Here is a 72,089-nt window from a genome sequence, read left to right on the forward strand (position 1 = left end):
TATCACTTAGTCCAAGTATGTCAAAGAGGTGTTGAAGACCTTTGGCATGGAAGATAGCAAACCGGTTGGTACACCGATGGTGATCGGTTGTAAACTATCGAAAGAGGATGACTCAGCATTGGTTAATGAGAAGGAATACCGATCAATGATTGGTAAGTCGCATTATGTAGTGCATAGTAGACCAGATATTTCACATGCAGTTGGCATTACTGCAAGGTTCCAGAAAAGCCCAAGAGAATCCCACTTGGTTGCAGTCAAGCGGATTCTTAGGTATCTGAAGGGAACTATTGATTATGGACTGTGGTATCCATATATCAAGGATTTCAACTTGAAAGTATTCACAGATGTTGATTGGGCAGGTAATGTAGATGACCGGAAGAGCACAACTGGTGGTGCATTCTTTCTCGGTGGTAGACTGGTCTCATGGATGAGTAAGAAGCAGAGTTGTATCTCTCAGTCTACAGCGGAAGCAAAGTATGTTGCAGCTTTCATGAACTGCACTCAGACAATTTGGATGAAGCATGTATTAAATCACTTCAAAGTTCCTGTATCTGAACTGGTAAGTATATTTTGTGACAATACTAGTGCAATTAACATCTCCAAGAATCCGGTTTTACATTCTAGAACCAAGCACTTTGAGCTTAAGTGTCATTTCTTGAGGGAAAAAGTTTAGAACAAAGAGATTACACTGGAACATGTTTCCAGTAAGGAGTAGTTAGCTCACATATTCACCAAGCCTCTCCCAAAGGCTACATTTATGTACTTAAGAGGTGAATTAGGGGTGTTGCCGCTTCAGGAGGTAAACTAAAGGTATATGCTCCACATCAATCAAGTATTGCATAGTCAAATTTTTTTTCAGGATTGATGTGTTGAAGGATGCTACTCCTCAGGGGGAGCAACATAATGGAACAGGGAAGCTTGTGCCTCCACTTTGGCATTATTGTCAAAGGGGGAGAAGAAGAGAAGCGGAGAAGATATCTGCAGAAATTGGGGGAGAAGATGTGAAGCGGAGAGATATCTTTGTATATTGTCATCAATGCTAAAGGGGGAGATTGTTGGCATTATGTGAACTGGTATGAGGACATGATGACATTGTATGTTGTCATTGATGTCAATATATTGAAGAGGAGAGAACCGGTATATGTGAGAACCGATATGTTATCAAGAATCGGTATATGTGAGAACCGGTATAACACTATGAACCGGTATTTGTGCCAAAGTGAAGTGGTGTGTTTGTTTAAGGTGAACCGGCATGTGGTTATGGGAACCGGCACATGGAAGCTTTGTATGACTACCGGTTGGTAGTCTCAACTTCAGAGTTTTTTGTTGAAGTGCCTCAAGCCTGTGTGACTCAATTGTTGACTTTGTGTGATGAGTTAGCATTGTAACGAAGAACAGATCGTGTTGCCATGTCAACCTTGTGTGCGTGAAGGATCTTGCATGAAGGAGATTGTCCCTATCTACCTCGGGAATGTGCAAAGTCTGTAAACGGTGATAACATGTGATGGGTTATCAGCCGCCATGAAATCGGTGGAAAATGAACGATGGAGAACGTCTTGAGATTGGTTCAAGACTGTTGCATTTAATGCAATGTGCTCAACGGTCAGGATTGAACCGTTTGAATTTCTTAACCTAACAAGTTTAGGGTTTAGGGTTTAAGCTATTGACCTATCTATTTCCTATAAGGTCGATGTTGTGTTTCTTTCTAATGTTGTTGGCAAAAGTTGTGTGTGTGTATCCAAGAGAAGAGAGACGTGATTCTTGCCAGACCAGAAGAGAGAAGTGATACCTGCAGAATGTAAGTGCAGAAGGTGAAGAGGAGCTAAAGCGGATCTGCATTGGTATTGAGTGTTGTTACCAGATCATTGCAATACCTGTTGATCTCTAACCACTTCAACAGTTGAGAAATCCCTTAACAGGGTAACTTTAACTGGCTTACTGTAAATCCTTTAACAGTGTGACTCAAAACCATTGAGTTCTTGAAATCCTCTAACAAGGTAACCTTTAATAGGGTTTAACCCTTAACCGGGTATTCTAGCCATCCCTTAACCGGGTATTCTAGCCATCCCTTAACCGGGTGATCCCTAACAGGATCGGTTCCTAACAGAACCTAATGTATCAGTCTCTAACCGGACAAGGCTCCTAACAGAGCGGACTTCTAAAGAGTTCAAAAACAGCTTGTGGGTATTCATCCCCACTGTGGTTTTTCCCAGTTGGGTTTCTACGTGAAAAATATGTGTGTCATATGTGATGTCTTTTTCATGTGATGCTATGTTGTTTTTTGTCAAGTGGTGAATCATGTTGATCTAGCTGTTTATATATATATATATATATATATATATATATCTTTGATGGTAGATTATCTGTTCATGCACTAGGGTGAAATGGAAATGAAGTATTAGATTGTATGAGAAGATAAGTTTCAACCGGTTTATGCTTGTCTCAGTTATTCTAGGTTTTTCCAATTGTACTCTGTTTAAGACCGGAGTTATTGTCTGTCTACCTATGCATAGTGTCTGTTGACAAACTGGTTTTAGGATTGTGTTTTTGCCTGTATTGATTCACCCCCCACCCCCCTTCACTACCAGTTTGGTACTATCCGTTCATCATTGAGTTATCAAATGTGATGTTCAATTTTAACTTTGTGCAAAAAAATTGGAAAGTTGTATTTGTTCTTTTTAAAGCCCAAAGAAAATGTTATCCTAACTTGCATAAAAAGGATCTGAGTTTGTTGTTCTTTTTATTCATGCAAGAAAGAAAAGATTGAGTCTTATTTTAAGCATGAAGTTTATTTTAAAACTCCAAAAGAAAATGTGAGATCCATTTTAAACTTTTGCAAGAAAAGGAAAAATGAGTTATTTTTACTAACTTTGAAAGAAAACAAAGAAAACTAAATTAATTCCTTCTATTCCTGCACAAAAATGTTAGAACCTGCACACAATCAGCAAAAAATCAAATCATGATGGTGGGCTTCAGAAGCCTAAATTCTAATCTTGGTTACAAATTATCTTTTCTCTCTATCAGAATTACGCACTAGACTTCTGCATAGATGCGCTACAAAAAGGTACAAAAGTGCTAAAGGATGACTCATACGCGCTACTTTGATTTCCGAATGCACTACACTGATATCTCAATGCGCAAGAAAGAAACAGAAAGTGTTAGGTGTTAAAAATAAGCTCCAAAGAGCTACAATAAGGCTCCTATGCACTAAACAATGCGATGAATACGTTGTTGTTTGCCACAAATGTGCTAAAGTATGCTCCAGATGCGCTAAAGAGGTATTACAGTGTGCTTGTAATCTTTCTCCTGCACAAAAAATGATGTTATTTATGGGGATGTGCCCCACGGTGGGCACCAGAAATGTATACAGGAAAATGAGGTGACGAAAACGAACAAGTCAAATTCAAAAGACCCACACACCAATGAGACTCTTGGTGCAAGTATATGAGTTGATTCAATCAGTTCAACTTCTCAAGGGGTGTCCCATTTTTCTCTATCTCATAGGATCCCTAAAGTCAATGTTTTGCTCTCAGATCATTGAGCAAAGTGGCTTAGGAATGACAACTCCAAGAACGAGTGATGTTTAATTTATATGCATGAATGCATTCTAAGATGTATGATATTGAAACTATGATGATTAAGCTAGCACAAAGATGATGATATGATAAAAGATTAGCAAATTTATCCTAACATGATATATTAGTCTAGCATGAATATTCTATGATATAAAAATGCTTCTAAATGCTATTATGATGATTTAACAAAGAGAGGCTAAAATGCTTAGTAATTAGACTATAACGTAGATGCATAAAAGATTGTTGATATGAAAAATGAGGAAAGAAAGCTCTATTTATAGGGAAAATAAGGCAATGGATAGTCAAGATTAAATAATCTTAACAAAGGCCAAGATTGAAAGTTAATCAATATATGTTTACAATTCTCACCAATGAAATGGTAATAATTGTCAACAAAGAGTTGCTTGAGAGGAGATGTAAGAAGCATTAAATGCTTGAGAAGATGTGAAGGTTACCCTGGGAGGTAAGGGTTAAGTTTAGGTTAGGGTCATCCATTTGATAAAGCTTTTACCCAAAGGGTAAACTCTTGTGAAATGGTTAATAGGATAACCAAGGTTAAAGTCATGAATGCTTGATGAGACCCTTGGGTTAGATGAGGGTTAAGTTAGAGAGAAAGTCTCTAACCATGCAAGAAGGTTGAGTTAACCATTAATGGTTAGGAAGACTCTGAGGGTTAACTTGTTGAAGACATAAAGCCTTTAATGCATTTCACAGACTTTGGAGGCTTTGAGAAGTGACTTCTCTTTCCTTAGGAATGTGACAATAATTAGGAGATGAATTAGGCTAAATTGGAAGTGATTAGAAGAATCTAGAAGGGGTTTAGGAGGCAAGTGGGAGATGTAGGAAAATGCAAGTGGATGGAGGAGGATTTTAGTTAAAATAAAATTACTTTATTTCAACAAAATAGATGCAACTTTGCATAAATACAAGTGGGGGGTTTAAATAAATAAATTAGATTTATTTATTTGCAAGGATCAATTTAATTAAATGTAAATTTAATTAAAAAGGGAGAAAGGGGAATTAATTAAATAAAGTGATTTATTTAATTAAAGGCTAGAAAATTTACAAAATTTTATTAAAAAAAAATGCGAATGAATGCAAACAGCAAAAGCTTTTCTGCAAACCCTTCAAAACACCCCCGTGGGCAGGGGAGGTTTCACGGGATATGGAAGACTGGTTTTTCTCCTCAGGGGGTCCATAAAAATGTCATAAGCACCTCAAACAGATTCGGTGCCTTGAATATGTCCTGTTCTTGTGCTACAGGGGCAAATTCAACGATTTTAAAGCTCAATGAGATTAGCAAATTGGTTGTGGGGGCTCCAAAGGGCCTACTTCTTGACCTAGGGCAAACAAAAGGTCCCTCCTCTTCTACAACAAAACCGGTCTGGAAACAGACTCAGCGGTCCGCGAGGATACCCTGTAAAAATCAAGCAAAATTCTTCTTCTCAAAAGAAGGGGGTTTTCCATAATAATTCACAGGTTTTACCGAAAAATTGGCTCCCTAACAGAGGATGGTCTTCTAGGTTTCCCCTCTCCCAAGCAGAGACTTTTTCTCGAGAAAATGGTGTTGTGGCCTCTGGGGTAAACAAAATAAAACTTGGGTTTAGAAAACCCTTCTCAATTAGTTCAAATTCTCCCACCCGAAGAAGAGAGGGTTTCTTCCCTAAGAAATGTCCTACAAACATCCAAAAGTCGTCATGCTTCAACACAGATAACATTATGATAATAAGCGATAAACATACAGATGAATTGTGGGAATGTTACAATGATCGAGGGCTCTTTGGCAAATGGTTTGGTTTTGGAGCATCTACCTCTGAGGTTCTTCGGTGGTTGAAGTCCACCACGGGAAATCAGATAAGTATAACTCGCTTAGATAATGATTTTTTGTTTATCAAATGCAATTCTGGTGATCTCAAAAATAATTTACTTAGAAACAATCATAGATTCTTTAAAGGTTATTGTTTCAAATTTTTTAACTGGAAACCCAATTTCTCCCCCACAGACTTTGAGAAACTTAGGGTATCAAAATGGTTTCGATTTCCCCATCTGCCGGTTGAATTAATCCATAGCCAAGTCCTTAAAAAATTAGGGGATTTTTTAGGAGGGTTTGAGGGTTTGGAGGATAATTACATGGAATCCTCTGATATCATAATTCTAGCCAATGTTGAGATAGGAAAATTAACATTCGAACCCATCAAAATTATCACAAACTAATCAATATATGAAATTCAATCGGAGATCCTCACGGATGGCTTCACATCCAGGACTGTAATCCCCCCTTTTCAGAATACAAAGAAAGAATGCTCTAAGGCTAAGACTGATGTGGATTTAAACATAAAATTCAACCCTATGGGTGGTTTTGTGTTTAACAAACAAAATCCCTGGGCTAAGAAGTCAGAAAACATTCATAAAAAGGCAGTAGGCGAAAAAGAAAAAATTAAAAGTGAAAACACACTTAAGGAACCAGTGAGGGAACAACGAAGGATAGATATAATGAATAAAGTAAGTTATTTGCAAAACGCTACACCATTAGCAGACATGGTATCCATGGAAATGAGCGATGAAGGTCTAGTTAATAGCCTCCTAAGGTCAGAGGCCAACCCTGTTAACCAGGAGGCTTCATTAGATTACAACGAAAATTCGGAGGAGAAGGTTGAAGCACTAAACAACCTCGTTCCGAATGAAGAAGATATGGTTAAAGGCTTAAAAAAGAAAAAGAACAAGAACAAAAAAGGAAAAGGAAAAAAAAAATCATAACATAAATAACAGCAATAAGGATATGAATGAGGATGCAAGGAGGGAAATAGAAGATAAATGCATACTTGAGTATGTTGGCAACTCAATTACAAATGATCTCATTGAACTATTTATTGATGAAGTAGCTAATGAGGACAAACTAGCATTACAAAAAACACTGCTAGCTCGAGAGTTATGCAAACTTGACATAACCGAGGATATGGCACAAAACCCCATTGATGAGGTCACATTAGAGAAATTGGACAACCTAGGGATAGCTAAAACCATTGAGAACTGCTCACCCCCGGATTATGCCTCTGACCTAAAAAAGCATGGGAGAAAATCAATTTTTGAATTACTTACCAGTGCTAGAAGCGCTGTGGGTCAGACTAAAATCACAAACCTTTTTGAGGCAGGGAAGGGGAAGAACCTTCCCACAGGGTTATGAAACTCCTTACTTGGAATGTTAGGGGTATGAATGCCCCTAACAAGCAATGTATCTTTAAGCGGTGCATTGCTAAATATAATCCATAATTATTCTTAATACAGGAAAGCAAACTAAATAACAGCGAACTAACAAACCTAAACAAAAAATTAGGTATTAGAGAACTTGAAGGACAAATTGCCTGTGGAGCATCGGGTGGATTGACCATCATATGGGACCCTAGGCAAATATCCTTCAAACTTATATGCAAAAACCCAAATTGGATGTGTGGCAACGTTATAAGCATCAAAAGTAACTTAATTTTTATTATAATTAATGTCTATGGCCCTATCCAAACACAAGCAAAAAGACAAGTCTGGGATGAAATTGAGAATTTCCTTCTAAGTGACATTGAACAAACATACTTAATTGGTGGGGATTTCAATGCAATTTTGGACCCCAAGGAAAAATGGGGCGGTAATAATAAAATGACTCAATCATGTCTGGATTTCAAGGACTGGACTCATAAATTTAACTTGTTGGAATTAAAAACCAGAAATGAAGCTTTCACTTGAATAATAGAAGACAAGGTTTTTGCAACATTGCAGAAAAACTTGATAGATTCTTCCTTTGTGGAAATCTGACACAGTCTTTTGAATCCTCTATCCTCCCATTCTCAGGATCAGACCATTTCCTGGTCCAATTAATTATATCAGAAGAACTAAAGCCAACCAAAACCCTCTTTCGCTTTGAAAAAATGTGGCTCAGGGATGAAAATCTATTACAACTAATTGAAAAGTGGTGGAATGAAATTGAAGTCATAGGCTCTAAGACTTTCAAAGTAGTAACCAAACTTAAAAAGATAAAGCAGCAATGAACAATCTGGAATAAAGTACACTTTGGTAATATCTTCACACAAAAAATAGAGATTGAGAAAGAAATGGAGAAAACTAATGAGGAAGTAATCAGGTATGGGATGAATAACACTATATATCAAAAGGAAAAAATCAATCTGGCCCAGTATGAAGAAATCTTAGCCTGAGAAGAAATATATTGGAAACAAAAATCTAGGGATCATTGGCTAGAGGCTGGGGATAGAAACACAAGCTTCTTTCATAATAGCGCAAAACAGCACAGAGCTATCAACAGAATCAACAAGATTAAATTGGTATCAGGTGACTTCAGTGATAATCCTGAATTGATAGCCAAGGCAGCAGTTGAGTATTTTGAGACTATCCTTAACAACAGCGAAGGCTCCAAATGGACTAAAGAGAGCGAATTCTTAAAACACATCCTGAAATTAATATCTAAAGAACACAACTTGATGCTTAATAAAAAACTAACTTTGGAAGAAGTAGAATTAGCTTTATTTCAAATGGGTCCAGATAAGGCCCCTGGTCCTGACGGGTTCCCAACACACTTTTTCCAAAAATGTTGGAGCTTCATGGGTAAGGAAATCACATAGGCCTTAGAAGGGATGAGAAACTCAGGGAAAATTCTTAGAGAACTAAACAACACATTCATAGCTTTAATCCCAAAAAAGGAGATAGTGGATAGTTTTGAGGATTTTCGTCCAATAGCATTATGCAATACCCTTTATAAATTACTCACAAAAACAATGGCAAATAGACTACACAACCTTCTCCCCCTAATTATCAGTTAGGAACAAACAGGTTTTGTGCCTAACAGATCCATTTATGATGGTATAATCATTGCTCATGAAGCTATCCATTCAGTACAAAACAATAAGGTACCAAGCATGATGATCAAACTGGATATTAAAAAAGCTTATGATAAAGTAGACTGGCACTTTCTCTGCAAATGTCTTGAATCTTTCGGGTTTAATAAGCAATGGATTAATCTGGTCTTTGAATGCATTGCTACACCTAGGGTTTCAATCCTAGTCAATGGGGCCTCAAAAGGCTTTTTTGAAATCTCTAGAGGTCTCAGACAGGGGGATCCCCTCTCCCCCTTTCTTTTCATCATCATGGCAGAATCACTGGGAAGAATGCTCAATTGGGCTAGAGAAACAGAACAGCTAACCGGTATTAAAATTACCTCTGACATGGAACCTATTACCCATCAACAATTTGTTGATGATACCATGTTGTTTGGATTGAGCAATTCTATAGAAGAAAAAGTAATTAAAAAAATCCTAAACAACTACACCACCATCTCTGGACAAGATATCAACACTTTGAAGTCCAACATAACCTTTTTTAACACAAATAAAGAACTCCAAAGGAAAATCCTTAATATCCTTAAATACAAAATAGGAGAATTACAGTGTAAATACCTGGGACTTCCCTTAGACAAGGGTATTAGATCATCCAAACTATGGGATCAGGTTGTCTCCAAAATCACAAATAGGATATCCTCATGGAAAGGAAAATGGTTATCCTCTGCCGGTAAGGCCACTATGATCAAGGCGGTTCTCTCAGCTATGCCAATTTACCAACTCTCATGCATGGACCTTCTCGCATCTAAGAAAAAGGAGATCACAAAACACATAAGGACCTTTTTTTGGCAAGGCTCTGAAGACAAATTCAAACTTCCAATGATCGCTTGGGATAAGATATGCTTGCCTAAGGAGATGGGGGGTTTGGGCATCAAAAATCTAAAAATTCAAAGCAAAGCTTTGGGTGCTAAGCTAGTTTGGCGAATGTATACTAACCCCAAAGTCAAATGGGCACGTACCCTTTATAATAAATACCTGCATAACCAAGATCCTATAAGCATCTTCAGGACAGCCCACCCTCATAAAGGTTCTAAAAACTGGAACTTTATGTTGGAGTGCAGGGATATCATAACAGACAAGCTAACATGGAACATTGGTAATGGGCAGGATGCCCTTTTTTGGAGAGACTCCTGGGGGGCTCATCCTCCCTTAAATACTCTTCATAACTTCAATAAGATCATACCCACCCTTGAAGAACTCTGGGGTGTGCATGTAAAAGATTATGTGGAAGAATTTAGCATTGGGCGCCTTAAAACATGGAGATGGAAATCAATGGATTATCTAAACATTCCGGCCCAGGAAAGATCCCTCTTATCTCGGATCCTAGCCTCAAGATGTGCTGCTTTAAACTCTAAAACAGATAAACTGATATGGGTTGGATCCAATAAGGGGAAATACGAAACTAAGGATGGTTATAAACAGTTGTTGAATAAAGATAATAACCCTTGTTCCAACCTACCCCTAACTCTTTGTTGGGATAAAAGGTGCCTTTTGAAAGCAGGCTTGTTTGCATGGATGGCTATTTAGAATCGACTCCTCACTAATGAAACCTTTAGGAAACTAGGATGTGAAGGTCCTAGCATATATCCATTATGTGAAAAGGAAGAAGAAAATTCTAACCATCTCCTGGTAACCTGCGATTATGCTCATAATTGTTGGGGATGGTTAAAAAATCAGTTGATTTGGTATACCCCTATTCCTAATAATATCTCTAATCTATTCCACGCTTGGCCAATCCAGAACATTGGTTGCATGTTTGAAAATTTATGGATCATTGCCCCCTCCATTATGATCTGGGAAATCTGGAAGGAAAGAAATAGGAGGATTTTCAAAGATAGTAAAATGCAATGGTATCAATTGACCAATAAAATTGAAGCCACCATAGTTGAAATAATAAATAACCAGACCTCCAATTACCAGAGAGATGTCAATATGTCCTATTGGGATGAAAAAATGAAACTAAGATGGAAAGGTCTAAAGATACCCCCCTTCATTGGTAAAGGCCCACCATCCAACTTAATATTACGTAAGGAATGCAAGTGGCTTCCCCCTATTGTTGGATGGTTTAAACTTAACTTTGATGGCGCTTCTAGGGGCAACCCGGGGAGTGTTGGTCTTGGGTGCAGCCTTCATAATTCAAATGGGGATGAGGTGGCCTATATGGCCCTCCCCTCTAGTAAATGCATAAACAATGTAGCAGAAATGCAAGCACTTGTTGTCGGAATAAACCTATGCATTATACTCAATATTAAGAGGATCGTCATTGAAGGGGATTTGGCCATTATCATCAATGCCCTTAGGAAAGTGGCAATGCCTGATTGGAAGCTAAATGCCTTCCTGGCTAAGATAATGATAAACATCAAAACATTTGACAGGGTCATCTTTAATCATATCTATAGGGAAGGCAACAAAAGAGTTGATTCCCTCACTAACATGGGGGCTGAAGGTAAGACAATAATCCACGTAGCTCCTAACATTTATCATTAAAACAACATTTCACATCTACACACAACAAATAACTATAACAGTATTCATACCATATGATAGCAGTCACATAAATGGCTCATAACGTGCACCCTATCATATACATAAAATCAGCCGGAACCCAGACCTATAGGGGAAAAAGAGAAAACCTATCCTCCAAATCCTCTGATTGATATCATTTGAGGCCCCATATTAATTTACTAACATACTCGACAATTTCTTCAAACTTTCTTATACACAGAAAAATACAAATATATAAACCATAATCAAATAAATACACACACACACACACACATATAGAAATTTATTTATATTTATAATCCGAAACTAATAATTAAAATATTTATATAATGAACATATCAGAATTAATATATAGATATCATAATCACACACACACACACACACACACGTATATATATATATATATATATATATATATATATATATATATATATATATATATATATATATATATATATAAATTCATATTTATAATCCAAAACCAATAATTTTATATTTATATAACGAACATAACAATTAATATAAATTATCATATTTATATCTACACATACAAAATGAAAATATACCTATAGAACATTTAATACAGATAAATCTTCAACTTAGATTTATTAATATACAAATTTATCAAGATTTTATGATTATACATTAGGTATCATTCATAAACACTTTGCCTAAAGGTTTAAACTTTTCATCTTACGAAGCAGAGGTCAAGTATTAGCTTAGTAGGCGGGGGCACTCATATCTAAATATAAATTATATAATAATAAACCCCCAATTAAGAGTGCCTGATCATCATAGCAAGTATGATCCCCAAGAAATCCTGACCATTATGACAGGTCAGGGCTGTGGTGTAAGGTGTACTTGTTGGCTTTTTGTATCAGTAACTCGTTTGATCATCCGCCAAAATTAAATTTGGCTTCTCAAAACAATTTTCCCACAAGCGGCTCATCATTTAAGGATATGGCATTGTTACTAAACCAATAAGAAACATCCAAAGTGGGCTTAAGGCTCGCATGAATTTAGAGTGGCTGAGAAAACTCAGAGTTTCACATAATTACCCTACACGGCTATTAAACCAAGCCTTCAGGTTAAAATTCAGAAGCTCTTTAATCCAACAAGACCTAGGATTGAAGAATAGCAGGTGATGGATACCCCGATCAAATTATGCAGTTCTAAGAGGCAATTGGCGTTTGAGGGTGCTATTACCAGGGACCACCTCAAGTGCATCATACGCCTTCCCCATACCTTAGTTATTGATGTGGTTGAGACTATCCTTGGTCCAGACTTTCTCACAAATTTAGACATAACTAGAGCTAACTCGGATGTGGCCGCCATGTTTCTTGTTGTGACGGTTACCTCCACCAAAAATCGAGAGGACACAAGTGCTCTGTGTTAGGAGGTCTTCATTGCCTCAATTTTAGGTGATCTGGAGCGAGTTTTAGTCAACATTGACAAAGAATGGACAATCCCAAGGCCGAGAAACTATGACATCCTCATTCGGAACAATAGGCCGGTTCCTAGACTTCCTATTATCTCTATGGATGGTGCGACCTTCACCAGGGAGAGGAGTGATGCAATTAACAGGAATGTCAACTTTTTGTTGTATTTATTTCATGTGAAACACCCTCCAAAACCTACTTGGTTTGAGGACTTCCTCAAGGCAGAGGGCCTAGTTCTAGACGATGAGGAAGCTACAGCCACGTCTTCTGGGTCGGAGTGAGTAGGCTTTGGCCCTTGGTGAGTGCATGGGACAATTTTGATAGTAAAACAGAGTTAATTTTGTATGGGATAATTTTGATACTAAACATTTGGCCTATACTAGCGATTTAGCATATTACTATTTCCAGTAAAATAGTGTTAATTTTGTAGCTAATAGAGACCTTAGAGGAGATATTAACACTGTTGAATCCTAAAAACAAACTTAAGCGACCTACAGGACATTAAAATAGTTTGCTTTAACTGCTAATTTTAAAGGTACTAAGATAAAATAGGCATGATGGAATGATTGTTTATATAGACACGCAGATGGGAAAATAGGACCATTATATTAGCATTCTGTTTTGGACACTCAGTAATATGAATATATACTCTAGATATTTATAAGCATCTGGATGCATTCATTTATTGGTATTTATTCACATTGGTGGAAATCCTATCAGGGTGGGAAATAATGGCTTCAATTTTTTCATGTGTTTGGCCTATTTTGAACAATAAACACTCACTGTAGCACTCAAGTGCCATCTGTTGAAGAATTCTCTATTTTGGGGTGACCTTCTGACAAATATTAGACTGTGGCTTATATGTGGCATACATGCAAAATATTCGGGGTATGGATAGAGGTTATATCTAGCCTTGAATAATCATATACCCCGTTACCCTCTCTGGTATTAATTTACAGGGGAGGGAGGGTATGCCGATTCCTGGCATGACAAAATCTCATTTACCTACTCTTGTTTTTGTAGCCTGGATTTTATCCATTACTAGGGATAGCATCCAGGAGCACAAACAAGATGGTAAATTGGAGATTTATTTTAAGGAAGGGTCAAAATTCGATCAAGAGAAGTACATTTTCTTCAAAACTCAGCTTATGTTTGAAACACCGTCTACAAATTGGGATAATGAGGAATATCCAACTACGTTTAAGGTTCTATTTAAATCTCTTTGTATAAGATCTGAGAGGATAGGCCTTACAGGATATTTGATTGTGGAAATTTTCTAGCTCGATAGATAAAATTTCATTTGAAATAATAGACTAAAATGCACCAACAATTTTGTCAAGTGTTTGAGAAACTAACCATGCAGGACAAACATGGATATCTCTTGGCAATTAACGGATACTATATGCAATCAGAGATCAACTTCAGAGCCATGCCTCAAGAAGTCAGGGGATAAATGATAACTGAAATTTGTAATCAAGGGCTTGTAAGGGAGGGGAAAATAAATAGAAACACCCTCCCACCTGCTTACCCTAGCCCGGGGTGATGATGTGTTATTAAGATCTGAAACTATTGTATATTGATGTAAGATTATCTGGACTACGGTCCCAAGAAAGGCCGGAGGTTTTCTTGCCTCCACTCTTTCCTACCGGCGCCCGCACGAGTGGAGTAATGTAAAATTTCAAAATGATTAATAAAATTCTTGCCTTCGGCCTCTTATCGATCAAAAAAAATAATTAAAGGCTAGAAAAGGTTTAGGTGAATTTAATTAACTAAATTGAGTAATCTATTTAATCGAATATATGAAAAATGGAGAAATTAATTAAATAGAATTTAATTAATAGGGGGAGGTTAAAATAAATATTAAATATTTATTTAGGAAAGTGGCCAGATTTAAATGTCTACAAAAGTTATGGTGTTGGATCTGTTTGATGTTGTCGTTGTGGGCATTGGGCAAATTCACTCACTATCTATTGTACATGAAGTCAATTTGAAAGAAATGGGAGATGCAAATGTAAATATTTTAAAGGTCACAATTAACATACCCCTTGCTTACGAAGACAAAATATAGGGAGTTATCCTTCTGCAAGAGAAAGAAGGAACTTTCACATGGCGACCACTAAAATATTTGCAAAAAATGACATAGTTGATGTTTATCATGTACTAGCAATCAAACAACTTGGCCTATTACTTTATACAATGGTTTGAATGTTTTGTTCAAGGATCTTTATCTTTAACAATATTTTTATTTCTCTATCTTTATCATGGTGTATTTGCAAGATATATATCATCTTACAGTTGATCAAAATTGCATTATGTTTTTTTATTGCAGATTATCTTTTATCTTTTTTTTATCATGATGTTGATTAAATAGTTTGTCTTCTACAAGATTTTTTTTGGTTATGTACTACATAACTAATGTAACAAACTTTATCTTCTAGCATGCTGTAATAAAATGACTATATATACTATTAATTGACGTCAATTAATAATCAAATTGACTAAATATACTACCAATTGACAAAAATCAGTGAATAAATATGACTAAATATATGACCAGTTGATGACAAAATAATGATTAAAATGACTCAACATACTACCAATAAACGAAAATCAGTGACTAAATATACTACCAATTGATGACTATTAATGATTAGAATGACTAATTAAATGACTACCATGACTATATAAATGACCAATCAACAACAATCAACGACTAAATCAATGACCAAAGTAATAAGTAAACCAATGACCAAATTGATCAATCAAAACAACCAATAAATGACCAAAATAGTTTAGTCATAAATTTGGTCATGTTATAAATGACGAACAATAAACTACCACTGGTCACGTGACCAAGTTTGGTCATTTATAAGCAATGTTTAGTAGTTTTTTTAGTCATTATTTATGTTTTTCTACTAGTGATTTTTTATAATTTCTCACATCCAAGTGCTTTTAACAAGACATTTGTTAGTTGGTTTGTAGTTGAACAATGTATTATCTATTATTTTGATGCTATCATCTCTCACAAAAATTTGACTCAAATGAAATTTGGTGTTAATGTGCTTGGTTTAATTGTGAAAAAACTATATTACTTGCCATCTTGTTCATATAAGTGTTGCAAATCATGGTTTGTGTTGACAAAACTTGTTTTTCTAAGAAATCCTTAAGAATCCTTCTAAGCCACAATATTTCTTTAGTTGCTTTAAAAAAATTCATATTCTTTGCTTTTTTCTAATAAAAAGCAAGTATTGGTTGTTACTTGGACTTCTAGCTAATGACTATTGATCCTTTATTCATCAAGAAATCTAAATTAGATTTCCGATCTTCAAGATCCCTTGCATAGTCTAAATATAAATATCAAACCAATTTGAAATCTACTACCTCATAATAATGAATCCTAAAATTTTGATTTCCCTTTAGAATCCAAGAATCCTATTTGATGCTAGCCAATTAATTTCTCTCATCTTTTGCATGAATCTAAAGAGAACACTTACAACAAATAAAATGGTTGGTCTAGTTTTGGTTCAATGGATTAGACTCCTAAGAAGTCCTCTATACTTGCATATTTAAACTCTATATGATCATTTGATGCCAATAAATAAAATGGTCAGTGTAGTTGTGGTTAAATAGATTAGACTTCCAAGGAGTTGTTTATACTTGAATCTTTAAACTTTGGTCCAAAGAAATAGACATGTCAAGTGTTTGCCAAAAACTATGTTTCAAAAGTATATGTCGATAGGTTTTTTTATCAAGACTAAGGGATGGATTTTGATAGGATGTAGATAAGATATGGGTGGGATAAGCAAGATAAAAATGGAAGATGGAAATAAGAAATGGACAAGACATAGGATATGGGTTTAATGGTGTGCAAACAAAAGTAGATAGGACGCATTATGCTTATGGAGATCCTAAGCCTTGTTAAGATCAAAAGTGGAAAAGGGAAAATGGATGCAAGTAGGATGATGGATAGGAGATGTGGTAAGTAGGATGGAATAAACAAAACTTACCCTCAAGCATAGGGTGCAAGAGGATCTTGAATTACACTTGACGCATATTTTACAAGTTCTCATCATGGTACTTGCCCAAAGCAAAGCACTACCAAAGTAGTTTTCACCATAAGATCTCTATTTACTTCTTTTTTTTAATTATTTTTTATTTTTTTGTTTATCAAACATGATACATGTTCGTCAAATTTTCATCATGTGATTTTATTTGGAAGATAGTGGATGCATGATAGAAGATAGAGGAAGGACTCAAGTGTCTAGTGCTTTGGATGATATCCCTAGAATAAGTAATTCAATAAGCCATGGCTATTTTAAGTATGCTCAAAGTCATTAGTAGAATAATTGCAAGAGGATGAAATGGGTGATAAGATGGAAAGGGGTAAAGATTTATGCAAAGGATCAGACAAGAGGGCCGAAAGATTGGGATAACAGATGTGTGTTGGAAGACTTGTGTATGAGTGAATGGAAATGTTGGTAGGGACAACATCGGTACATACCTTGAGGGGTGGTGGAGTAATGGAGAAGCGGATTTTGAATTTTGAGATTTCATGGAGTCTGGAATTAAAATAATGGATTTTGGGACATATGGACCCACAATAGATTGTAAAGGTGGGAGATTCTTTAGATATAGGAATGAAAGAAGCTTTTGGAATAGCAATTTTGAATGACAATTTTGATTTTCCTTTAAGATGTTTTGCTTCTTGTGCAACTAGGGAATCCACAATTTTTTATTTTCTTTTTGCTTGATGGGCCTTTGGGGCCGTTTGGGTTTTTCTTTTTCCATTTTTCTTTTGAATCAATTATATTTTATTTTTATTTTTATTTTTTTCATGTCCTTTAGATGGGACATGTTGATCTTTGAATGTATGTAGATTTATTGATTTGTCGATTTTATGTTTGGCATCTAAAATTGCCTCCAAAAGCAATGGGGTTCATGAATGGATAGGAGTGATGTGAAGGTCTTTTGGATGAGTTGAAGTAGGTGGAATGTTGGAAAGTTCTCAAGGACGTTTGCCTTTATTGATCTTGATTTACGATAAGGTAAATAGATTGTTAGCTAGGGGTGATATGGATAGTGGATGGAGGGATACAAAGACCTAAGATGGATGCAAGGGATTCGAATTTGACCCAAAATGGATTTGGAATATGAAGAATGTATATGTTTGCATTTAGATAGAGGGACATGGGATTTATTAAGGATACCAACATCTTTTGTGAGCGATGTAGCCACAACCATGATAATTGGGGTTTTCTTTGATAGGAAGGGTTTCTAATATACCTTGTTCATTAAGGTCTAACCCTTTGCCTTGATAACACATATTTTGACAAATCTTTTTACCAATGGGATACTTATTACTTTTGAAACAAGATGCGAGTCCATTTTGAGGGGAATATGGTATGGAAGAAATGATAGGATCTTGAAGTAAACCGGATTGGGTGAAAGTGATGGATGTTTTTGTTTAGGTTCACATATGAAAGTCCAAACCAATCCCCACAAATGTGGATCTTATCTCTTACATGGACTTGAATTGGCAAGAGACCTATGATAATGTCACAAATAGACAAATGCAAAATAGATTCTCCCTAAAACTCTTAGATCTAGATATTCTTTTTCACATTCTATCATGTTTTCAATATAAGTCTCTAAATATGACAACTAAGCTCACAGTACCTAGTACAAGAGCATAGCATGGACCTGTTTTATAAAATTTGAATTGTAAAGTTTGGGGTTCAGATCCATGACTACTGAGTCAAGTCTGCATTTGCAAATGTTATCCAAGGTGGCAAATGATGGATCTAGAGATTAGGAATGCAAATACGAACATGAATGATAAAGCAGATTAGACTATAAAATCTTATGAATCAATTTCACAGTTAATCATACTGTTTGTAAACTGATTGTCGCATTTACAACACACTAATCAGTGCAGGTCCAAAACATAAGAAAAAAATCATCTGCATACAATTTTCACCACTATAGATATGCAGTAAAAATACATCAACGATTCAATCAATTTACTTACTGCTAATAGCATAAGTTAGATGTTCATTTAGAACATGGAATTCTATGATGAAAATATACTCCTCTTAATCTTTCTTTTATCCAATATCCTGTATAGTGGGAGAATGTGCCCTAGTCAAGTATTTTTAATCATGTATTTACTAGAAAACACCATTAAATCTGACGATTAGGATTTGGCTAGAGGGTAATGGGCTAAAATTCCTTTCTCCTCTTAGTCACCAAATGAACTATTAATTTCTTTTTCTGTTAGGCATCAACTGTTTACAGCCATCTTCTAAAGTTCCTTTACCAAAGGCCACACCATGAAACAATATACATAATTATCAAACAATGCCCGCTTCTTTTAGACAGAAATGAACCTGTTTAATATGATGTTTATCATCCGTAGGCACACAAGGTGGTATATATCTCTGCATACACAAAATAGTTCCAACCGGTCACCATTTACACTCAGAAGACGGTTCAAAAGTTGAAAAGACACTGGCTCGGTTAGATTTAGTGATTGGAATTGAAGAGTCCAAGGTTATCGATGCAAAGTAAAAATAGAAGCAAGACAAACATTACCCTTGTTTGAATTGTATACCAATCACAATATGCTAAGCCATGTTGAGTTATTTTGGCTGCCACACAAACCCAATACATTAGAATTACAAGATCGCTCTCTATAAAGACAGTGAGTAGCTGGGGAACCCTGAATATGCTGAATGCCAGGGCATGTCTTCTATTTACCCAAAAAAGCTCACTCAGGTTTCCTATAAATGGATGAGTAATAATGAGATTCAAGTTCTTTTAAACTTGTTGCAGCCTGTTCAGCTACTGTTGAAAGAAGTCGGTCTGTTTCTTCAGATTGCTGCTCAAAGTTTGAAACACGTTGCTGAACATGCTCATTTAAAGATGCAAAATCAGAGAAAACAGCTGTCTGCTTTAGTTCGGAAACAAGCTTCAAGAGCGAGTCAGCTGCTTGAACCTGGATGTTAAATTTAGGAATCAATCAAGGATGAACAAGAAATATGTACAATCAGAAAGAAGGCGCTATTCTTGGTTGCTCCTAAACTCGAAAAGCTATTCATTTGAGAAGTGCAATTTTCATCTGAATATGTACTATGCAAAAAAAGACAACATAAATACTTAGCTACACAAGCGTCTTTTAACTCACAAGCACGCCATGTTTACTCCTTTGAAACAAATACACATTTCGTCCGAGAAACGGTGCCTTTTAAAGAGAGGAAAGCACCAAAAATAGAAGACGGGAAATTGTCTCACCACACGTGAAGCATGTATCTCCATTTGAAATGCCTCTTGTGAATTTCGAAATGGTGCATCATTGACCTGTCAACAATATTTATTGCCATTAAAGAAATCAAGTATTTAACGATGGCAAGTTGCCATTTCTGTTGAGAAACTATCAATTAGAGATTGATTTTCAGCCACCATGTGTTACCAACTTACCACATATCTTTATATGCATATGGACTATTTGGAATGGAAAGTATTAGAGTATTGAATATTCAGGCACTATTAGCATTACATTTATGTGGCAAAACATAGCAAATTGAAGTGTAAATGGAATTCAATTACACAGGTTTAAAACATGAAATACGGCAAATTGAAAAATGCATAAATACTGCAACAAAATTTAAAATGGGAATTATAAGCAAAACCCAGAGGGTTCTTTTGAAGAAGGGAATAACCCGTTATGTTCTGGATTTGACCAGATTTATAAAAAATCCTGGCATGCTGGTTTGACTCACCATGGCCCAGGCGCCGGGTGCTGCTTACCCATGTTACCCATGGGCAAATGCAAATTTTTAGTGTTTTACTGTGTTACCCTGAGTTTCCGGGACGGGGACAGCAGGACGAGTTTCTGGGATGGCAATTTTTTTTGCCAATTTTGGGGATGGTGGGGGGACGGCAAAGGGGATGGCTATATAAAATATAGGGAAAATTTAAAATATATAGGGAAATTTTAAATGTTCATATGAAAAATAGATAAAGCATGTATATATACATTATATTCATATGAAAACATGGATAAAGCATAAAGCAGGTATATGTAAATTATAGAACCTTAGCATACCACATTTGTGTTCAAAATCCATTGTCAATACTCAATCTGCATTCATAATTGAAACTACAAAAGACAAAGAAACTATCAAGGGTGCATAAGTGGCATCTGTCACAGAAAAGCTAAATCAATGCCAAGGAAATTCTATTCAGATATGGCTAACAAAAGAAGCAGGAAAGAAATTGACTCTGTAGGTGGCCATGAATACACACCTTATATATTCAATTTCAAAAAGATTGAAACAGGTTCATTTTGAGTCTCTAAATCTTATCAATAGGTCAGTAATTTGTTAGAAAAAATGCAGTCCACAAACATCATATAACAATCCATGAAATGGGTGTCAACACACAACTATAACCCACACGGACAAACAAATGTCTGTTTACAGCAATGGGTTTCACGGCTCATCCCGGCAGATCCCACAACAAAAACAAATGAATAATTTACATCATATCATGTTTTGTTTCAGTATACCTTAGATGCCACCCTGAATGAGCTCTGAAAACCATAAAGGGAAATCGCAGAATATTGAACTCAAGCTTTAGCAAGTTATCTTTGTTCTTATGCCTCAATCTATTAGTATTACTATTAATTAATGATCAAAGGGACTTTTAGTGACAGTCTAAGCCTATTAACCAGAAAAGTAAATGTAGTTTACTAGTGGATATTATGTGTAATGCCCCAAACCAGGTGGATTCTCAGATGATTACAGTTAAGCTCATTTTCCATATTTCCAGTGAGCTAAGCTGAAGCAGTTAGAAAATATTTTATTTATTATTCATTGGTCGTATTTTAATTTATTTATGGGAATTTGAGCCATTAAATATTAAATATATTATGCTATTCAAATTATGTCAAAAGGGGTGTTGAATTTCCATTGAGGCCATCACAAGCTATTTTGTGAAGATTCTTTACAGTTATGTTGAGCTGTGCATGAGATGGATGCCATTTGGCATCAAGGTATGGTGGAGGTTTCAATGCAATTTTCGAATTTGCATTTCCTTCCAAACCAAGCGTAGGGCTGCTTGGGCACCCATTCTAGTGCATTTGTCTATATATTTTGACCTAGAGTCTTCTAGGGGATTTTTTACCAATTCACCTTCTCAATTCTTACGTTATATGAACATCTGCTTCTGCAATCATCTTCTATGAACAAAAACCCATAGGAGATTACAGCTTGTGGAAGAAAATCCATGAGTTGTGAGGGTCAGAAAACGAAACCCCTTTGATTTTGGAGGGCATTCTCACTCAGAGAGTGCAATGGAGCTTCACTGGATGGTGCAGATCAGCCAAAGTTAGTGTAGCGTTTATGTGCAAATGTATGCTTTGCAATTTGATTTCTAGAATTGCAGTTGGAGTATTTGCTCGTGTGCAGGTGGTGGTTGTTTCCAACGCCTAGATCAGTAACTTTTGTTGTAGCATCTCTGTGTTGTTTGGGGTAAAATTTGATAATGTAATGTTGAGGTTTGCAATGTAGAAGCCACTCAATTTTGTAAAGAAGTGCATTATTAGTTTCAAATCATTTTTATGTTGTGGGTGCTGTTGTTATTACTGTTATTTTTCTGTTCAAAATCATTTCCAGGAACTGAGGATATCCATTTTTGCTATGGAGAAGATTGAAGAGTTTCAGTATTTCAGTGGGCAGTGTGAGTGATCCAGCAGGGTGAGTTTGATGCATAGTTTGATCCGTATTGTAATTGTTGTTGTTGCTTAAGTATTTGCCTGTCATAACAGTCCCTCTCACTGTAGAGATCAGATTTGAAATAATAAAAAAATTGAAAAAGATGTTAGTGCAATTTGTGCAACTTTGGTGTTGACTAGCTAGCTTTTATCATACTGTTCAGTAGTAGTTTTCATGAAGTTTTTATTTTTACTCAAAATTTGTTTCATCTTCAAGAAAATCTGATTTGGGACCCCAAGTAATGAACATTGTTGATATTGTTGTCATTGATGTCAAACCAGTTATCCAGTTTGGACCGGACAGTGTATGTGGTCTAGATTGGTCCGAATATCGGTCTAGATGTTGTATGCAGTCAGTATGTGCAGTTCTTTTGTTATGGATAGATGTTGTTATGGACAGGCGTTATGATGCAGTATGATGGAGGTAATATGATGTGGCAATCTCTGGAAGATCCTTGTTCCAGAATCTTGAGTGCTCATTGATCCCGGTATCAGTTATGTGTCCCAGTATTAGCTGTTTTGGTCAATATCAGTGGTATCTCTTCAAGTTTCGTGTTGCGGTATTCTTGGTATGCATGGAGTCTATATTTTGGAGATATTGTGCTTAATCTTGTAATAATGGGTCGATATTCTTGGGTCTGGATGACCTTGCCCCATTCTGATAATCTAGGTATATGCATTGGCAAATAAAGTATGTAAATGGAAGCGTGTAGAGAACTTGCGGAGGCTGGCATGAGTGTCTTGATAATGTGTTGGGCTTGGCCGATACACTATTTTGTATTTGTGCCCTCCAGTATATATATGCATATACATATGTAGTAGCAAAAAGGGAAGGCAATGGTATGAAGGTGTGTGTGAGAAAGAGATTAAGGAAGTTCATGAGATATGCGAAAGAGAGTTAGCAGCGAAGGTAGCAATGTGTAAAGTGTGAGTTAGGGTGAAAAGTCACTATTTTACATTAAAATTAACAAAACCCTTTGAAATTAATATGTAAACTAGTTAGTCAATAACCTTGCTTTAAGCTATCTTTCGGGTTTTCTTTTGGTCGGCAGCCTTAAACTTCAGTTACGAATCTGAAAATTTGTGTGGTGGTAGGAAACATCCACTTCTAAAATGGGTCTTCATCAGATTTGATATTTGTATACATTTTCATTCTCAGTCGACATCTTCTTTCATGCAGGTCGAAATAACAGGTTTTTCAGCCTTCTTACAGTCTTCTGTATGGTCTACAGCCAAAAACACATTGTACAGACCTAATATTTTTACTGGAGCTTGGAACCTTGATTTTCTAAAATGAGTATTTCTTATATTTTCATGTTTCATTCATTTTAATCTTCTGTTCATATCATCTTTTCTACAGATCAAAAACACTAGTCTTTCATGGGGTTCATTGGAATTAATTTATTCATATCCTCCTTTACTCTAGGTGCTCAAATCATTCATAATACATTATGTGTCATTTCCATGAAGTGACCACCATTTTTTATAGTAGGGTGATTGAAATTATTTGGAAATTTGAAGCCCCAACAAGACTTTTCAAGCCCAAATTCATACCAAGGGTAAAAGATATTCTAGAAGCGGAAACCTCACTCCAAGATGATATATCCAATGCTTATGTTGAGTATAGAGAACTTGCACTACAAATCTGAGAGATTTTATCATTGAAAGATTTTATGTCAATGAATAAAAGCAATGATGGAGTACATCATGAGCCCAAGTCACACTCTAAGCCCAAAGATTTGGAGCATTCATTGGGAAAATTAACTCTTTCACCTTTTGATGGATTTGATAAGAGCACTATTAGGGCTTGGCTGCAAAAACTTGACACATATTTGAATCTTAAATCTATGGCATAAGAGGAAGCCATAAAATTTGCAATCCTCCATGTTGAGGGCATTGTTCATGACTAGTGGTATCATGGTTTGATTACTCAAAACCATAATCAAATCAGTTGATTGGAAGATTTGATAGAAGAGATCCCGAAAAGCATTTCAGAAAGTTGGCTTGGCTCAAACAAAAAGGGAATGTGGAAGAGTATGTTGCTGATTTCAGAAATCATCAGTTATGATAATTGACATATCTGAAAGAAGACTCGTTGTTTTCTTCATAAAAGGCTTGTCCAAGCATCTTAAGGGTCTTGTGAAAGCATTCAACTTTTATTATTCTATGCATTAAGAAACTATCAAGAAGGCCTATGATTTGGAGAGGACCGTACCCCAACAAAAATCCTCTACAAAGTCTACATATTGGAGTAAGCAAAAGGGGAGTTTTCAAAAGAAGCCATGGGCTGTTCCAACACAAAAATCAGCACCTCCCTGTTGAGACATGGGCCAGCTAGGACTCGAACCTAGGACCTTCCATATGCTACAAGAGTGCTCTACCACTGAGCTACTGGCCCCTCTTGGACCAGTCCATCGTCGGTCCGGGTGTGGCTTATTTCCAACACTAACACCCCCCCTTATCACATTCCTGTCAACAATATCACTATGTACGAGATATGGTTGACAGGAATGTGATAAAGTTAGAATATGTGTGTACAGGAGATCAGACTGCAGATATTCTGACCAAACCACTTTCCAGAGTGAAGGTTGATCACTTCAGAAAGGGTTTAGGTATGATAGAAAGGTAATCTGCTTTGTAATCTATACTTACATATATGTAAGATGTTTAATGTGTAAACTTCTTTGTCATGTTTGGACTATCTCTTGGCTTCTTGCCACCTGTGTTCATATCTAAGAGGTGACGATCTCTCAGATACTGAACACTTGTATGTAGACATCATAAGGTGACGATCTTATGATAGTCAAACCAGTAATCATGTTGGATCACTGGTAAGTCATGGATGTGCCATGACTATGTTGTGATACAACATTTGTACAAATGTTATTGCATTATCACAACTTGGATATGATGAGAACTTAAGCACTTCTCATATGGTTATCCTTGTATTGCGTGTTAGGCAATACTGATATCACGTGTAGGTGATATCTCAACCATTGATCATGTTGGATCTCTGGTAAGTCATGGATGTGCCATGACTATGTTGTGATAAACATTTATAAATGTTATTGCACTTATCACAACTTGGATATGATGAGAAACTAACCTTTCTCATAGACTTATCCTTAAGTATTGCGTGTTAGGCAATACTGATATCACGTGTTAGGTGATATCTTGATGAATCTTACAGATCACATGTTTTGGTGATTTCTCACATGCTCAGGTGATGTTCTTCTATATTGTATCATATGTCTTGATGGTACTTCTCATGTATAAATGATTTTTGCTGACTGACATTATCTTAGTTATGAAAAGGAAATGTGATGCAGGTTGCCTTATCTATCTTCCAAAGCTAAGAGGGAGTGTTAATGCATGGTAGCTTATGCAAGATAAGATCTTCCTAACCTTCCTTGTTATGTTAATTATCTACATGCTTCATGTCTGATTTATATTGCATATGATTATCGGATTGTACAAACATTGCTTATCATTATGCTATCGGGCTAACAACCCGATAGCATATTAATGTCAATTGTTAATTGGCATTAATATGCTATCGGGGTATTAACCCGATAGCATATTAAATGCTATAAGTTATCGGGTTAAATTCGCCGATACATACTTGCTATCGGGTGCATAAACATTGGCACCGATTCACATCTGTTATCGGGCTTAATTATATCGGGCATATTTGTTATCGGGTTTAATGAGTACACCGCTTCATTTGGCATTAACATTGGTTAACAAATGCACCGGTTGGATTATATACATCGTGCACTTTGAATCATCGGTGTTTATATGAACCGATTCATTATATTGATCAGTCATTATATTATGATATTACAATATGCTATCGGGGGTTTTTGAACCAATAATCAGCATTGTGTTAATGGTATAATTGTAAAGGCACCGATCAATGGGTGCATTGATCGGTCATGCCTAAAAGGCATGACCGGTCAATACACCAATTGACCGGTTGCCTAAATGATATATATGCCAATTGAATTCATTTGGAGAAGACATAGAAAATATTAAATGATCTCTCTCCTTCAGACCTGCAGATAAAAATCAGAATTATTAGACATTGACATAATTCCTCATATCCATATATAGCATTCATAGTTCATAACTTGTTCTTTAATTGAAATTGAAATAACTTTACACTCCCACTGTTTCTATGAGGATTGACGATGAGACCAAAAATTGACCTCACAAGGAAGAAGCTTTTTTTTTTTTTTGGCAGGGAACCATGGACTTCAGGACAGAGATATTTGGGAAAAGAGCAAGTTCATAAAATAAAAGTCCAACAAAGAAGCTGATTCAAGTGACTCTTAAGAAGAGTTCTATGACCCCAAAGATATTCCTCATGAAGAACAAAAGAAAGGGGAAGAAGATGGTGGCATGCTTGCATCACTTTCAAGTGCTCAAAGATATCATTCAATCAGAATTCATGGAGAGCTTGCTAGACAAAGAGTGACTGTACTGATCAATAGTGGAGCCACCCACAATTTCTTTGATAAAGGCTTAGTTAGAAGGACAAGACTAAAAGCTGAGTATTTTGAAGGTTTCAATGTCACTATAGCTGAAGGCTACATCCTTCCTTTCAACAAGAGGACTCAGAAGCTTGACATCAACTTTGAAGATCATAAGGTTTGTGATGACTTTTATGTTATTGATCTAGGTGATCTTGGCATGGTTTTGGATGTGCAGTGGTTACATTCTTTCGAAGAATGTACTACAAACTATCAAACAATGGAACTCAAGTTCAAATCTGAAAGGAAATTTCTAGTTCTAAAGGCGATAACAAATGGAGCTTCTCAAGTGGTCACAGCAAGAAGGATGGAAATAATTTTTCAGAAGAGCCAAATTGCATGGACCGCCACTTGTTTGGTGATTACAAAAGAACCTTCCAAAGGTAAGAATAGTCCATTTAATGTTGACAAATAAAAGAAATTGAACAAGCATAGTGTGGTTTTTAATGACATGTCTTCAAGATTACCACCAAATGGAGAGTTTCAACATATCATAGAGTTGGAACATAGGTCAAAGCCTGTTATAACCACTCCCTATTGTCATCCTAGAATGTATAAGGAAGAGATTAAGAAGGCTATTAAAGAACTCTTGGCTATTGTTATCACAAAAGCTTGCACCCTTGCTGAGCTATCAACTCAACAACCTTGTGAAACATGGAAACAACCCCGAAGTGTGGAACCTTGCGCAAGGGGGTTGAATCTCCGGAGAAGGCCGGCTTCCTTCTCAATCCAGGTGCAAATGTTGAACCAACTCAACACTTCAAAACTAACTCCTAGGCCTATCCTAACAAATTGCAGAGGTAAAGAGAAGAAATATTTGAAATAAAACGAGGTGATGCACCAAGAAGAGATTGTTTCTCTCCCTACCCGAAATGACACAAAAAATCAACTGAAACACCCAGGAGATGCACAAACTTCAGTTGTATGAGTGATCCCAATGCATGTATGAAGGTTAGAATTCACTGAATGCCAAGAGGGGAGAAGGTTTCCCACAAGTCACACTCAAAAATAAATTTAACACAACATATAGGAGAAAAGAACCACAAAACATACACCTATGATGAAGGTAAGAAAACATACACAACATACATAAGTTGAAAGTAGGCAAGAATGGTGATTTCAATTAATTATAAGGCCAATGGCCAAACTTACAGTTGTAAAAATGCAAGATAAATACAAGAGAAGTGGGAGAGCATGGAATAGCTCAAGCCAACAATGAGAGAACCCTTTACAATGAGGCTTAACAGCCTTTATATAGAAAAATGGTTACAAGAGTGATATAGAAAAATGGTTACAAGAGTGATCATGACCCCTGTATGTCAGTCTAGGAGTGCAGGGAAGTGCACGCACTTGACTTGTACATGCAAGCAACCTAGCCATACCCACAAAAGGCAACCCTGAGAAGGGTGGATTGACTGACCTTCCAAAGTCAAAGTATACAGACATGACATAAGTCACTGCAACAAGCATGGCCCCGTACCTCCCTTGATGGAAATCCTGCCAAAAACATTAAATGCACCCCTGTGGCTCCACAAAAGAAGGTGCATAAGTCACCAAAGTTGTCGGAGCATTTAAAGCTTTGAGTGTCGATCACGCCATTCGGAAGTGTTGCAAGCTAGGAGTTTGGAAGACTTCGAAGACCTGGGTCACCGAAGTTGGGGAAACTTTGGAGACCTGGGTCGCCGAAGTTGGGAAGACTTGGGAAACTGGGAACTTCGAGGTTCCGGAGTTCCAAGGTTGAGGAAGAGAAGACCTGGGAACTTCGGAGACCTGGGTCATCGAAGTTGGGGAAACTTCGGAGACCTGGGTCACTGAAGTTGGCAAGACTTGGGAACCTGGGAACTTCGAGGTTCCGGAGTTCCAAGGTTGAGGAAAAGAAGACCTAGGAACTTCGGAGACCTGGGTCACCGTAGTTGGGGAAACTTCGGAGACCTGGGTCACCGTAGTTGGGGAAACTTCGGAGACCTGGGTCACTGTACTTGGGGGAACTTCGGAGACCTGGGTCACCGAAGTTGGCAAGACTTAGCAACTTGGGAACTTCGGGGTTCCGGAGTTCTGGGGTTGAGGAAGAGAAGACCTAAGAACTTCAAAGACCTGGGTCACCGAAGTTGGGGGAACTTCGGAGACCTGGGTCACCGTAGTTGGGGGAAGTTCGAAGACCTGGGTCAACGAAATTGGCAAGACTTAGCAACTTGGGAACTTCAGGGTTCTGGAGTTCCGAGGTTGAGGAACCGAAGTTGGGGGAACTTCGAAGACCTGGGCCACCGAAGTTGGAGAAACTTCGAAGACCTGGGTCACCGAAGTTGGAGAAACTTCGGAGACCTGGGTCACCATAGTTGGGGGAACTTTGGAGACCTGGGTCATCAAAGTTGGAGAAACTTAGCAACTTGGGAACTTCGGGGTTCCAGAGTTTCGGGGGGCAGAAGAAAGAAGGCAAGGGAAGGAAGGAACCTCCGACAAAACAACACCTCACATTTCATAATTCCATTGCTTTTTTCCTTGATCAACTGAGGCAACGGTGGTCCATAGAACATAACTTTGATTGGTTCTCACTGATGGACCAAGGGTGTCATAAAATGACAACAACTATGGGATACATTAGACCAAGTTCCAAACCTTTGCATCTTTTGTAATGCTAGTGAAAAAGGATAGTGTTGTGATGATTTCACACATTGTCCCATTGCAAATGGGGACCCCCACTTTTTTCGCTTTCACTGGGTGTTTTAAGTTTAGCTGGTCTAGCTTCATAGTGGTCGTAGTTGTTAGCCTTTGCTAGTGAGAGAAGGTGTAAGTTGCTAAGATGTTGAAGTTGTCAAGTTGGAAAGGTCTTGTCAAGAATGTTAGGGGTTGTGAGGGATGGATGATAGAGCATGTAGTGGCAAATTCGCTTGCAATTCCATTCATAGCACCTTAAGGTCGCAAATTTCAAGTTCACACAATGTTATTCGAAAAGGTGAAAAATCTGAAAATTTGTTTAACCCCCCCTTGAGCATGTATAAAGTTATGCATCCCAACCCCCTAAACCCACCATTGCACACCTACACACCAAATGCACTCCAAGGCATCTAGTGTATACCTTCCCTTAGAAACCGACCTGCCTTGGGATTGTGCAAGAGAGGGTCTGATTTGTGACCTGTCTCAAGCTTATGCAGCTAGCCACCTTGTGTGTGCACTCATACCTTTTGTATTGTGCTCAAACCCACTCTTTATTGTATTTATGCATAACTATTCCTTGGATGCGCTCATTCCTATCTGATCAATGCAAGCTAGCTCCTTGGATGTGCTCTACTTGCATCTTTGTGCAAGTCAATGTATTAAACTCGCTTGTGTTTGTGCAGTGATAGCTCTCAAATGCGCTTAAGGGAAAGGGTGATTATAAAAGTTAAGTGCTGAAACTTGTTTATTTGTGCAAAGCACCCCCTAAAATCTGCCATGCACATTCATTTGTGGAAGGGACTCCTTGAAATCTTCCAATATCTTGAGGAGGCTTTGCACGAAGTTAAAATTTTTAAGACTCTCCCCCTAAGCCCGCCATTCAACTTAGAAAAGGCGTTGAGGCCTTTTAAATCCACCATGCAGCCTAGGCCTAAATCCGCTCAAAGCCATGAGAGCTTAAAAGTTTAATCAAACACCAAGCTGGCTAGGAGGTAATAGAGGATATTGTGCGAGCACCCCCTTTCAAACCCGCTATGCATGTCAGCTATTCATATGCACTCAAGAGGTAAGGACATGAAAACAGGTTAAGAGTTGATTAAGGGAGGGTTTAAGTCCCCTAGGCATGTAAAATTTCTGTATTCCAACCCACGCTCACCCTCCTCTTTGTGCACGTAGAACTTCAAACCCCGCCCATACTTTGTGCAATCAAGGCTTCTAAACCCACTGTGCAAGTAAAGGCATTAAATGCACTCAAGCTCATGAAGATTTTGTGCAAGGATAGGCTTCAAACCCTCCCTGCAAGATGGGGCTAGATTTGCGCCCACGTTGGTTAAAGGCCACTCCTCAAGTACATTCAATGGGAAATTAGTGTAAGCAAGAACCTCCTATGCACTCTACAATGAAGACTCAGACCTTGGAGGAGCTAGAAACTCGAGAATCAGACATTGATTGTGAGGGAATCAAACCTGATTCGCATCAATTCAAAGCAGAAGTAATTAAGTTTGATTGAGATGTGTGAATTGTGCTGAGGGAGGTTGACTTGGATCTTCATCTATACACCCTCTCCATGATTAATTCCACAATTAGCCGACTTGAGGGAGGTGAAAATAAGATTAAACATGCAAAGCCCACCTCTTTGTGCAAATGAAGTCTCAAAGCCCACTCCTACACTATGGTGCAAGCACTTACATAAAGTGCACTCAATGTGTTGTGTTAACCTTTGTTTCAAATCCACTCGGCAGGGTAAGATCCTAGGTTGGCCCATGTGATAAAAGATTAAAGATTCAATTGGCATAAACTATAGTCGGCCTAGTTGAAGTGAGGTAGATGTAAAACAAGGGTAAACTTGCTCATTTTGACAACAATTCAACCCAAAAACAAAGAGCAGAATAAGCAGACCTGACCGAAAATAACAAGCAGATCTGAGACATACTACCTTTCAATTCAAGGCAAATTCATAAATCAGACAGTGCAAATTTGTCATGGACGACCTAGTGCGAATTCAGGGAAAACGTGATGAAAATCACAAGTCAAATAAAGGAAATCGGACTTGAAATTTGTTTCAGATTTTAAAAAAATATGGTTTTCATACTTAGTGTATTCATTAAAATATTTGTTTTTTAGGTTTAAGGCAGCATGGAACAAAGGGAAATTAATAACCTCAAGGATCCAAGGTATTCATTGCATCACAATTGATGATGAGGAAATATGACCATCTTCAATTTCCTTCGGAAATCCAAGAATAAGGGTTAGTGTATGGAAGTAATCTAGTTGAGGAACATTGTACCGTGGAGATACCCCTACATCAAGGTGAAGTGCACCATGAACAAAGGGTTCTACATCAGGCATGGACATCACAAGGTCAGGATCAAACATCATCAAGCATATGCTACATCAAGAGCATGTTCACACTTCAAGACTAGAGATTGTCAAGAAGAGGTAGGATGTTCAAGGTGAAATACATCATCAAGGAGAAAGCAAGGAAGATTCCCAAGTCAGAGGATTGAAATGCAAGCACGATCAAGGAGAGATAGTTTCAAAAGAGTTAAGCAAAGTTGGATGCTTGATCACAAATGATCATAAAATTTGAGAATATGCCCCACCTTCATCACATTGGGCGATTGGATAATGTTGAGTATCAAGAGATATTGCTCAATCACAAACACTTCTTTGTGATGATTTACATGGTGTAGATGAGATGGCATCTTGTTCATCATTCAACCAATCAGATTATTTCACATCAACTTGTCCAAGTCCATTGACACTGACTCATCCAAAGGTGGAGCAAGTGACACATGGCGATTCATCAAATATTGTTTCACATACCTAACCTCATTTCTTGTTGGTCGTCATTCAAGGAAGGACATGTGTCCATCAAGATGTAATTATTTCATTGGTTGAATGGAGTTAGTTGTGTCTAACCCTAATTAGGGTTTTGTCATGTAATCTCTGCCATTGCTCTTGAATTGATTTGAACCTTTCAATTGTAATGAGTCCTCTATATAAGGCTCAATTCTCTCATTTGTATAGGTTAATAGTTGTTAGATAGCAGTTAGTCATAGAGTAGGAAGAAGAAACTCAAAATTGTTGTCAAGACTTGTCGGAGTTAATACATGATTTTCATTGAAGCATGGTGGATTTCTATGTGTTGTTTCTACATGTTGCATGGTTTCTTGTTACTTCTCAAATTTAGATAAAGTTCATTGGTTATAGTGGAGAAGTGTAATCATAGATGGAACACTCACAGAGTACTCGGCGAGTTTCTGAGCTCTACGAGTTTTTACCACTTTAACTCGCAGCAAGTTTGCAAAAAACTCGCCGAGTGATTGCCAAGTTTTTTGCAAAAACTCAGCAAGTTTCTATAAAAAACTCGGCCAGACTAAAAAAAGAGGGCCAAACATGTCAAAAAATTATCTATTTTTGGTTTTTCAGGTCAATTTCATTCTCTTCATCAGAATATAACATTTAAGTATAAGTGGCATTTCAATATGTCTTTTTCCTTTTTTATACTTTAAGTTATATTTCATGTATATATTGGCAAGATGTTTGAGAGTAGTTTCAGATCTCTAGGAGTTATAATGCAAATTCTAGGTTTTAGAAGATCTTTTAATTTTTCAGCCAGTCAAATTTCAGTAATCATTATGCTCCTATCAACATTCTCTTACTCTCTCTATCTCACTCACTTTATCTGCCTCGAATTTCAGATCCATCTATCTCCCTATCACTCTTCCTCTATCCCTCTCTCTACCACACTCCATCTCACTCTCCCCTCTCTCCCCCAAGATCTAGACCTATCTCTCTACCCCTCTTTTTCTCACCCTCAGACCCCGACGAGGGGTGCTACTCTCAACCTAATTTTAATTTGTAGATGCTTGGTGGCAAAGTTGGGGTGGAAATACCCCAAATCTCAAAAAAATGCCCTCAGAATCTTAAGTCAACCTTGTAGTTCATCCAGTTGTGAGCGCAATTAGAGCTTGTATGAAGCAATGGACACGAAGAAGAGGAGCAAGTTAGCTCAAAAACACCTCAATGACCTTGTCTTTGTGCAATATAATCTTCGATTGCGCGTAAGCAAGGTACAGGAAGTAGCAGGTGGTCCACTTGACTTGGATGATATAGATCCTTACAGTGATTGGACATCACAGGAGCAGCCTCCATTGTTTTCCGAGGATGACATCACTGATTTGGAGAGGCGGACTATGGAGGAGGAGGGGGGTGGATTTGGTTTCCCGTTGGATGACACTAAGGAGGAAGAGGATGAAGATGAGGAGTCATTGCCAGTGCTAGAAGTAGGTGGAGACATAGCTTCATCCAGAATGGAGGATGAGCCAGCCATACTGAGCGAGGAGGCACAGTCACGCCCACTGCAGACTTCTAGGACTAGACCCTCTAGTTTTTGCTAGAGTTGGGAGGAGGAAGTTGTAATTGTAATTTGTAATGATGCATTTACTTTTGGTTTTACAAAAACTATTTACTATTTTGCTTCCAGGCTTCCAGCCATCAGCATTCCTCATGAGGATGCGATTTTGTAGACACTTTGCATTTAAATATATCTCGAATCAGCTTGTTTCTTTTGTGCTATCATTTATTGACTCATTGGATGCATCTTCTCATTAAATTTTGCAAAAAAAATGCATTTTTTATTAAATTTAAGCGTCTTTTTAAGTTGTCGAGTTTTTCGCCGAGTTTTTCCCGAGTTTTTTTCCCAGGGGCTTGGCAAGTCGAGCCGAGTCGCGAGTAGTCCAACTATGAGTGTAATGATATATGATTGAATGCCGGTTCATATCATTTGTAATTTGTTGATTATAAGTTGCAGTGTAAGGTTAGTCTAAACCTTGTTGAGCACAAATTCAATTGTGGATCTTCATTTGAATTGCGTCAATCTTGGGTATTTGATGAATGTGAACAATATGAAAATCCTTTGTTATCCTTTGGAGATTGCATCAGTTTTGTGTAGTTGTTTTTGCATGGCAAAGCAAGGCTTGATTATGGAATTTGTCTATCAAAGCATCATCCTTTATTGTCATTGTCCTTAGGATTAGATTAGATCTCTTAACCCTCATCTCCTTTTATCTTTTATTTCCAAGTGAAGTTAGTTTCCACATTCCAACAATTTTCATAAACGTAAGTCCCCTTGTGATTCCAGCAATATCACAACCTACATCACTAACTCTATCCCGAGCATAAGTCGATTGTTCGCATTGTAAACCTTGGAGTCATCTCATTTGATCATATTACTTATCATATGAGGTTTCTTTGTTCAAGAGCAGATAGAATACTTGATATTTTATTCTATGTTTGAGGTGTCCTAAAAAACACATCAACAGATAGTACTATGTGTATGTGCATAGATTATAGAGCATTAAATAAGAAGGCTATCAAGAATAGATACCCACTACCCAAGATAGATGAGTTGATCAATGAGCTATATGGAGTTGTGTATTTTTCAAAGATTGATTTGAGGTTTGGGTCTCCTTAGATTCGCATTAGAGAATAAATACAAAAGACAGCTTTTCATTGTCACTGTGGGCACTTTGAGTTCCTAGTCATGCCATTTGGACTTACCAATGCTCTAACCACCTTCCAATCATGTATGAACCATGTTTTAGGTGGGCATTTGATGAAGTTTGCTTTAGTTTTCTTTGACGATACTCTAATCTACAGCAAAACATGGGAGGAACATTTGAAGCATTTGGATATAGTTTTTGATATTCTTGAGCAGCAATTTTTCTTTGCAAAGATGTCCAATTATGAGTTTGGAATGACAAAGATTTTAGCTTAGGGAATGTAACAAATGCCAAGGGGGTTCAAGTGTATCAACAAAAGATCCAAGCTATTCCCAATTGGCCACTGCCTACAAACTTGACTCAGATAAGAGGCTTCTTTGGTTTATGTAGCTATTACAGGAACATGTCTAGTTTTGTTGATGTGTTGATTAGGCACAAAAAGTTCTTCTCGCTCAAAATCTATATCTCTCAATAAGACAACCTTGGAAGCCAATTTAGAGGTGAAGGTGTTAGCCCATTTTCCTTGAGACAGTTTGAGAGCCTAAGTTTGGGATGTTTTGGCATTGAGGCCACCTTTTGTTTCTTTTTCATTGGTTTGGTGAAAGGTGTATCAACAATCACTAGAATTGTTAAATGCACAAAGGGTTATGCTGCAATTTATTCTTGCATTGTTGAATGCATGAGGGATGATGTTGCATGTGCAAAATGTGTGGTTGCAAATGCAAAGGTCAAGGTTGCATGGACAATATGTGTGGTTTCGGGTGTATAGAATGAGGCTGAATGGAAAAAATGTGTGGCTGCATGCTGTACTTCCACATTTCACCCTTCATCCGAATCTTCCTATAGTCTCAACCTTCATCTTGCCATAGCATCTTCTTGTTGCACCCGAGGCTATTGTACAATATGTGTGGTTTTGGGTGTATTGAATGAGGCTGAATGCAATAAATGTATAGCTGCATTATCTACCTCCACTTTTCACCCTTCTTTATCCATATCTTCCTATAGTCTCAACCTTCTTCTCGCCCTAGTGTCTTCTTGTTGCACTTGAGGCTATTGTTCCCTCAACCTTCTACCATGAGGTCCTTGCCCTATGTTTTGTTAGTCCCCAATATCATTCATTAAAAGAAATTCTTCCCATGAAACTTCAGGAAATTGATCGTGGTGTGATAAAGCATCATGCCTCCATTTTAGTATTCCTTGGATATTCTTCGAAACAAATTAAGCAAGAAATTTGGGACATTTACTAACCTATTGTGTCAAAGGTGGCTTAAGAGTCTGAAGTCACTGTGTACAGTAGACCGCCTACCTTCACAAGTAATGTACCTAATGACATGCATTGCTACTTCAACCCACAATGTAGTTAGTGACAGCCTCCTAGTGCCTTGTGAGGAGTGCTCAAATTGTTGTCCTGGCAATGCAAATTCATTCCTAGCCACTACTACATTAGGTTTTCTAGCCATAGCTCTTTGCTCGTAGATAATCCTGAAACTTCTGCAATAATTACTTCAAAGACACTCCTACCACATCATTAGCCATGCCCTTGCGAATTCATGCGCTAGCCCTTCATTATATATGTCCAGTCTCTGAAAGTAATCTAACCAGCCTACCTACTAGCAGATAGGCATGCATGCCTAGTCATCTGTATTAATAGTATTATTGTGTGATCTATAGGCTCTCTACAAATGATATCCAATTGTGTTAAAAAGAGCTGAAGCAAGGTGGCAAATTCCTTAGGCTGCTGATAGCTCTTGTGACATTGATTTTTTTCACAATGATGGTTCAGCAAGGGAAATTCAATATTGTCATAATTTTCAAAAAATGGTGACAGTTGAGAACATAAGGATTAAAAGCTTATCCATGTAAGTACAACAGGATGAGATGGCAAATTTGGGAAATTGTGATTTAATTATCTAGTAATTAGCATTAGCAGCCGATATGATGGAGCCAGGCACCTATACCACAAGTTATAGGTAGTAGTAACCTCATTCCTTTTGAATTGATTTATAAATCCCATACGTGTCTCTTGCTGATGGGTTGGTGGCAGTGTTGGAAGTTGCATGCTACCTTGGTAACAATGATATGCAGACAGATTAAGATCTGTAGCAATGTTCCAAATTACATTTGCATCACCAGCACTTGGGGTTTACCCTCTTAAGTGGCTACAAGTTTTTCCTCTGGTTAGATTCATTTTATAAATTTATTGTAGCTTTTGACCAGTAATAAAGAATAAATTGGAGCTAGAAAGAGGATGAACATGTGGTTGATAGTAAGAGCTAATATAGCACAAGTATGATAGCTTGTTCTAAGACTAAAATTTATTTTTTGTTACCAGGCCAAGAAGAAGAGAAGGATACTTAACAATACAAGGCACGAGACAAAATGAAAGCTCATGTTAACACAAGAACTGGAAATGAAAAAATTATATTATATTAATATCCACAAATGACCTAAGGTAATCAATGGGACTTGGGATTACAGTAAATAACGAAAGGGTCAGAGGTGCTAAAAGCTACTGCAACAACCAAATTTAAAGCATTCAAGACTACAACTACAAAGCAAAAGAAATGCGCAATCCTACAAATGTCAGTAAATAAAGCCATTGAATACAAAGTATTAAAGACTACAACTAGGAAGCAAAGAATTAAAAATCCTAATAAGACGAATGTACCTACAAATAAAACCGAATAATTAAATACAATCATGAGAGAGAAAGGGCCTGGCCAAAAGCACAAGGAAGAAGAAAGGAAAAGTAGATTAAGATGGCAAGTAGCAAAGAAAACAAAAAAATAACAGGGCATGGCTAGTAGCAACTGCATGCTCATGATTTGATATCACCAGGACATATACAATGAGACGGAAGCTAGATTTTTCATGCAGTGTAAACACTAAATTGTCTCAAGATGATAAGAAATGGAAGACTAAAATGATGCAACTCCTAAATCCTAAACCACCATGATACTAGCTATGGCACGCAAGCACATCACCTTTACAGGTAAGCGATACAGGTCATTTACCTAAATCTGATGCCAAACTGTTTATTTAAACCTGATGTCAACTCAGACTATAAATTTGATGCCAAAAAATTTTAAAAGCCCCACGCTTAGGTCGACTACAATATAAGATAGGAAAAGAATAAACATATGACTCCCATCTGCTAATTTAAGGTTGAATTATAAACTAAGTACGATGATTCCTTGACATTTCAACCCTCCATGGATATGAAATTTTAGCAAAACAGCAGAAATTAAAAATGGGAATTATAGAAAGCATCTTACCCTTGCAGCTTTAACAAGGTGAGAAAAGTTATCCAGAATAGTATTTATGTCTGTATCTGCTCGTTGTGTAAGAACTTTCTGCTTCTGAGCTGCAGCTTGAGCAGCTGCAGCAGTGGGACCAGAAATACCTCTTGCACCTATTCCAATACCTGCACCTCCCACACCACCTACAACTGGCTTATTCATTGAAAACCCTGCAGCACAAATCATAAGATTTACTAGATGTCCCCAGCTCAAATTTGAGTGGCACAATAAAAGTAAAATGTTTACTACAGTATTTTTTTTTAAATGATTGTGGACTACTATGAGTTTTAACATGGCAAATCACGACTATCACTATAATGAAGAAACACATCTTCTTGTAATATCTAGATTCCATATATGGAATTATGAAGCAGTTTAAAATACTATGTAACTCTATAGATCTCAGAAGGAAAATTTCAAATACAGCTCGTCATTTCCCTGGTATTTGTAGTACATAAAATATATAACAAAAATTAGATATTGACTTGGTGACCAGAAATCAAGCTACCATCAAGAAGTGGATATATTGAGTAGAAATCTAATTTGTTGTTGGTATGGTGAAAGGAACTAACAAATAAAGGCTACATTTTAAGTTGGTGCCAAAAATCAACAGAAATGAAGAAACAAATACATGAATTAAATGGCAAAAATTCTACTGAGGGACTAATTCAGCCAGTTGCCCAGCAGCTGTCCTGGGCACAGGCACACCAATTAGAAAATTCAGAATTTAAACCCTATTTTTTAAAAAGTTTTTAGGTCCAGCTATGCAGCTTTTCTGCATGTGGAAACACCCACCATAGTCTTTAAAATTTGTCCTATTGATAAGTGCAAGTTTTGTTTATCATTAGGTTTTTATTTCAGTGAATAAGGTTGTTTTTCACTTAAGAAGCTTGTCTTATTTTTAAAGCTCATGGGGCATTACTATGTTATTGTATTCAAAACTGTAGGGAAGTGCTGCGTGATTTTCCAGAATAATAACAAAAAATCTAGATCGCAGACATATTCTGATTTCAACTTATTAATTTACGTTTTTGTACTTTATATTTTCTGTATTCAAGGCACTCCAACTGCAGGACTGATTGAAGGTCAATATTCATCAATTACATTCAAACCCTATATTGCAGAATCAGCATAACATATGCATAATTTTAACTTGGTATCACAATGGAGAATCTCCCAAAGTTTATGTGGACGGAAATGGCTGCTTCCTTTGAGAGGGAGTTGTCAGAGGGTTTCAGCTGTTGTGATGTCAAGTTTCAATAATTTAAGTTGTTCTGTGCTTGTCAGAGGCGCGAGGATCTGTGATAGTTGGTAGGTGGTTGGGTATGATGCCCAAGAGTTTTCAATGATTGAAGAGATCTGTATAAGAGGTTTCTGCTTCAGATGAGCAAGTACAGAAATTTTGACAAATCCCCTATGAAAAACTAAGTTTGAGATATTGAGAAAGAAGTTGGGATTGATAAAGAACACCTTCTTCAAAGTCACCGTGTTCGCCGAATTTTCAGCTTCGGATTCGATATCCGGTGAACTTGTAAAAACTGTAAGAAATTCGCTAAAATTCGTTAAAAATTCGCTGGATAAGGCAGAGGTTTTTACCGTCGGCGGATGACCACTTCACTAATGCAGTCGGCAGGTATTGGGGCCGCGAAAGGGCCGCAGGTCGACAGTATGCCCGGCCGTCGGTAGGGTTTGTAGCGGCGGAAGACAGGATATAATTTTGTAATCTTGCCCGATACAATGCGAACTAAAATGCCCAATAAGATTGACCCATAACGAAAACATTTTAGTATAATGTTGTTGCCCGATATAATATAAATGTTAACTAATATAGCCTATTAACATTTCTTATAAAAGTGTTCCGATTTAACATTAATATATTATAAATTAAAATTTTTTAATTATTTATATTTAAAATTTGACAAATTAAAATTAAAATATATAAATATAATTAAACAAGTTTAATATTGTTTATTATGATATTTTTTGGATATATTATTATATTTTTAAAAAACTCAAATTTATATAAAGCAAATTTAATGGCGAATTTTTTTTTCGAATTTTTTCCTCTTGCCTAATTCAAGAAGATTATAGAGACTAAGAAGAGAATTGAATCCAAAATCAATGATTTTGAAATTGTGGTGATTCATGCCAAACCCGTGGGCACCACCCTAGATAGCCCTCTCCTTAACCCTAGTAGCGGTCAAGTTATGGATGCTGGAGGGGGGAAGGAGGGACTTGCCATGGAGAATTCAGCTCAAGTGTCCTTAGAACATGGGGACAATGCTAAGTCCAAGTTGTGGATAACTAGACAGAATAGGAGGGTGACCATCCCAAGAGTCCTCCCAAAAAAGAGCTTCAGAGCCTCTATTACAAATCCAGAAAAGGCCATCTTTAATAAGTTGGGCACCTTTTTTAAGAGTGTCCTAGATACAAGAGCCCATTCCCATTAAACTAAGACGAGGCACCTCATGATCATTAGCACCAGGGAGATACTTGTGGGTTAAAATCTTGGCCCAGTCCTAATCCTGACTGTTACACCACCTCCAATACAACTTAGCCACCAAGGCCTTGCTAACCAAAGCAATACATTTGAGGCCAAGACCCCCAGCATGTCTCGGTCTACAAATAGAGTCCCATTTAACTAAACTCCACTTAAAAGAAAGAAAACTACCAAACGAAAGAAATTGACGGGAAAGAGCATCAAACTCTCTTACAAAGCTGGAGGGGGTAGCCTGCACAAAACACCTATAAATGGTAAGCGCTTGCACCACATTCTTCAGAATAATCACTCTTCCAGCAGAGGATAACCACCTGTAAGTCCAATGATTAACCTTGCAACGAAATTTATCCAAAATTCCTTGCCAAAAATCTTCGCATTGAACCCCCAAATCTAAAGGAATCCCGAGGTACAACAAAGGAAGGGACCCTGTCTGAAATCTAAGGATCCTAGAAATCCTATTCTGAATAAGCCGAGGAGTATTAAAGAAGTATATGGATGATTTATCTTCATTAATTTTCTAACCTGAGGCTTTGCAATAGATATCCAAAGCTCTCCTGAAATTCACTGCCTCATTGATTCTAGCCCTCTCCATCAAACCTATATCATCCACAAACTGAAGATGAGAGCAGGGAGGTAGAGCATTGCTCCAACTCTAGCCCTGAATAAGAGCATGTCTCACCTGGGAAGTGAGAAATCTACCAAGACCTTCAACCATGAGAATAAATAAATAAGGAGATAAAGGGTCCCATTGTCGAAGCCCCCACGAAGCGCTAAACAATTTTGAGGGTTCCCCATTAATAAGAATAGAGAGAGAGGTAGAAGTAACACAACTAATAACCTAATTCACCCACTCTTCTCCAAAACCAAAAGCCAAAAGGATCTTTTGTAAGAAATCCTAACTCACCCTATCATAAGCTTTGGCCATGTCAAGTTTAATAAACATAGTCTTCTCCTTAGAGGATGCCATCGAATGAATAGCCTCCATTGCTATCACAACTCCATCAAGGATTTGTCTTCCATCAATGAAATCACCTTGCTCCTTAGAAACCAAAGTGCAGAGGAGAGGTTTGAGTCGTTCAACAATCAATTTAGTGATTATCTTGTAGACAACATTACATAAAACAATAGGCATGTACTGATCCAAGCTATTAGCCCCCTCCTTCTTAGGAATGAGAGCCAAGAAGGTAGAATTCATAGATTTGAGCATTTGTTTATTCCTATGAGATTCATGAACTACATCTAGAAGATCATACTTTATAATCTCCCAAAATTCCTAAAAAAACTCAATGGGAAACCCGTCAGGGCCAGGAGCCTTGCCTTTTTTCATTTGAAACACAACCCCCTCAAGTTCAGACAACAAAATGGGTCGTAAGAGAGCATCATTCATTTCAACAGAGACAAGAGGGGGAATATAGTTCAAGATGGCCCTCTCTTCCACCATAGCTTCAAGATCCTATTTGGTAAACAAATTAGAAAAATAACTGAGAACTTCCATAGCAATTTCTTTTTTAGATGAAAGACAAACCCCTTCTAAAGATATGAGAGAGGTAATAGAGTTACCATACCTCTGAGCCTTAACAAAAATATGAAAAAAAGTTGTGTTTCTATCACCTTCTTGGAGCCAATCCACATGAGGCTTTTGTTTCCAGAAAATCTCCTCACACAACTCCCACTCTTCTAAGTCCTCAAGAGCAAGGGACTCGGCTATACTGAGCTCCACAGTCATCCCTTGATCCCTAATTTGAGGCGTAACCTCGTCCAGCTTGGATTGATCTATCATCTTGTGTCTATGCAGATTCCCAAAACATTGTTTATTCCACCTCTTCAGCCTGTATTTTACATGTTGTAATATCTTCCCAAAGGTGTACATAGCCCGCCTGTGGGTAGGCACCCCTTCATGTCACCAATCAACCATAAGATCCTTCAACGACTGATAACGAAGCCACATCAATTGAAATTTGAAAGAGGGATTTTGGAGGTTCTAAAAGATGTAATAGAAAGCTTAATAGGCCAATGAACAGAACCCCTCCAATCAAGAATTTATGAACTAGTGGACCACCTATCATGCACCCAATAACAGGAAACCAAAAATCTATCAAGCCTTTCAGAAATAGCCTCAACACCACTCCTCTATTATTCCATGTAAAGACACCATTAATTGGCTTCACATCAATGAGATTCAAGATACCAATATTATCTCCGAGTAAATTTGAGGAAGGATCAAGCCTAAATAACCCACCTCACTTTTCCTCCAAACTAGTAATGACATTAAAATCTCCAACCAAAATCTAGGGGAGAAAAGGGTCTTGAGCCCGAACAAGATTGATGCGAGCCCAAAGATGTGACTTACCCACAAGATCAGTAGGAGCATAAATATTAGAGAAGAGGCCTCTTTCTCCAGTCTCAAAACTAGAAGCGACCATAGAAATGGAAGACCTGCTAGAAAACCACCACAAAGGGGAAACTTTCCTCGGGTTCCAGAAGCAAGACACCTCCCTGAACTACCATGAGAGCTCACTCCCTACCAAAGGCCCTGGGGCAAGACATGCAAAGCACAATTGGCCAAACCATCCACTGAAAGCTTGGTTTCTTGAATAAAAACAACATCAGGAGACTCTGAGTCAATTAATCTGTGAACAACCTTTTGTCTAGGGATGTTGTTCAACCCCCTTACATTCCATGAGAGCACAATCATTTATGTGATTGAGAGAAGTGGGAATTAATGGGCTTCACAGCCCCGACTCAACCAAAGTATCACCAATAAGATTAACCTTTTCCTGATCCATTTTTCGTCCACTCCTTAAAGGTTTGTCTAAAGAACCCTTTTTGAGGGTCTTCTATTGCAAGCCTAAAACAGGTAGGGCTTTGTTACTCTTCACAGAACCTGAGGCCACTATAGTGGAAGGAGAAGTAGACGCCATGACCACTGCACCTTCAGAGACCTGTGACCCACTAAGATCTTTGTTATCCTGAACATGGAAAGGCAAATCCGTAATCATTTGAACATCCTATTGATTCTCCAAAGATAGGGCCTGACCCTCTTTCTTGGAATCCCCATCCAGCACCTCATGCTGAACACCCAAGGACATTTCAACTCTTGGACCAAATCCTCTAGAACATCAAACCTATTTAGGGTGACATCATTTTGCCTATCCAACAAGGTTCTCTTCTTTCCTTTGCCTTTATTTTGAGGTTTGATAGGAATGAAGCCATCTTTATCAGCAGGACCATAATGCATAGGGGCTTTCCCCTTATCTTCCCCCAAAACAGAGTGAGGAGGATCAGACACAGCTAATTTAGAAGGTTAAAATGGTAATATCTTTTGGTTGATACTCTCTTTTGAAATTCTGTGGTTAATTTGGAAATTTAGAAATGATGATGTTTTCAATGGCATAGGAAGAATGCTTTCTGAGTCCCTCAAGAGCTTATAACCTATAATGTCTTTTGGCAGGTCACTGTTGTCATGAGGTTGTCAAAGAAGAAATTTTAGAAACTGATTGATGATGGATCTACCAGAATGTTCTCATGGGAGATCTCACACGGGTATACATGGACAAGGGCCACAGAAGAAAAGACCCCATTTGAAATTGGCCTTTCCAATTTCATAGCAGAATTGGATGTAAAGAGGAAGAGGCAGGTTAGAGCTTTCAAAGCGATCCCTATTTCAGTAGCAGCACCTGGAGCTCTAGTTGCAGTAACAGAAGAAATCCCAGAGGCCATCCCACTTCCAGGTTATGAAGGGAAGGTTCAGATATGGATGGAAGGGCCAGCTGGGTGGACAACATGGTTCGATAAGGATGATGGCAGAGACATAGATTGAGTTTTGGATGATGTATATTTTGTTCCAAATGTCTATGTTCTAGATTTAGATGGGTACATGGTTAGATAGTTCTATATTCATATCTTCTTATTCGAGTAACATTATAATGTAATTTTGTTCCTTCTCGGACTGGCATACTATGCCTGGTATACTCTACTGTAATTTTTGAAGTGACTATCCTGATGTAATTCTCTCTTATATCTTATATTAAAAAAAAAAAAAAATCCCTTCTATAGTAAAGATAATCTTGAAACACTTGCTAAAATTGGTGTTTCACATTCACTGGAATTTCAGCCAAAGGCTCTACCGCTGCTTTCCCAGAGAGTTTAGCAGTCTAAACAAAAATTGAGAGCAACAGTTTTAAGTTTAGATAATGAAAATCCAGTTAACCCAATTCTATTTAGAAAAATGAAAATTTAGGATGAAGCACATATTTTATAGGGTTTATTGTTGGAACAGACAATAGGGAGTACATCACAATGATCAGAGCCAAAATTAGTGGTATTGAAAGACTTTTTAAAATTGAGCCCATTTGTGGGCACTGAAATAAAATTTAACATAAATTGTAACTATCAAGTTTGATGTTATGATGGAATTACAAATCAATACAGGTGTCCAAAATGACCAATGAGTAGCACAATCATGAGATTAATCCATTTTAAAGTTGAACTTACTTGAAGAAGGTGCAGAATGACTAATCCATTTTAAAATTAAACTTACTTGAAGAATTAAGGCGCAGAGTAGAGGCAGAGCGCTGTATTTGTCTCTGTGTTCCGTTGCACCGTCTCTTCACATCACATGAATGCTGAGGGAGCTTTGATTTCGGATTTCATTCAAGGGCTTTGTTTGTGTTAGGATTCCCTCGTTCTCCGCTCGTATGAAGTTAATATTGTAAAATAATTATTTAAAGTTAATATTTATCATTTAAATATAAATATTTTAATTTAAAATAAATAAAATTTTAATCTTTTAAGTTCTTGTCTATTTTTTCCGCTTGTGAATTTACTTGAAATATTATTTTTTTGATTGTTACTCTTGCATTCATTCAATATGTAATTCATTTTCTGGCTAGTCAATAACAATTTAATAAATATGTTTTTGTTTTGTTTCGTTTTTAAAGTTAAAACTTAGAAAAATATTTAATATAATTTAAATATTGTTATTTATTTATTTTTTATGGGTTCAAGTAATTGTATAATTCATTTTTATCAATTTTTAATGTTTATTAGAAGAACTTTGAGGAGATAATATAGGTAAATGGAGGTAAATATTTCTTAATTAAACACAAATTCTTTTCAACTTGTTTACATTAAATATGAGTTCTAACAAATTATAAGTTGTTGAGTGGGATTGCTATGAAGTGGTAATTGCATTAAATATCTATTGAATGCATACTTAATGCATATTTCTCTCCGGCCTTTCAATTAGTACCATGTGCTTTGAGCTCAACTTTGCTAGTCCATTGTCTAGTTCTCCACATTCTCAATGATTTCAAAGGCATATTCAACAAACTTCATAGAGATTTCTCTATGTTGAAGCCTTGATGAAGCTCTTTGGCTCAGTGTCAAGATTTTGCAAATCAAATTTTATAATCTGGCAACAAACTTTCACAAACGTTTCAATCCAAGTTGTTATGTTAGAGAGCATGTTAGATGGATTATTTTAAGATGTGTGATGTAGTATTTTATTCTTTTGTGGTTGCGACATTTTATATTACTTTGGCACCTGGGTTTGATCTATCTATTATGGCTTTAGATTTTTTAGCATCTATTTACTACAATGGCTTATCAAAGGCATTCTTTCATAGCCATGGAAAACCCTAGATTGAAAGCCATTTTCTCTTGTAATAGTCTAGTAGCACTAGGGTTTGTAAAGAAAGTATTAGGCGAACAAGGAATGAAGAACGCAAGTTCTACAAGCTCAAAAACCATCATTCATGGAGATTTTGCAACGAAATCAATAGTAAATGTTACTAATGCAAGGCTTCAATTATAGCTTCCTTAACTCTTCTTACCTAATTACTTTGGCCCATTTTCAAATTTTTTGTTTGATAATGAATCACATTTGAAATTTTGTATTTGTTAAATAATGTCATTAATTATGTGTTCCTGCAATGTACTTAGCCCCCAAAAAATGGCATACTAGCATACCATAAACATTTAGCTAGGAGTCATGTACACATACCCAATTCCAATTTGACAACAGAATATTTGTCAAAACCCTTGAGTATGAAAAAAAATTGTCATATGTTGTTGTGTGTTTTCTTAATCAAAGAGTTGTTTTCTTAATCAAAGAGTTGTTTTCTTTTTTAGCTCCTAAAACCCTATAAATTTGAAATAGTTTGGCATCAACAAATTGATTTTAGGAGCTAAAATCCTTACAAATTTTATCATCCAAACCACAATTTGTATATTTACTTTCTTCTAGGGAGATAAAATCTAGTGTGAAGATCTAGTTGAAGAAACATTGGATTTTGTGGCCTTCTTTTTCTTTGCTTGACTCCAATATGAAGGGTGCATAAACATCCCCATTAGCATTGGAGTCTTTTTTTATGCTGATGCATTGTCTTACACCGCCCTTTATACATACAAAAAAATCCTTATCAATGGAAAGTTAAAAATTCTCGAAAAGGTTTACTAATTTAGAGGAACTTTAGTATTACTAATCCTTCTTTTCTCCAAGAATATTTGAAGTAATGCCTTCCTTGTTAAATTCATTGACATTTAAACAACCAATACAACTTCATTTAAGATTTTTCCTGATTTAAGGGCAAAATGAGGTTAGCAGAAGAGGAAACAAGAATAGGAAAAAAGACTTTACCTTTACATTTATGTATGTGACTGGACAGGGTCCCTACAGTTGTAGTTGTGGGAATGCACCTGTTGGGATATGATGCATCCTATACATTCAATATGTAATTATGAAATCATTTTAGTAAAGTTTTTGTCATTATTTATTTTCTCTTTTCATTTTAAACTATTTTTGGGTTATTTTTTATAAAGCAATCAAATGATCGTCAAAATTACTTAAAAATTGAAATGTTAACTTATACTTTTGTTGCGATTGTAGGAAGCCTCTCGGCTTAATTAATATTTTATTTTAAAACTAAAAGGAAGATTTATATTTAAATTAATATAGTTGCTTAATTAATGTTTTATTTTAAAATTAAAAGCAACATTTTTTATTTTTTTTTAAAAAGGGGTAAAGATTTATTCAGAAATCACAGAAATACAAAGATCAGGCCTTAGGCCCACCAAGACGACAACAAAAACTAAAAGGATCCAAAAAGAACCACCAGCACCACCATTACAAAGTCCAGTGACCATAGCATTAGATCCGACCATCGGATTTCCAATGATATACCTTTTCAGAAAGCCCTCAGAATGATGACGTGTTTAAAGTAGGGCTGAAAGCTAGCTACTTTGGAATTGCACCAAAAACTAGGCTCATTCGGAGCCTCAAAGGGCTTCAAAAATGATAAAGAAAAAGAAACAAACATAAAAGGGAAAATGATCCTACACCAATGGGTGTTCTTGCATCATCATGTCTTCTAGCATTAATTTGTCTAAAGTTTCAAGATAATTAGGAGGTAGACCATCTCTTCCACTAAAATCCCAACCATCAACATGCTCTAAAGCCCACTTGGCCAAACGATCAGCCACTTTATTCCACTCCCTATGAATATGACAAAAGGCAACAAATTCCAATGTATTACACAATTGTAAAATTTGTCTGGCCACATAAGCTAATTGCCAACTCACATCATTCAAATTTTGTTTCTTCAACATGTCCACAACAATCTGAGAATCCGACTCACAAATAATCTTCCTCCATCCTAAATAACAGCCTCGCTCAACAACAATATTAATAGCTAGGGCCTCCATAAGATTGTTAGAGTGTTGCCCAATATAAATAGAGAAGAAAAAATGCACAACCATCATCACCTCTACCTATACCTCCAATACCTACATGTCTAGGATTCCCATGGGAAGAGCCATTTGTATTAATTTTTAAGATCCCCACAAGAGGGGGAATCCACCTTTCATCTTTGCTTATCCGTTGCTTCGTATGTCAAGATCTATTTTCAGCAACACAATCCATTTTAATGTTTTCCAATTGCAGATTCCTTACAATAGCATGATCACCCAGATCAACATTTTCAAACAAACTGCACTTAGCCGAGATTGTCTCCTAAAGCCTATTAACTATCTTCTGCCATAGCCGAGGACTCCCTATATGTGAATCACAAAAGGCCCTCCAATTCCTTTCCAACCACAAATTTCAAATAATAAGGGTTGGCCCAATAGCCCAGGCCACTTGAAGAAAAGAGGTCTTTCTTGGGGGTCTGCCCAAGCTATCCCAAAAGTCAATTAAGGAGGTAGCACAAAAACAAGCATGTTGCCAAGCCTTCCACCACTTGTGCCAAATCTCCCTAGAGAAAGGGCAAAGAAAAAACAAGTGGGAGCAGTCTTCCTCATTATGCATACAAAGATAACAGATAGATGGTCCCTGCAAGCCTCTCTTACAAAGATTCTCCCACATGAGGCATTTCCTCTTAGCAACCAACCATAAGAAAAAATTACATTTCAGTCAAGAGAAGCTATTCCAAACCTTCTTCCACCAGGGAACATTCGTCAGCCCATGCAATTGCCTATCAAGCTGAGCATAACCTTCAGCAACATAAAACTTGCCTTTTGGGTTAGGACCCCAAGCAAAAATATCTCTCTCCTTGAGGGAACTATATACCCTACCCTCCAAGATATTAACCAACATCACACGATCCTCATCTGAGCCACCCAAGGGCCATTCAAGAGGATTCTTCCAGCAAGTCACCTCAACCTGTCCAATGCGCCTAACCATTTTAAAATTCTCCACCTTAACCCATCCAGTATCAGTGAAAATGTTGCAAAGAGGATAAAGTTGTGGATAACTAGATAGAATAAGAGGGTGACCATCCCAAGAGTCCTGCCAAAAAAGAGCTTCAGAGCCTCTATTACAAATCCAGAAAAGGCCATCTTTAATAAGTTGGACACTTTTTTTAAGAGTATCCCAGATACAAGAGCCCATTCCCACTAAACTAAGATGAGGTACCTCATGATCATTAGCACCAGGGAGATACTTATGGGTTAAAATCTTGGCCCAGTCCTAATCCTGACTATTACACCACCTCTAATACAACTTAGCCACCAAGGCCTTGCTAACCAAAGCAATACATTTGAGGCCAAGACCCCCAGCATGTCTCAGTCTACAAATAGAGTCCCATTTAACTAAACCCTACTTAGAAGAAAGAAAAATATCAGACCAAAGAAATTGATGGGAAAGAGCATCAAACTCTCTTACAAAGATGGAGGGGGGAGCCTACACAAAACACCTATAAATGGGAAGCGATTGCACCACAGTATTTATAAGAATCACTCTTCCAGAAAAGGATAACCACCTGTAAGTCCGATGATTAACCTTGCAACTAAATTTATCCAAAATTCCTTGCCAAAAATCTTCGCATTGAACCCCCAAATCTAAAGGAATCCCGAGGTACAACAAAGGAAGGGACCCCGTCTGAAATTTGAGGATCCTGGAAATCCTATTCTGAATAAGTCGAGGAGTATTAAAGAATTATATGGATGATTTATCTTCATTAATTTTCTGACCTGAGGCTTTACAATAGATATCCAAAGCTCTCCTGAAATTCACTGCCTCATTGATTCTAGCCCTGCCCATCAAACTTATATCATCCACAAATTGAAGATGAGAGCAGGGAGGTAGAGCATTGCTCCAACTCCAGCCTAAATAAGAGCATGTCTCACCTGGGAAGTGAGAAATCTACCAAGACCTTCAACCATGAGAATAAATAAATAAGAAGATAAAGGGTCCCCTTGCTGAAGCCCCCACGAAGCGCTAAACAATTCTGAGGGTTCCCCATTAATAAGAAAAAAGAAAGAGGTAGAAGTAAAACAACTAATAACCTAATTCACCCACTCTTCTCCAAAACCAAAAGCCAAAAGGATCTTCTGTAAGAAATCCCAACTCACCCAATCATAAGCTTTGGCCATGTCAAGTTTAATAAATATAGTCTTCTCCTTAGAGGACGTCATTGAATGAATAGCCTCCATTGCTATCACAACTCCATCAAGGATCTATCTTCCATCAATGAAACCACTTTGCTCCTTAGAAACCAAAGTGCAGAGGAGAGGTTTGAGTCGTTCAACAATCAATTTAGTGATTATGTTGTAGATAACATTACATAAAGCAATAGGCATGTACTGATCCAAGCTATTAGCCCCCTCCTTAGGAATGAGAGCCAAGAAGGTAGAATTCATAGATTTGAGCATTTGTTTATTCACATGAGATTCCTAAACCACATCTAGAAGATCATACTTTATAATCTCCCAAAATTCCTAAAAAAACTCAATGGGAAACCCGTCAGGGCCAGGAGCCTTGCCTTTTTTCATTTGAAACACAACCCCCTCAAGTTCAGACAACAAAATGGGTCGCAAGAGAGCATCATTCATTTCAACAGAGACAAGAGGGGGAATATAGTTCAAGATGGCCCTCTCTTCCACCATAGCTTCAAGATCCTCTTTGGTAAACAAATTAGAAAAATAACTGAGAACTTCCATAGCAATTTCTTCTTTAGATAAAAGAAGAACCTCTTCTGAAGATATGAGAGAGGTAATAGAGTTACCATACCTCCGAGCCTTAATAGAAATATGAAAAAAAAAGTTGTGTTTCTATCACCTTCTTGGAGCCAATCCACACGAGACTTTTATTTCCAGAAAATCTGCTCACACAACTCCCACTCTTCTAAGTCTTTAAGAGCAAGGGACTAGACCATACTGAGCTCCACAGTCATCCCTTGATCCCTAATTTGACGTGTAACCTCATCCAGCTTGGATTGAGCTGCCATCTTGTGTCTATGTAGATTCCAAAAACATTGTTTATTCCATCTCTTCAGCCTATATTTCACATGTTGTAATCTCTTCCCAAAGGTGTACATAGCCCGCCTGTGGGTAGGCACCCCTTCGTATCACCAATCAACCATAAGATCCTTCAACGACTGATCACGAAGCCACATCAATTGAAATTTGAAAGAGGGATTTTGGAGGTTCTAAAAGATGTAATAGAAAGCTTAATGGGCCAATGATCAGAACCTCTCCAATCAAGAATTTATGAACTAGTGGACCACCTATCATGCACCCAATAGCAATAAACCAAAAATCTATCAAGCCTTTCAGAAATAGCCTCAACTCCACTCCTCTATTATTCCATGTAAAGACACCATTAATTGGCTTCACATCAATGAGATTCAAGAGACTAATATTATCTCTGAGTAAATTTGAGCAAGGATCAAGCCTGAATAATCCACCTCGCTTTTCCTCCAAATTAGTAATGACATCAAAATATCCAACCAAAATCTAGGGGAAAAAAGGGTCTTGAGCCCGAACAAGATTGATGTGAGCCCAAAGATGTGACTTACCCACAAGATTAGCAGGAGCATGAATATTAGAGAAGAGGCCTCTTTCTCCAGTCTCAAAACTAGAAGCGACCATAGAAATGGAAGACCTGCTAGAAAACCACCACAAAGGGGAAACTTTCCTTGGGTTCCAGAAGCAAGACACCTCCCTGAACTACCATGAGAGCTCACTCCCTACCAAAGGCCCTGGGGCAAGACATGCAAAGCACAATTGGCCAAACCATCCACTGAAAGCTTGGTTTCTTGAATAAAAACAACATCAGGAGACTCTGAGTCAATTAATCTGTGAACAACCTTTTGTCTAGGGATGTTGTTCAACCCCCTTACATTCCATGAGAGCACAATCATTTATGTGATTGAGAGAAGTGGGAATTAATGGGCTTCACAGCCCCGACTCAACCAAAGTATCACCAATAAGATTAACCTTTTCCTGATCCGTTTTTTGTCCACTCCTTAAAGGTTTGTCTAAAGAACCCTTTTTGAGGGTCTTCTATTGCAAGCCTAAAACAGGTAGGGCTTTGTTACTCTTCACAGAACCTGAGGCCACTATAGTGGAAGGAGAAGTAGACGCCATGACCACTGCACCTTCAGAGACCTGTGACCCACTAAGATCTTTGTTATCCTGAACATGGAAAGGCAAATCCATAATCATTTGAACATCCTATTGATTCTCCAAAGATAGGGCCTGACCCTCTTTCTTGGAATCCCCATCCAGCACCTCATGCTGAACACCCAAGGACATTTCAACGGGAACTCCTTCCTCTTGGACCAAATCCTCTAGAACATCAAACCTATTTAGGGTGACATCATTTTGCCTATCCAATAAGGTTATCTTCTTTCATTTGCCTTTATTCTAAGGTTTGATAGGAATGAAGCCATCTTTATCAGCAGGACCATTATGCATAGGGGCTTTCCCCTTATCTTCCCCCAGATTAGAGTGAGGAGGATAAGAAACAACCAATTTAGAAGATTTATTTCTCGGACGCCTCCACTATAAATGACCATAATCATGACAAATTCTACATCTAAATGGTAGGTTCTCATAGTCCAGTTGTTGTATCCAAGAAGATGTCCCCAAACAGATTTCCATAGAGTCTGGCAAAGGATTATTTAAATCAACTTCTACACATATATGAGCATAGTAAATTACCTTTCAATCTTGAGTTTGTGAAGGCTAGCCCACAAGTTTACCAAGAAGCAATGAGATTGAGTGAATAATATCTTCTCTCTAGAATTCCAACGAGAGCCTCGACAATCGGATCCACACGGGCACAAGAGAGGGAAGCTCCTAAGAAGAATTAAAGCCAATATGCTAAGGTTTGATAAAGAGTCCCACCTAGTTGAAAAAATAAGGGCCACCCTCAAAAGCCTTGTTTCTGTCTGCCAGGTTGGAAAGAATAACCAAAAAATAGTTACTAGCTGCCATAAGTAGCTCCATGTCTCCTTCAGGACTCTAGATACAACATGCCCAAGACTCTAAAGTAGGTATAGAGAGGCGAAGACCGATAAATTTGCATATGAGAGAATGATTACACCAATACTCAACATCCTCTGAAATTTGCTTAGGTTGAATAACTAGAACTGGACGATCTTGGGATCTCTCCAAACAACCATTCACCTTTTTCATGCGAAAAGGCTCTTTCGAAGAAGAGATGCCTGCCCCTGATTGGGAATTACTAATGTGTTCCTTTCCACATGCATGCATCAAATGAGACGGATCCGCCATATCCAGATCTCCAGAGATCATTTGAGAAGAGGATAATCCTCTATTCTCCATGGATCCAGAGAAAAAACCAAAAGAAGAAAAAGAAGAGGAGCGGAAAACCCAACCCCAAAACCCCACACACCCCCAACGATAACCCATAGCAAAAGAAATAGAAAAGGTTTGCAAAAAAACCTGACCACGAGCAAGCAAAAACTGACCCCCAGCAAGCAAGAACCCTCTCCCCCACCTCCCCCACCCCACCCCCCCTATGAAACGAAGCAAGCAGAGCACAGGACACAGGCTAGGGCATGTTGGACCTAGCATGACACCCACGCAAATGCAGATCCATCTTCTCATTAAAAGGAACATTTATATTTAAATTAATATAGTTTTATTTTTTACAAGATTACTCTTTATTTTTGTCTTTTATGTTTTGTAATTTTCCATTAAAGTAAATGGTCCGGAAGGCCCTCAAAGAGAATAATCCAGATCATGCAGCTAGTCGATCACATGCGGGCAAACATGCAGGCTTACAAGCCTTATTACAAAATACATTCTAGAATACAATCCATTTGGACCTCCAAAAGGTGTTCTAATTACAAATCACAAATTGAAATCATCATGTAACTTCGCTATCTACCAAAGGATCGAATACAAAATTCCACTGATATAATCTAATTAAATAAAGATTTAACCTAAGCCTTATAACCCTAACTTAACCATAATCTTATCTCTAAAAATATTTCAAAATGTATAATTTTAGTTAGGTAAGAGTTGTCTTCACACAATTTAATAAAATAAAAATTACGTAATAAAGTAAGATTATTTTTATAATAATTAAAATAATATAATATCTACAATAGCAATATTTTATTTATATAACATTAAAATTATTTTTGTAATTAGATTGGGGTTATCCTCATGTAATTTAATATTATATAAATAATATTATAATATATCTTATTATTTTTAATAAATCCTATTTTTCAAAATCAAATTACAATACATATAATTTTAACCTGCAATGCATATATTTTGAAGTTTCAATTATAATTCAAATTACATTAACTATTTCTATTTTTATATAAATCAAATCAATTAATTCAAACAACATAAAATTAAAATCGTTTTTTTATCAGTAAAATTTAAATCTTATATACTTATATTATTACATTTATTATTTCTATTACAATTTTAAAATGTCAAGTACTCGCCACTAACCCATGTCCCCATGCATTTGTGTAAGTCTATTTTCTGGTGAAAGTGTCCCAATGTAATTTTTTAATTAAGGGACAGGAAAATTTGAAATCTTTTTCTATTTTTGTGGAGTTAACAATTAAAAATAAGCTGAAGAAAAAATGAAGGGCTAGAAATAAGGAGTTGCTTATTGAAAAAAATGACACATGATTTCTTCCCATTTTTTTTCTTCAATTTTGTCTCCAAATTGTATTTACAAAAATATTATTAAAAATTTATTTTAAAATATCATTTAAAATGTGATTATCCATGAAATCTTCTAGTCAAAATAAGCTAAACAACCCCATTAGGACTTGCCCTAAATGACCACTTATGATATATTTTTAAAATTTACTCAAACTTTAACAAAAAGTCAACTAAATTCTAATTTAAGAAAATATGAATCTTACTGTTAGAATTCATGAAATGTGAATCCCACGAGCCCAGTTATCTTCTGCAAGAATACCTGTCACACAATAAGAGAAAATTGAACAACAAAGAGAATTCAAGACAATTAACAATAATTGAATATATTGCTTTGAAATTGCTCAATTACAATGAAGGATATGACATCCTTATAAAGAAATCTAACTCTAAAGATAGAAATCCTAAATGGTGGAGTCTACAAGATAGATTGAGAGTTAAAATAGAATGCATGAATTAATCATGTATGCACAAAAAGCATAATAGACTAATTAATGCAAGAAACTCTCAAAATTCTAAACATAGTTTATTTTTCCTAGTTTGCATTATGCATGGAGATAAATATTAATTAATTATTCATAAATAATTAATTAACTAAATAATAAATTATTTAGTGAATAATTGATATATGAATTATTTATTCCAACACCCCCTCTGAATGCACAACTGGGAGAGAGGCAAAGATATAGGAAAAAACATGCAAAGATGAATGCATGATGGGTCCCGGCCTAAAGCCCGATGAGGTACCCATGAACAAACATGCAAGTTTCTCAGAAATAGAGCAAAGGAGAAAACCCTGAATGAGAACAAAACTCCTCTCCAAAAGAGAAACAAAAAGATAAGCATGAAGAAACATTGAAGCATAAAGAAGATGCAAACACTGTCATAGAATGACTGCTATGATGCTGAAAAAAGAACCTCTAGAAATAGGAATATTATAGTGTCGATATGGTAAGTATTCCATCTCACCGACAATGCATGGGTAAATGGCCGCGATGCATCTCATAGCACATAGGAATAAATATGTGTTAGGGTTTCAAGCAGATCCGAAGCAAATATGAACTAACAATTATATGCAGATTTAAATACAAAAGATAAAGAAATAAAATAGGACACGAATAACACAGATATTTAACGTGGTTCACCCATAATGGGTTACGTCCACCATACACAGTCATCCAATCTTTCTTATTATCCAGCAAAAATAGTACATCAACCCTTACAATGCCTTAAGCATCCCAGTCGCTTATAACATGCATTTTTAGGGCAAAAACAAAGTCAGTCTTTTTAGGGTTTTATTACAATGTCGATTTTCATCAAAAAAAAAACCCCAAAAAAATTTCTCGGGGGCTCCCGGCGAGGATACGTGCTGAGTGTACAGTACTTTGTTGATCAGTCGCCACATTTCAACAATATGTAAGTGATCCATCTCACAAATAATGCATGGGTAAATGGCCCTGCATCTTCTAGTACATAGGAACAAATATGTAAGTGATCCATCTCACAGATAATGCATGGGTAAATGGCCCTGCATCTCCTAGTACATAGGAACAAGTACTTAATACAAAGAACACTCCAACACGAAACCAAGGAAGCATTAGCAACAACAGTAGAAACCCCCTCATAATGCTGACAAGGGAGAGTAAGACAGGTACACTAAATCTGAATTATATTCTCCATGATGCTAAAAAAATAAAGATGTGTGCTAAAAAGATGGAGCTCTGATCACAGGAGGACAAAATAGGGCCAAGAAGTCACTAATTACTTTGGCAAGAAGAGGTAGTGGACTAGAAAGTTATCTAAAAAAATGGACCTGAGATCTGGATAGAGCACTGAATCACCTTTTCGGTGATATCTTGTTTGTGAAAAATGGAGTCCGGATGCACAAGATATGCCCTCGGGAGTGCAAACTGCAACTTCTGACTTCAACTAGCAAAAAAACTTGCAAAATAAAAAAATAAAATTATATATATATATATATATATATATATATATATATATATATATATATATATATATATATATATATATATATATATATATATATATATATATATATATATATATATATATATATATATATATATATATATATATATATATATATACCTCCATGTTTGGATCGAGCTCGGAAAGAGCTTTCCAACGGTATATAGTTTGTCCAATTTCGGCTTTGTATGACCAAGTTATGGCCAAAACAAAAAAACACCTATTTTAGGGCACAAAGAGGGTCAAAGAAGGGCCATGCATGCTGACTATATTGTTGACGTCAGCAGACGAAAATCAAAATCCCTTTTATTTTTTTTGACAAAAAAATTTGGACGCAGGTACTCGTACGATTGTAAGGATTTTCGTGCCTCGAAAAGCATGCCAATGAAAAAAATCATGCCCCTGATGGTGAAACTAGGCAAATTATATATCAAAATTCATGGAATTGGCATTTTGAATCCAACCCTAAGGTCCTTTTGGGCCCAAAAAGCTCCAAATTTTTAGGTACCCTTTAGAACAAAGAAAAACCCTCGAACTTCAAACCCTTGCAGAATGGACGTTGTATATCGGATTTCAGTGATCCTGACTTTATTGAGCCTTCTGGAATTGATGGTGAGCTCCAAATTAACCCAAGGTGAACAATTTGTTGTGTAAATGCAAATAATCTCCAAAAATCGAACAAGAATCTTTAGATCTGGAGCTCTTATACCATGCTAGAATTCATGAAATGCAAATCCCACAAGCCCAGTTATCTTTTGCAAGAATACCTGTCACACAATAAGAGAAAATTGAATAGAAAATAGAATTCAAGACAATTAACAATTGTAGACACCCAAAATTGTCCAGTCTAATTATTATTTATTTAATTATCTAAGCTTAATTCTTCTATTAATTAAATAAATCTTTATTTATTTAATTAATTCATTTATCATCTTCTAGCCTTATTTCTCATTTAAATAAATACATTCATTTATTTAAATTATCCTTTTCCTAAATTAAATAAATATTTTTATTTATTTAATTATCCCACTTCTTCTATTAATTAAATAAATATTTATTTATTTAATTAATTCATTAGTCTTTTCTACCCATGACACATGTCATTCATCTCTTAATTCATACACTACCTACCCCTTTCATTATTTTATTATTTCTTTTACCTACCCTCTAATCATAGCCGACCTCCTTTTACACCTCTTAATCTTATCCCTCCATTTCATATAGTGTCTTCTATATAAGGAGATGCTTCTTTCATTATCAAACCCTAATCATTCTATGCATTCTAATCAATCATTCTAATGACCTAACTACTTGATCAATTGACTACACTACGATCCTACTTACAACCACATTCTGTTCTTTGTTGAGCTCTTGTGCACATAAAATCTAAGAGCAAATATATCAAGCAAGATCAATGGAGATAGGAAGGATGGAGATCCAAACCCTATTGGACATGTGATGGTATAATCTTTGTGATTTCGTTTGATTTGCATTGTCTTAGGTAATCTTCATATGTTATGGTGGATCTTTGTTGTTGTTAGGCTAGGGTTTTGTGGTTGAATTCATTTAGCCTTTCAATATTGTTATTATTGTTATCCATTTTCACCATATACATTTTGGCACGCTCGATGGGACTCTTGTCTCTTTTGCATTTAACATTTTGTTGCAGATTTTGTGTTTGAAGTTGGAGATCTGGCATTTTCGACAATATTTTTGACATTTTCGCGTCTGCACACTTTTGGATCGTGTTTTTGATTTTCTGGTGCGTCTGCGACATCTGGAATCGCGTCTGTGTTATCGGCAATATTTTATTTTTGCAGGTTCCAGGAAAGCGCATCTGTGTCACGAAGCCGCGTCTGTGTTCGGAAGACGCGTCTGTGTTATGTAGTCGCGTCTGTGTCTCACAGAACCGCATCTGTGACTCGAAGTCGCGTCTGTGTCAAGGGTAATCGCGTCTATGTTCACCAGTTTCAAATTTTGAGTTTTTATTGATTCAGTTTTCAGATTTTTTGCATTTAGGGTTTCAGATCTGGTTTATTTTTGGGCTAACATTTTCAGATCTAGCTAACGAAATTGGTGCAGCTTGTCTTGAAAGCTAAATCGTTTGGTTGAAGGCCCCTATTTTCACAAAGTCTTTTGGGTTTAAAATTTACCTAACTTGTGTGCTTGCAGGAAGGGGTGATTATTTGAAACAATCCAAACTACTAACAACTTTTTGTTGCAGGTCCTTGGCAAAGGTTTTTTGGATTTTTATTGTGTGCCTTGTTTTTATAGACTAGTAAACACTTCAATTGGTGCACTAAAATTGACTCATTGTCTTTTGTGTCTTGAGCAATATGCTCTTTTTGTTTAATCTTTAGAGGACCTGTCTTCCCGTGTGGTCATTAGGACTACTAGTGAGAAGAGAGCGACCCAAGTGGTAGCGAGGAAAACCCACCTCTTCCGAACCACTATAAACAAATGTATTCATGGTGAAAACTATGAATAACGTGTGCTGATTAGTTCATACCGACACTATGTCTCCCCATAAACCCGTTTGATCAAATTTATTTGATCAGTTGTAGGGCGTAACCCCTACCGGCTGGGAGCCTTCTATATTTACAGAGCTGAAAGTGCCGCATGTATGGCCACACGAGCGGATGCCCTTACTAGCACCTTTTTGTTTTAGAAGCCCAAATCCTTCTAGTTGTTAGGGCAGGAGGTCGGACCTCTGGTAGCGGCCCACACACATATGGTTCTTAGTAGAGATACAAAGTTCACCACGGGGAGTTTTCATGGGGACTGATGCTTGGCTGACCCGAGAAGTGAGTGCTGAGGGTGGAGCCAGTGAGGTCAAGCATCGAAGTATCCGCTCTGAATAGCGTAGCCTTCGGGGTAAAACCCCATGTGGGATCAACAACTATTGTCTTGGCCAGCCATAAGAATTGTGCTTGACTTATTTTAAACATTCAAAACATTCAAGACCAAACAGCAAAACATTGTGTCTTTTGTGTCTTCAAGTGTATGCAAAACATTTTTTTTACATCAAACAACACACTTTTCTTGGAGTCATTTTGAGTCTAGACACTTGCAAACATTGGATCTTCATCAACACTGTGTCCTCTTGTCATGAAAAATAGTCAAACAGTCAGATTTGGTCACAACAAAAATGACTTCACAGATTGGAAAAAATTACACAAATTTTATAGAAACGCGTCTGTGTCGAACATAATAACGTCTGTGTCAGGAAACCGCATCTGTGAAGGGTAGAATCGCGTCTGTGTCCCAATAGTCAACATCACACTTTGCAAAAAAAACTCAAAAACGCGTTTGTGTTAAATAGAGCCGCGTCTGTGTCAAGAAACCGTGTCTGTGAAGTATACAGGCGCGTCTGTGTCCAGAATTGAAAAAACTGTTACAGTCCAGCAAACAAACATAGTCAGTTTCGGAATTCTTGAGCTTCTTAGGTCATTTCTCCATGTTTCATCTAGCATTCAACCTATCTTTGGATCTCACAAAGTCCATCATTGCTTCACATCTCACTTTATATTCACACTTGTCTAAACTTGAGTCAAAAGGTCACTTGCTTGTCCTCACCATACTTTGTCAACACAATACATACAACAACACTTTGCTAAGTGGTCCCTCATCAAGGTTTCTTACCTTTGGGTCTCATTTGGTCTTACTTAGAGTCAAGGTCAACTTACCTCATCAAGAGAAACTATCCTCTCTTTGGAAGTCACACCTACTCTACTACATACATACTTGGTCTTACACTTTGGACATTGCAAGTACACCTCAAATTCATTCACATTCCATCCAACTCTTGGTCTTCCATACTCTTTTCATTTTCATCTAGTCTCACACATCTTGGTCAATACCTAGTTCATGGTTGAAACCCGCCTTCAAAAATCTAGGAGAGAAACTAAAGAGGCTCAAGAGTCCGCAAACATGAGTTCTTATGAGTATGACAATGATATCTTTTTCAATTCTAATCATACTACATTACCTGACATGGATGCCTATAGAAACATTCCAAATGTTGAGAACATGGACACTACAAACAACAATGCTACACACAATGATGATATGGACAACTTTTCAGTACATTCAGCAGATGTGGAAGAATCCATTATGAATCCCCATTTCAATCGATTGGTTGAGGAAATAATGAGGAGGGATAGACAATACTTCTTACAAATGATGGCACAAAGTGGAGCCAAGATAACTCATGATTTTGACATGTCTCAAATAATGGAAAATCGACCTTTGCAACAAACTCACTCCAACATGGATCAAAGGATACCTAATAGTGGAGGCAATAGAGGACCACATATGGTACTTGAATCACCATCAGCTTTGCTTCAAAAACCGGAGGTCCCACATACACATGGTCAAACATATGATACTCACATTCGCAGACCATTAGGGAAGTCTTATGGAGAAAAATATGTTCAATCACATATCAATGCTAAGGATCAACCACCAATGCAATGGGATATTCAAAGGCATGCTCAAAATTTGGACACAAGGAAACCCCGTGTCAAATTTGGGGGCAATACAATAGAACATGACATGCCTGTAGAGTATGGTATACATGCACAAAATAGATATGGTGTTCCTCAACATGAATCTATACCAAGTGGTCCATATACGCAGCATCACTATAGACCTCCTCCATATGAACATGTGTATGATCAATATCATCCATATATGCAACATGCTCCTCCTCCAATTGGTGCCTCAAGCATAGGGTATGGTCCAAGAAGTCGATCTCCACCTAAGAGCAATTTGGAACAACAAATCAGGGACTTACAAAAGAAAATGGAGGACATAAATGCACCAAAGCCAACATACACAATGAGAGACATATGTCCTTATCCATTTGACAAGAGCATTCCAATGCCTCCATTTCCTACACACTTTGTGACGCCTAAATTTGATAAGTATAGAGGAAAAGGGGATCCTAAGGCACACATAAGACAGTTTTTCACAGCCTGCATTGAGATAGCAGCAGAAGAGACATATTTGATGAGATTATTCCCACAAAGCTTAGGTGATCAAGCTATGGAATGGTTCTCCCAACTCCCACCTGGTATTAAGTCATGGGGTGATCTAGCAGAGGCATTTATCCAACATTTCTCCTACAACATAGAGACAGACATATCAGTCACTACTTTGTGCAACACCAAGCAAAAAGAGGGAGAATCTTTTGCATCATTCTTACAAAGATGGAGAAATCTAGCTAGCAGATGCTCTTGTGAAATTCCACAAAAACAAATGGTAGAAATGTTCACCTAGAATGTTAACAAAGACATTGGCTATGATCTAAGGAAGGCTTGTTTGTCCACCGTCAAGGACGTCATTGAAAAAGGCTTAGCGACAGAAAAGGTCCTAATTGAGCAAGGCATCGTCAAAATATTCAAGGAAAACAAAGATGACTTTAAAGGAAAAGACAAGCCAAGATTTTGGAATAAAAACAAGAACACAGTCAATGATGGTGTTGTTGATGCCAACACAATGCGACCCAAATTCATCTTTTCGGGATCAAGTTCTACAAACAATCAAGTGAATACTCAAACAACTTCAAGATCATGAAGGAAGTACACTCCATTGGGAGAACCACTTGAGTCAGTTTTCAAGAAGCTTGTGGCAAACAAGGTAATCACAGTTCCAGATTTTCCTCCACATGAACCAAAGGTTAAACCAAATTGGTGGAATGATGATGAGTATTGTGAATTTCATAAGAGCAAGGGTCATAAGATAGGAAATTGTCATCGACTGAAGAACATCATACAAGATCTCATTGATAGAGGTGACATTGAGATTGAGGGACATTCCTCCAATCAAGAACATGAGATGTTTAAGGAACCATTCCCAAAACATGACAAGGGAAAAGCTAAAGCCACAGAGGACCAAACCAACTATACCAGAGCATCCTACAACTATGATTCAACTATCAATCACATCTCGATGGACAATTATGTCTCTACCATTATCATCAAGGACAAAAACCCTGATAATTCTACCCAGAGACCCAAGATTGTCCTAAAAGGTGTTGGATCTTCTTCCGAATCTACCTCTAAATGTCATGTCACAACTCATCGAGGTAAAATCACTTTGCAAGGTGCTCCAAATAAAAATGTTGCTTCTTCATCAACCAAACCTGAGTATGACCTTGTAGAACAGTTAGGGAAAACACCCGCACTTATCTCCATCCTTGAGCTCTTGCGCATATCCCCCGCACATAAAGCCATTCTTGACAAAATCTTGAGTGATACTGTCGTTCCTACCGATCTGAACGTGGATCAGTTTCAAGCCATGGTGGGATACCTTTCCATTCCACACTCCCTTACCTTCACAGAAGTCGATGACGCCTCCGTAAGTCAGCCACATAATGCACCATTACACATTGAAGCCTTCATACACAAACATCGAATAAAAAGAGTCCTGATAGATGGAGGAGTAGGTCTAAACATTTGCACATTAAGCACTATTACACAATTGGGATATTCTGATAAAGCTGTGAATTCTACAAACAAAATCACCATCAAGGCATATGACGATGAAGAGCGTTCATCCAAGGGCACAATCACCTTACCTCTTAGAGTTGGGCCAGTTACAAAGGATGTGGTTTGTCAAGTACTTGATTTGGATCTCACATACAACATATTGCTAGGACGTCCTTGGATTCATGAAATGAGGGCAGTCCCATCTACATATCACCAATGCATTAAGTTTCCTCACAATGGAGTTGAAATAACAGTTAATGCTGACCCAAATCCATTCATATATTGCAACAATCTGCGACCTAGATCAGAAATAACAATTCCAGTCAATCGAGAAGCTATTCCTTCATCAGCATATGTGGATCCAGAATCCTTGAAAGCTTCTACATCAAAACAAACAGAGCTCAAAGAAAAGTTCAATTTTAAAGACCTTGGATGTGGTGAGTATATCTTTCATGTTGATCAACTCCCACTATCTCCTAAGGTATTCAGTCGACAAGAACAACCTACAAAAAAATTGCAATGCCAAGGAATTGGGTGTGAACCACCTAGTGTTGTGGCTACTGAGTCTGAATGCAAATCTCCTCCAGTGGTGCAAGCAACTCTTGATATCAATAGTCCTAAGAGTGGTTCCAACGAAGAATCTATTGAGCATATCGCCAGCCCTCTTGATAACTCACATAGCCTTACCATTTCATCCACTCAAACCATTTCCACTCCACTTCTAGACTTGGATCAACAAGAATTGCAAAAGCCCTTACTCATTGGGGATCAAAAATCAAGCTTTGAAAAGAAAAATCTAAAAGTCAAAAATAAAGAAAAGTCCTTTAGTCCAAATCAAAATCAAAAGCTATTGGACTCTGAAAAAAACAAAGGCAAGGATAAAAGTCCTATGAAGCAAAAAGAGCAAGAGTTGATCTCCCCTAATATCAAAATAACTGGGGGCAAAAGTTCTACAATTTTAAGTCAAAAAACATACTTTTTGATCCTAAGTCTCCATCATGCTATCCTACTTTCACTTCTTTTCACAATCATAAGCCTTCATCACTCATCTACTTGTTCCACACATCCATCCCCTTTTGGCGATACATCATGGACCTTTAATGGAGCTTCCTCGAAGGACTTTGTTATCAGGGATGCCCAAACTTCTTCAGGTGACACGCATATGGGCAAACGTAGTCCACACACTAGCAATTCTATCTCAGTTCCTTCATCAAGGAAGACAGTCACTCAAGATACACATCATTCAGTCAAGGACCAATGCATCTACAATCATAAAGTCAAGCCTCGCACATTTGAGGTAGGTGACTTAGTTCTCAGAGAAAATCCTAAAAATCAGCAAGACAAAGAGAAGGGCAAGTTCGAATGAAACTGGCTTGGTCCTTACATCATTACAGCAGCATATGGATCTAGGGCATATCAGCTCTCAACTACAGAAGGTGAACCTTTCGAGGATCTTATCAACAGCATGCACCTTCGCAAGTTTTACACATAGCTCTTCAGAGTATCCTAATTCAAAAATACAAAAAAATTCAAAAAAATTCAAAAATACAAAAAAATTATAAAACAAAAAAATCGTTACTTGGTGAAAACCTAGCAAACAGGCGCCTTATGACACAAAAAACATTGAAAAATAAAAAAAGTAAAGAGAAATAATTTCGTCCAACGGTGAAAACCATTTCGGTGGCGCCCTGGGCAAGTACCATGGTGAAAACTGGGTCATCAGCGCCATGCGTAGAGACATTGCTCCTCCCTCCTTCAGGATTCACTTTCATCCTTTCACTTTGCACACACTCACAACCTATTCGTTCATAATAAACTTACCCATTACCATCATGGCTTGTTATTGATCTACCCAAGATTGGTTAGCCATTCATAATAAACCTCCCTTTTCATCCCTTTCCATTCATAATAAATCAGATCCTATCTGTGGCTAAGGCAAATCCTATGTCTAGTGATGGATGTGGAACTGAGAACATCACACATTTTGAGGAGTACAGTTTCTTCTAGTTTCTTCAATCTATCTGCGCACAATCCGCAATAAAGCAACATCTGCATCGCCAATCTGCAATAAAGTTCCGTCTTTTTTGCAATAAAGTATCAGTTTCATGGATTCAATCAGTTTTAGATGAGACACAGCAGCAACAATGGACTTCAACAAATCAAATCTTTCAGCAGACTCAGACAACGTATGGTTCAGTGCTATCTATCCTTTCTATGAAAGTAAACATTGTGACCACAATCAAATAAGACTCATACAAGTGACAAGAGACACTAAACTTGAGGACTACAGTGGATGTTGGTGTCGAGTCTTGGTTTTCTTTTGATTTTATTTTTTGGTGACATGTCTTTTAGCTTTTCCGGGATGTCTCTGACTAGAGATTCTATCTCCAGGATGTCTTTGACTAGAAAGGCGAGGATGGGGTATCATCACCTATTTGTATTTGCTATCTGTGGATTGTCTCTTAGTAATTCTATGACTTGTCCAAGGATATGAGGACACTGTGAGTCTAGTGTGAACTGGGGCATTCCTTGTTTATGACTGTCTTATTTCCATGCAAACAGGTACAATGACTTTCTGGGTCGAACATATGCCTCGATTGTCATAACCTACTTGCCATAATAAAGCTCAATGATGATAGCGCACAAGAAGCTCTTTCACTTTCATATCTTCTGTCTTCCATCCCCCTTTCTTGATTGACTTCCATCGTCCTTCTCGAGTCCGTGTAGCCTGCTATCACATGACTGAGTATAATGACACACCAAAAACATTTGCATGTAGTTGCACCTGCATTACCACATATAAGCATTTTATACATACATATAGATATCACAACTGCATCACATCCTGCACACAACACCCATTAGCACAATTTACATTTGCATTATCATATTCATCTGCATTACATACATTCACATTTGCATCATGCATACACATAAAACATAAAAGAACAAAAACATTGCATTACATCATATAAATATTTGCATCCATAGCATAAAACAAATATCACATAAGAGCATCTCATCACATAGGTACACATGCATATAGCTGTTGCAAAGATGAATCATCTCATATATATATATATAAAAGTGTCATGATACAATGATGTCAAAATCATATGGCTACAATCACCCGCAGGTGTCTACATCACCATACAAAAATGGTACAAAACTGATACATAGGGAGCCCTCTACGGCTATGATGAACTCCCTCCCTTGGAGCCGCCTGGCCTCGACGGAATCTGAGCCCCTAAAGGACTCGTCCCAGGATCATCCCGCCTGTCCCCTCTATCTAGTGGTGGTGGAGGACCCATAACCCCACCACTCGATGCCTGTCTCCTCCGCCTCCCTCCCGTAGCTGTCGTTGTACGCGACAGTCTATGGAAGCTCCTCGCCCGCTGATCTGCTGGCACTGCACCATAGTAGAGATCTCGCCAGTAACCGATCTCCTCCCTTGCCTACAGGACGTAGGCATATCCAGCCCCTGTGTCCTCTGCCGCCTGCCTCCCAGCCCTTAGTGTTGTCTCATCCTCTGTGTAGTGTTGAATGGCCTGATCCCGCTCCCGCTCAGTATCTCTGAGCCTCCTCCTGAGTCGATCCCTCTCCCTCTCCAACTCCTAGATCTCATCTGCTTGGCCTTGGCAGATCTCCCTTAGCTCTAGCAGCTCATCCTCCATCGGGTCAGCCCCCTCTGCCTCTACCTGTGGCTCCCCCTATACGGGTGCCTGCCCCTGTACCTGTACCTGTACTGGTACCTGTACCTGTCTGGGACCCTGTGCTGCTGGCACCTGTAGCGGTAATCCACCGCGACCCCTCACCACCAGAGCCTGTCTCTCCTCACCACCCTCCCTCCGAGCTGCCACCCTCCTCTCTCCAACTGCTCCCCTCCTCCTTCGTCGGCTTCTGCCCCCATCACCTCCACCATCATCATCATCTCCACCCTCATCTCCATCCAATGGCTCTCTTGGATCTGTCAACCGTGGGAAGGGATGCTTTGCCCAGTATGCTGTATACTCGACATCCATGTCGACGTCCTCAATCTCTGGCCACATGTCTCAGGGTAGGGGCATCATCTCTACCAGCTGTGTCACTGCCTGATCATATGACAGCAAGGGCCCAAACTGTGCCTGATCTCTAACCGTCCGTGCATACATGCCTGAGCCCCATGGCATCCTCTGAATCCTGCCAAACTATCGGCCAACCCTGTCCACTCGCTGCCTCTCCAGAACATAGGGCATCTGCCTAATCAGATACCTGCTCCGAAAGGTGTAAGGGAGCTCAACTGCATCGTCCTCCCACTGCTCGCAGCCCAAGTATGGTCTCCATATGACCTCATCTGCATCATCTATCACCCGTCGCCAATGCTCCAACCTACCAATCCGTGGCTGTGATGTGATCATATCATATAGATGAACAAAGCTGCGTCCATGTCCCCTGCCTCTGAAGTGTATCGGCCTCGTCACCGGCAGATGCTCATAAGCCCATACCTGCAACAATGTCACTCCGCAACCCAATCCCACTGATCCATGATATACAAACTGATGTAGCTCATAATACAAGTGTGCCAGCACACACGGTCCCCAAGCATATCTGATGTGCTGTGTCACCAGTGTCTCCAGTGCTCCTCCCCAACCCACAACCAATCCTTGTGTCGCCCTATCTAGACACAGGAACCCACTGATCGCTCCTCCTACCACTGCTGGCAGCGCTAGCCCTGTGGCTGTCATGGTGTCCCAAGCCACGTGTCCTGCCCTCATCTCTAGTCCTGGGTCCTAGAATACTCGTCTCAGGGCCTCCCTGTCTCCATCTCGATCGTATGGGATCAGCTCCCCATCGATCGGTATCCTCAGTATCCTATATACATCCTCTAGGGTGACTGTCATCTCACCCATCGGCAAATGAAACGTACAAGTCTCGGAGTGCCATCTCTCCGCCAGCGCAGTCAACAGTCCCATGTTCGCCCGAAACTCAAGCACATACAGAACGTGTCTCAAATTTATCTCCTCAATGCCCGCTCAGTCCTCGAAAGACAACTCAGGTCGCAACCTCTGAGTAGACGGGAATCTCTCCCGTGACTCTAGCATCGGCAAATACTCCTGCAGTCAAGCAAATCACTCATGTCAGTCATAGTGGCATTCACTGTTCATCACAAAATGCTACTTTTTATCTAAATGCATCTAGCTATCTATCCTAGTGACACTCACTGTTCATCACAAAGTGTTGTTATTTATCCTAGTGGTACTCCCTGTTCATCACAAAGTACTACGTGTGTGGCACTCCCTATTCATCACAAAGTGTTACTCACATTTGCACTCCCTGTTCATCACAAAGTGCTGCTCATACTTTAGTACTCCCTGTTCATCACAAAGTACTCTATTTTGGTAATCACTGTTCATCACAAAGTGCCTTGATCTATCCTAGTCTTCCTAGAGGACCTGCTTTAGTGTATCCTCTCAGCAGCTTATCCAATCGACAGCGTATGTTCATCACAGAACTGCCGATTTGACCTAGAAGACGCAAATTCACACTTTTTTAAATGCAAACGCGCTTACCTGACATAAACGCACTTGAAGACTGCACAAACGCGCCTGATCTGCGCAGACGTGCCTATGCTCTGCACAGACGCGCCTGGGTGACACAGACGTGCCTTCTTGGCACAAACACGACTCTGCATCACAAACACGGCTACATTTGACACAGACGCGGGTTCACACGTAGACGCACCTGGCACAAACACAGACGCGCCTCGCGAGCACAGACGCGCCTGACACCAACACAGACGCGCTTAAACATTTTTTGACACTTTTTGGACCCTAGTCTAAGTGCATTTATTGCCCTACCTAGCATGCATTAATGACAAAATTAAATACGTCAAAGTACGAGGAGGTTTGGTGGTACTCACCGGCTCTCCTGCCTCTGCTGGCCTCTGGAATCAACGAACGCGGTCGAATCTATGAACAAAAGCCATCGCTGCTGACTACTGCTACTCTATTTTCACTCTACAATCTGCTCTCGTGGATGTGTAGATGACAATGAGGATGTATTTTCCCCCGTAGTCTATCTTATAGACTACCCCTAGCCCTCGTCTCTCGAGTCAGTCTCCATTATCCCGTGACTCTGTCACTTTATCCGGTTAGTCCATTCTATCCTGTCTTTCTTATCAAGAGATTGTCTACCATCTTTTCAGACATTTTCATCCAATCTCTCGAGGGGGCATATCATTCCCATCTTGGGGCAAATTTGTATCAGTTTATTTTATCTTCTTTGAAACAACGCGACAAGCCGCATTGTCTCAAAGAGGGGCAAAATGTAGACACCCAAAATTGTCCAGTCTAATTAAATAAATATTATCTAAGCTTAACTAAGCTTAATTCTTCTATTAATTAAATAAATCTTTATTTATTTAATTAATTCATTTATCCTCTTCTAGCCTTATTTCTCATTTAAATAAATACATTCATTTATTTAAATTATCCTTTTCCTAAATTAAATAAATATTTTTATTTATTTAATTATCCCACTTCTTCTATTAATTAAATAAATCTTTATTTATTTAATTAATTCATTAGTCTTTTCTACCCATGACACATGTCATTCATCTCTTAATCATACACTACCTACCCCTTTCATTATTTTATTATTTCTTTTACCTACCCTCTAATCATAGCCGACCTCCTTTTACACCTCTTAATCTTATCCCTCCATTTCATATAGTGTCTTCTATATAAGGAGATGCTTCCTTCATTATCAAACCCTAGTCATTCTATGCATTCTAATCAATCATTCTAATGACCTAACTACTTGATCAATTGACTACACTACGATCCTACTTACAACCACATTTCGTTCTTTGTTGAGCTCTTGTGCAGATAAAATCTGAGAGCAAATATATCAAGCAAGTTCAATGGAGATATGAAGGATGGAGATCCAAACCCTATTGGACATGTGATGGTATAATCTTTGTGATTTCGTTTGATTTGCATTGTCTTAAGTAATCTTCATATGTTATGGTGGATCTTTGTTGTTGTTAGGCTAGGGTTTTGTGGTTGAATTCATTTAGCCTTTCAATATTGTTATTATTGTTATCCATTTTCACCATATACAACAATAATTGAATGTATTGCTTTGAAATTGCTTAATTACAATGAAGGATATGACATCCTTATAAAGAAATCTAACTCTAAACATAGTAATCCTAAATGGTGGGGTCTACAAGATAGACTGAGAGTTAAAATAGAATGCATTAATTAGTCATGTATGCACAAATAGCATAATAGACTAATTAATGCAAGAAACTCTCGAAATTCTAAACATGGTTTGTTTTTCCTAGTTTGCATTATGCATGGATTTTATTTTTTTTCATTGGTAATAGTTATATTTTATTTATTTAAACTAAAACATACATATGCATCAAACTTCTAAAAAAAGAGAAACCACTCCCTCAAACCACCCCCAACCACCATCCGGTCCTACTGTCTAATACCATGGTATTCCAAAATGTTTACTATTCAGACCCTACCCACCCCCACATTGTCAGAAATCAAAATTACATCTTGTCAAAAGATGGCCGATAAGTTCATCACTTAACAGAATTAAAGATTTAAGTTTTTCGATTGAAAATAAAACATCTAAATAAAAATGTGCCCAAAGGTACCCTAATTTAGCAAGATCCTCTTCTTCCCATAGAGGCGTGTGAATCTCCAATTATTTCTTTTGCATCCTCGACCACTTCCCCTCGCGAAGCTGGTGTTGACTCTAAATTTTACCTTAGAAACGAACAACCTTATGGGAAATTCAGTGACAGGGACTTGTTACATGGGTTACACTAAATAACCTCTGGGATTGAGAAGCCGACTCTTCCTTATGGGTTTGGGGGGGAAAGGGGGAAGAAAAAAACATTAAGAACAATAAATCTAGGCTATTGAGGCGATACGCCAGAGCTTTTAAAAGACATGAGCATACAAAATCCAAAAACATCTGACTTTCATAAGCCCATTCAACAATCTACAAGTTTGGATCAGGAACATAACCAAGATACAATTAAATTTCTTTGTGACATAAAGAAATACTCATCATGCATTTACCAGATAACAAGTGTGGAACATAGTTTAATCAAAAAAATCTTAGATAGATGTATTCCCAAAGTTATTGGAATTCTAACAAAACAACACAGAAAAGACCATCAAAGCATACTGAAAGAAGTATCATAAAGGCCGCAGGCACAATTTGAATAACCTTCTTCAGACAAATAGTAATAGTTTTTAAAGGCTAAAATATCTACTTAGTAAACTTAATTGTTCTTCAAAAAGTTTTGAACCCCTAGCAACAGGGAAAAAACCAACATAAATAGAGCACCCAGCTCTGGAAAACAGCTCCCAAAACATGCCAAAAAGGCATAACCTCCCTGAACAGAAAAAACATGTTGTGTCGCCCTGAAGATCACACCAAGCAAAACGGCCCTTGGAACTCCACTTCTTGCCTACAACGGTCTTCA

General features: G+C 37.7%; 1 protein-coding gene across 3 annotated transcripts; it reads right to left on the reverse strand.

Moving 5' to 3' along the window:
• Positions 1-18,761: 18,761 nt before the first annotated feature.
• LOC131037530 (mediator of RNA polymerase II transcription subunit 22a) lies at positions 18,762-45,388 on the reverse strand. 3 transcript variants are annotated; one of them, XM_057969700.2, is made up of 4 exons: positions 45,223-45,388; positions 38,159-38,352; positions 19,708-19,773; positions 18,762-19,411 (listed from the first exon to the last, which is right to left on the reverse strand). In XM_057969700.2, the coding sequence occupies exons 2-4, from the start codon at positions 38,342-38,344 to the stop codon at positions 19,184-19,186; spliced, it is 480 nt and encodes a 159-aa protein (XP_057825683.2). In that variant the 5' UTR covers positions 38,345-38,352; positions 45,223-45,388; the 3' UTR covers positions 18,762-19,183. The 3 variants fall into 3 exon arrangements, with proteins under 3 accessions (XP_057825683.2, XP_057825684.2, XP_057825685.2); XM_057969701.2 differs by lacking the exon at positions 45,223-45,388 and adding an exon at positions 39,779-39,936; XM_057969702.2 differs by lacking the exon at positions 45,223-45,388 and adding an exon at positions 39,653-39,936.
• Between the last annotated feature and the right edge of the window lie 26,701 nt (positions 45,389-72,089).

The sequence above is a fragment of the Cryptomeria japonica genome, chromosome 6 (assembly GCF_030272615.1).
Source record: "Cryptomeria japonica chromosome 6, Sugi_1.0, whole genome shotgun sequence".
Taxonomy (NCBI): domain Eukaryota; kingdom Viridiplantae; phylum Streptophyta; class Pinopsida; order Cupressales; family Cupressaceae; genus Cryptomeria; species Cryptomeria japonica.

Coding starts and splice junctions, on each gene's coding strand:
- LOC131037530 (XM_057969700.2), bottom strand. CDS start 38,344: ATGAATAAGCCAGTTGTAGGTGGTGTGGGAGGTGCAGGTATTGGAATA. Junction 19,774..38,158: donor ACCTTGTTAAAGCTGCAAGG/GTAAGATGCTTT, acceptor TATTGTTGACAG/GTCAATGATGCACCATTTCG. Junction 19,412..19,707: donor AGATACATGCTTCACGTGTG/GTGAGACAATTT, acceptor TTTAACATCCAG/GTTCAAGCAGCTGACTCGCT.